A 72,089-nucleotide genomic window follows, 5' to 3' on the forward strand; every position below is an offset into this window, starting at 1 on the left:
AATCAGCTGTTAACCTTATGGGAGTTTCCTTGTATATTATTTGTCATTTTTCCCTTGTTGCTTTCAATAATTTTTCTTTTTCTTTAAGTTTTGTCCATTTGATTACTATGTGTCTCAGCATGCCGAGATAAATGTGGGTTTATCCTGCCTCAGACTCTCTGTGCTTCCTGTACTTGGGTGGCTATTTCCTTTCCCATGTTAGGGAAGTTTTCGACTATAATCTCTTCAAATATTTTCTTGGGTCCTATCTCTCTCTCTTCTGCTTCTGGGACCCATATAATGTGAATGTTGTTGCGTTTAATGTCCCAGAGGTCTCTTAGGTTGTCTTCATTTCTTTTCTTTCTTTTTTTTATTCTGTTCCGCGGTAGTGAATTCCACCATCCTGTCTTCCAGGTCACTTATCCATTCTTCTACCTCAGTTATTCTGGTATTGATTCCTTTTAGTGTGTTTTTCATTTCAGTTATTGTATTGTTCATCTCCATTTGTTTGTTCTTTAATTCTTCTAGGTCTTTGTTAAACATTTCTTTCATCTTCTCGATCTTTGCCTCCATTCTTTTTCTGAGGTCCTGGATCATCTTCACTATCATTATTCTGAATTCTTTTTCTGGAAGGTTGCCTATCTCTGCTTCATTTAATTGTTTTTCTGGAGTTTTATCTTGTTCCTTCATCTGGTACATAGCCCTCTGCCTTTCATCTTGTCTATGTTTCTGTGAATGTGGTTTTTGTTCCACAGGTTGCAGTATTGTAGTTCTTCTTGCTTCTGTTGTCTGCCCTCTAGTGGATGAGGCTATCTAAGAGGCTTGTGCAAGTTTCCTGATGGGAAGGACTGGTGGTGGGTAGAGCTGGGTGTTGCTCTGGTGGGCAGAGCTCAGTAAAACTTTAATCTGCTTGTCTGCTGATGGGTGGGGCTTGGTTCCCTCCCTGTTGGTTGTTTGGCCTGAGGCAACCCAATACTGGAGTCTACCCAGTCTTTGTTGGGGCTAATGGTGGACTCTGGGAGGGCTCACGCCAAGGAGTACTTCGCAGAACTTCTGCTGCCAGTGTCCTTGTCCTCATGGTGAGCCACAGTCACCTCCAGCCTCTGCAGAGACCCTCCAGCACTGGCTGGTAGGACTGATTAAGTCTCCTATGGGGTCAGTGCTCCTTCCTGTGGGTTCCAATGTGCACACTACTTTGTGTGTGCCCTCCAAGAGTGGAGTCTCTGTTTCCCCCAGTCCTGTTGAAGTCCTGCAATCAAATCCCACTAGGCTTCAAAGTCTGATTCTCTAGGAATTTCTCCTCCCGTTGCCGGACCCACAGGTTGGGAAGCCTGATGTGGGGCTCAGAACCTTCACTTCAGTGGGTGGACTTCTGTGGTATAAGTGTTCTCCAATTTGTGAGTCACCCACCCAGCAGTTATGGGAATTGATTTTATTGTATTGCACCCCTCCTACCATCTCATTGTGGCTCCTCCTTTGTCTTTGGATGTGGGGTATGTTTTTTGGTGAGTTCCAGTGTCTTCCTGTTGGTGATTGTTCAGCAGTTAGTTGTGATTCCGGTGCTCTCATAAGAGGGAGTGAGCGCATGTCCTTCTACTCCACCATTTTGAACCAATCTCTCAAATTATTTTTAATCACCTCAATTACCTGATAGATTTGCATTCCCAAGCTCACAAGTAGATATTAAATATCTAATAAACTAATAAAGATGGCAATTTTAATTTCTCTGCTCTGTTTCAATACCATTTACAAATTTAAGAAGATTTCAAAACTCAACAAATTAACATTTTTCACTTACATAATTTTAAATTAGAATTAAAATGACAGCATATTATATATTCTAATATGATAACAGATGAACATAAATAATATATGTATTTTCTATAGTTATCAAAATTATTGATTCCATAAATTTAATTCATATTGTCTCTATATTTAATCCCATTATTTCTCAGAGTAGATAGAGATTCTTAACCTTTAAGTAAATTCTTATGTCATCGTAAAGAACCATAACGTTATTTCCCCAGGGAAACTGTGAGAATTGACCATGACTGAGCTGTTCAATGCCAGGTCTGGGGCTATAGGTATCCAGGGCTGTCCTTCTCAAGCACCCCCTTCTCCCTTCCCCCCTGCCTCAGCCTTGCCTTCTAACACTAAGCTTTTTTCGTGGTCACCATGGCACATATCTCAGGCAAGGGCTGTCATTTAGCCCAAGCTCCAAGTCTGAGTTATAACATTTCAAAATTTTAAGTTGCCAGATGATAAGATAATTGCTTCAGTCTAAGTTTTCAATATAATTTCTGCCTACTGGGACCACAAACATTATAAATAAAGAAATAAATGTTATTTGATAAATGTGGGCTATATCATGAGGCTCTGATTTGTGCTATTTAGTGAGGTCATTCTGTGGGAGCAGAGAATTAAACCAAGAGCATTTCTGCTGTTGACCCATACTTAGTTTGATGTTATCCAAATCAATCATGTTGTATAATCATTTTTAAACATTCTGGAATCAGTGTGCTAACACTTTATTTTAGAAATTTTATATTCATATTCAAAAGAGATTGGTCTAGAAATTTCCTTGCACCTAACCATTCTTCCTGGTTTAAAATCAAGGGCATTTCAGTCTTATTTTATGAGTTGGGGGGATTTTCAACGTTTTTTTCTCTTTCACTTGTACAGTTTGTATAAAATGGGACTGTATTCCTTGAAGGTTTGGAAAATATTGCTTAGACCCATCTGGTCCTAGTGTTTTATTCATGGGTACATTTTAATCTACTAATTTAATTACATTGATTTGAAATCCTATTTCAATTTGCTATTTCTTCTCTTATAGTTTTTGTGCTTTATGTAATTTTGAATACCGTTTTATGTAAAATCTTAAATTTATCCATATAACTTATTCATATATATATATATATATTTTTGCTGCATTACGCGGGCCTCTCACTGTTGTGGCCTCTCCCGTTGTGGAGCACAGGCTCTGGACACACAGGCTCAGCGGCCATGGCTCACGGGCCTAGCCGCTCTGTGGCATGTGGGATCTTCCCGGACCGGGGCACGAACCCGTGTCCCCTGCATCGGCAGGCGGACTCTCAACCGCTGCGCCACCAGGGAAGCCCTATTCATATATTTTTATCTTAAAATATGTGTTACATGACAGTACTTAATTTCTTGTTATTTACATACATCTTATTTTTATTCAAAGGTTTGTCTTTTTTTCACCTTTAAAAGAATAAACTCTAAGTTTTCTGACTCTTAATAATACTCTGTTTTCTATTTCATTAATTGTGCCTTCATACTATGTTAAACATTCTGGATTTGGGGATTTATTTATGGTAAGTTAAATACTTCTTTCTGTTGAAAAGTCTGCTTAATAATTTTGCTATTCTTGTTTTCTAATATATGCATTTATGGCAACCTATTTTTTTCCAAATACAAATTATGCTATATTATACCATTTTTTTTAGGTATTGCTTACATTGTTTTGCAATTATTACCTTATTTTTACAAATAGTATTCCTTGGTCAGTGGAATATTCTTTAGAAAAATGTTGTACCTTCTAAATTATTATTGTTGCTGTTATTATTTAGAATTTCTTCTATTAAGAAATGTATTGATATACTTAAACAAAGAATTGTCCCTCTCTGGGTAATATCTTTTTTTTTCTTTGCATTTTACTTTCTGTGAAGAAATTCTCTTTGGCTCCGATGTTTATTCTCACCCCCACTCTCTCTGTCCTCTTTTTCAGGACTCCCATTGGCACACATGTTGGATATTTTTATTCTACCCACATGCGTGTTGAGCTCCTTCACTTGTGTTCCTACTAGTAGTGTTTCTTGGAAGGTTCTACATTGTTTCCCTGGCTGTCTTCCTCTAAGTCTCTCCTTGACTGTATCACACCTGCTTTTATTTTATTTTATTTTATTTTATTTTTTTATTTTTTTTGTGGTATGCGGGCCTCCCTCTGTTGTGGCCTCTCCCATTGCGGAGCACAGGCTCCGGACGCGCAGGCTCAGCGGCCATGGCTCACGGGCCCAGCCGCTCCGCGGCATGTGGGATCCTCCCAGATCGGGGCGCGAACCCGATTCCCCTGCATCGGCAGGCGGACGCGCAACCACTGCGCCACCAGGGAAGCCCCTCACACCTGCTTTTAGATCCATCCATCAACTTTCAATTTAAAAGACTGTATTTTTAAAAAATTTCTTTAATTTCTTGTGGGTTTCATTTATTCTTTTTCATGGTGTTTTATCTTTTCTTCAGGGATTTGATAATATTTATGCTATGAAAAATTTTAATTGTATTCTTTTAAAAATACTCTTTCAGATTTCCATTTCATCCTTTCAAATCACTGAGTTTAAGACTTGATTTTAGTTTTGTGCTTTGAGTCTCACTGATGTTGTGTGGTGTAACTCATGAATGGGAGGCTAGTTTTCTTAGTGAGGATTCCTTGTGACCTGGATTGTGAGCATCTAACATAGTGTATTCTATTTACTTTTGCCAAGAGCCCCAGGCAAGTAGCTGGCCTGCAGTTCACATGTCAGTTAGGTGGTTCCTGGACCTTATGAGTGGTGTAAATACAAGCTTTCAAAACGCATTCCAGGTGCATGCTCATGGTTTCAAATTCTACCAACTTTTTTCTTCTTCCCCAGATTTCAGGTTGAGAAATATTTTAGTGTTGTCTTCTATGCATACATTTCATATTATTTTTAATAAATTAAATGTATTTGATACTTTTGCCCATAATTTTGTAATGTTTCTTTCAAGAGGCTTTTTCACTTTTTATTATATCCACTATGCTGGCCCTAGAAACCTATATACATATGTCCTAACCCAACGAGAAGCTAAAATTTTTAAAACTACTAGAATATCTGAAATGTTAACTATTAGCCTATATCTGCCATGCCCCTAACAACTAATGAAATTCTAAAATCTTTTGTATTATTCCATTCCTATTTCATCTATGCTAGCACAATTGGTTAGCCAAATCTGTTTATTGCCCTAACAATAATAGAATGTTCGGGCTGCCTCAATTATGCAATTATCTATGTACTTTAAAAGCAATAAGAACAAATGAAGTAGTTTTCTACTCTGTAGATACAAAAGGTCATCTTATATTCAGTTATTCATGTAATACTAGGATGCCCAAAATCATTATTAGCATACGTTAGGATAATATGAATGTGTTATCACATATTTTAATTATTATATATGAGAGATGTGAAAGTCAGGCTATACAGCCATCAAATACTACAAAAATTGAATTTAGAAAATTACTCATTTCCCATCTTGAGAAAGCTGCATTTTCATAGTAACTTCAAAACAATACAGCAATATATAAAATAATGTGTTAGTTCCCATACCTGAGAATACATGAAATAGTTTTTTTTTAATACTAAAACATGTTTATTTTGGTAAGTGATGAATTCTTACTCATCAAGAAATGGACAACTTTCTAAATAAATATTTCCTTTCATCACCCTAAGATATTATTTCTTGCCTTAGGCCAAACCCATCCTTATAATTTCTCCTTCAAATCTTTCTAAGTGTCAAAACCACACTGGGAAGCATGTCTCAGAACTGGTGAAAGCCTAGCTTACATACCGGATAAGCCTTAAATTGGAATATGATGACATACAGAGGAACTAAGCAGTGTGTGAGAAAAACCACAGGGCACACTGCTCAGCTCTCTGTGCCTGGAAGATGCCCCAGGGGAAGCTTTGCCTCATTGTCACTTGTATTTGCTGGCTTATCCCTTCGTTCTTTCATTCTGTGCTCTTCCATGATCAAGAAAGCCATTAATAGTAAGTCTGCTAAGAGCTGGGGTCACTGAATTGTCGACCATCTTGTATCTAGGAAGGGAATGCACAGGAAGACAGCCTCGGGTGTGTGCTGAGATCGGGCTGTTCTCTTTCCTAGTATCCCTTCCAGAGCCTCTGTTGTCCTTCTTACTAGGTTTCCCTACTTTTTCAATAGTCCATGTCCCTCCTGTCTTGATTCTGCTTCCTATTCAAACCCACCATTGCAGCCTCCCATGACTCCAAGAGCCAACACCTTCAAGGGCTCCAAGTCTTAAATTACATTTCCTCTCTCACCATAAAAAAAAATAGTAAATAAATGAATTACTTTGTCCTGTGTAAGTAATTTGATAATCCTATAAGTTTATTCAAGCCTTTTCCAACTTCTGTTAACTCCAGTAACCCCGTATCATTAAAATATAACAGAAAGATATTCTTCCTGACTCCTAATCATGGGAACCCATGAAAGACATTCACCAAGATGGGCATTGGTCCCTCAAGGGCCAGGATGGGTACCAACTCCAAGCACTCTGAGAAAGAAGAAATGTGACAAAAATAATGCTGACATCTAATGAGTCAACACTAGAGAGTAAATACAGGCCGTGTAAATACGAACTTGGAGCCAACAAGATAAGAGCAATGAGGAGTGCGATTAAGATCAGTCAGGAGGTATTGTTGGTAGTGAGGAGTTGCTGGGGAAAGGGAACGTTTGCCTCCAATAGTTTTTTTTTTTTTGCGGTACGCGGGCCTGGACGAGCAGGCTCAGCGGCCATGGCTCACGGGCCCAGCCACCCCGTGGCATGTGGGATCCTCCCGGACCGGGGCACGAACCCGTGTCCCCTGCAACGGCAGGTGGACTCTCAACCACTGCGCCACCAGGGAAACCCACCTCCAATAGTTTTGAGACAAAATGAACAACATACAGAGGAAAATCAGCCTATTGTGGGGACAAGTAGAGTTGAGCCAATTCCTGTTTTCAGACAGCCCCAAATAAAAGGAATCTCACATTTAGCCAATACAGAAAATAAGTTAAAATTATGCAATTTCCACAAATGGTTAATTTTAATTACCTACAGAATGAGAAGTTGACCAGATTTTCCATCTGCTTTAATGCAGATGCATATGATTTACTCACAGTCCATTTGTTAATACATTTTCAGTTATGGTTTATTTTTCATTGCAGTATCAGGGTTTCCTCTTTTTCCAAGTTAGAGTCTCTGTCCCACCCAATTTCCTTTTCATGGACTATAACCTCCCCTCCTATCCCCAAAGCAAAGTTTACCAGAATTGACAGTCTAATACAGTAAAAAAGAAAATTGCATGCCCTCAAGTATGTAGTCAAACCATACTTGAAGAATTACAACAAAATAAAGACTACAGACTTGTTTTTACTACATCACTAGCCTGGTAAAATTTGTGAACTAGAGTAATACAGGCAAATTCCTGTGGCCCTCCTGTTGGCCTTCTTGTGTTTGGTGAATGAGGCAGCACACACACATATGCACACACACAAAGTCACAAAAATAACCATGGCTGCTTATTCTAGTCCGAGATAGAAGTCAGATTAATAAAATGGATTTAACTCTTGATCATCCAAGCTAACAGAGTTGACACTGCAAACTTTCAGATGGTACAGAAATTGAAAACCTACGTTTGCAATCTTCTCTACCAGTTACGGGGAGCGTAACCTTGACCTCACTTCCTCTCACTTGCCTGGTGTACAAAATGGGAATAATAATGGTAACTTCCTCCTTGGTTGTTGAGAGACCTTCCCCAGATCAATGTGCCGAGAGCTGAACCGAGGCAGCCAGAAGCCACAGCACACATACTTAATTTTACTTCACTGCAGACCTTGTCACAAGAGTGATAGTTTTTTGGTTCCTAAGAATTGTGTCACCCATTAAGTAAGCTACCAAAAATCTTTGTTATAATTGCTAACTCATTTAAATATAACAGCATCTAGTGTTCCTTGAATTCATGCTCCTTTAAAAAATGGATAGTGCAAAGAATTAACAAAAGTAGGGAAAAAAGTGTTCATTGTCTTAATTTGGGGTCCCCAGAAGCAGACTCTGAGACGAGGGTTTTAGTATAACCCAAGATAGGAGCTGTCCTGTGTTCGTTTGGTTCATTTCTTTCCTTGGAAAGCGGAGGCACGAAACCCCTCCATTTCGGATCATCTTCCATCATGTCATGCTGTAGTTGGAACAGGAACGTAATGGCAAACAGAGAGCTAATGCTGTTATCTACAAATTACTTCCTCAGACAGAGAAACCATGCATGTTACTGGGAATTTAAAACTATAATTTGCCTGGATGGTATACAATTCATAGAATGGGGACCTAAGTGTAGAAGCTACTACACAGGAAAAGATCTTGTAAAAATAGCCATCGCGGGGCTTCCCTGGTGGCGCAGTGGTTGAGAATCTGCCTGCTAATGCAGGGGACACGGGTTCGAGCCCTGGTCTGGGAGGATCCCACATGCCGCGGAGCAACTAGGCCCGTGAGCCACAACTACTGAGCCTGCGCGTCTGGAGCCTGTGCTCCACGACAAGAGAGGCCGCGATAGTGAGAGGCCTGCGCACCGCGATGAAGAGTGGCCCCTGCTTGCTGCAACTAGAGAAAGCCCTCGCGCAGCAACGAAGACCCAACACAGCAAAAATAAAAAATAAATTAATTAATAAACTCCTACCCCCAACATAAAAAAAAAAAATAGCCATCGCTACCACATGTGTATGCTGCCATGCGCCAGGATCCTCTGTGGGCATTTACATGTGTCATCACATGTACTCAACAATGTCAAGAGATAGTAGGACAACTCCTATTTCACACATGGGAGCTCAGGTTTAGAGGGGTGTATCCTGTCAGTGGTAGAACCAGAATTAGGAGGGGAGCACACTGAGCTCATCTCCATGCATGCAGCCACTGCTCCGTGTGGTCTTTTTCCCTCTTCTGGAGCACTATAGTCCTTGCTTTCATGCCCTCCAAGGAACCAGCTCACTGAGGGCAGAGCTCTTGTCTGCCTTGCCCACTACTTGCACAGCACCAGACACAAATAAGATGGAGAAGAGACACATGTCTGCTGATCATTCATAGCACAGAGCTGCTCATTCTCAGCTCCATTTCTGCCCAAAGAAAAGTTGGGGTCAGTTTTACTGGCCATGAAATGTTTAATCGTCCCTGCAAAGCTGACTCAGTCACCGGGCAGGCTGTATTTTTGAATTATCATGTTTTGTCAATGTGAGCTGGGGCTACTCTTTATAAGTCCACTCTACTCACAGGAAATATAGTTTTAGTCCTAAATAAATGACGACTTTTATATTTGAAATGTATGTTCTAGTTTCTAGTATATTTCATTGTCCTGGGCAGCTTGGTATTTATGGCAATCTGGATTTCCTTGATGTGTACTGGGTTCCACTCCAGATTACATTTGGAACTCCCATGAAACAGGATGCTTCGGCAGATGTTTTCTTGGGAGATTTATCTATATCTATATATAAATACATGTCTATATTCTGTGAACAATATGGATCTCTGTACAGATCTCTCTATCTGTCTATCTATCTATCTACAGATCCACGTTGTCCATAGAAGCTGTGAATCATACCCCTATCAGTTGTGGTGTTTGTGTTATTTCCAGTCCTTTGCAGTGGAACCTACTGGAGGAAATGACACAGCAATGGGAATGCTATGTTGTCCAGGTCCCAAAGAATTTCCTCAGGCTGGTGCTAGTGAATACTCCAGGTTTCAGAGTAAATGTTCTTTGAATGAATTGTGTATAACTGTGTTGATTCCTGAACAGATATAAATCTCAAAAAAAAGAGGAAGAGGAAGGAGAAGGAGGAGGAGGAAGCCAGGGGCGAAGGAGGAGAAGAAGAAAAAGGAGGAAGAGGAGGAGGAGGAAAGGAATGGGAGAGTTAGGAGCACATATTGGAGTTTGTTTATTTATAATAAGGAGCAAACCAGAGAAATGCCAGCACTTGGAGAGTCCCACACCCCGCCTCATTTTCTTTGAAATCTCCATGACTAAATTTGGTGATTAACAGTCAGTTATGTAGATAACAAAGCAAATGAGATTTTAAAGTGAAAACTAATATTGAGAAAAGAATTAGGAAGGGAATTATAAAGAGGTTGCTTTTGGTACAGCAGCAGATGAAACGGGATCTGTTTATAGAAGTGGACGTTGAAAGCAGAGTACTTTCTATTAATATCAGCAACCATTACCTAAAACATTAGCTATTTTCGTTTCCAACAGCAGCTCCTAAATTTATCCATATATTAAATATTTTCCTTGGAGTGCATGATGTAAGCCCAAAATATCACAATGTTGATGGGATGTTTAACAAATTGTATGCTGATGGAATCCTCATTACTAGACAGTAAAAGCATTTCTTTCACGTTTCTTGATCAGCTGTTTCTCCTTTAATGTTCACCTCTTTCTCAGATTATCCCCGACCTGCACTTGGAAATCTCAGCCGTGGACGCTGGTTCAAGCGTTTTCTGTCTCGTCGGCATGTTAGAAACATGGCTGTGCAGGGTGCTGCCAGAGGCGGAAGGGAGACGGGAAACGAAAGGTCTTGGCTGTTGGCTGCACGAAGGAGACATGGAGGATGGGTGGCGGGTGGAGCGCTGCGGGGTGCTTGGGTCTGAGCCAGGAAGCTTGGCAGTGACCAGGGACGTCCTGCAACCAGAGTGAAATTTGATGATTTTTTATAAGAGGGTTTTATCTCTCTGTTCCAAACATTTTCTCCCTACAAATAGCCAGCAAGAGAAAAGACTAGAGAAGGAAGGGAAGAGGCAGTTGGGGGCTGAGAATTCTGGGGGGAAAGGTTAGGATGATGCGGGGGCCAGGAACAGAGGGGAAGTAGGGCTGTCAGAAAGAAAAGCAATTCTCTATTAAATCCTGTCTTCCCTGGCAGGGAGCAGGGTCTTAGTGCTGTGACGTCTGGGCCCATCCTATTGGCCTGGACCAGGTACATCTATCAGTGTCTACCAAGATTTGCACCAGACATATCCACGTCCCCTCCAGCTGGCTGCAGGAGATGCTGAGGTCGTCCTGGCTGTGCTTCTGTAGCCTCCCTTGGTATTTCCCCTTACCTCTGGGTCTCAATCCGTGCTCCACGAAGGCAGTGCCCCATCAGTCACGCTCAGCACTCTGACTCCACAGTCTGTACAGTGCCTGGCGCTGAGTGTGCACTTAATGAACACTCGCTGAGTGGATGATTCCATAACTGCATGAATTAGAAACAACCTACTCAACTTTAAATGGTAAGTATCTGTGGTCGGCAGATAATGCACCTCCCCAGAAATGTTCTAGGAGAGGAAATTGTTCTTTTTCCTCTGGCCATCTTAGGTTTCTGGCTGGGGCTTGTAAATTAGACAGACAAAAGAGAGATTCACAAGGGGAAAACAAGCAGAAGGTTTGTAACGTGCAGCCCTCATACACGCAGAAAACTCAGCAGTGAGCGACTCGAAGGGGTGGTTAGAACTGGGGCTTATAGAGCATCTTAACAAAAGAAAAATACACTTTCAGAAACATGACAAGACAAAGGAAGGGGACTTGTGTTTTTAGGGTCAGCAAGTTATATGAAGGCAAATACTCTGGGGAAATACTGGGAGCTAAAGGCCAGTTGGTAAGTGTGTTGTGTGGATTCCTCTGGTGCCGGCTCTGGGCTGATCAGGGTCTAGAGTTGTCCTTGGTGATTAACTTCTGTCCTTTCTAGAAGAGACGGGAGGGGACACCTTTACACGTTTATTTCCTGCTTTTAGGCAAATGGGGGACGACAGAGAGCTTTTCTTGTATTTGCTTCTTCTCACTTGTCTTCAGCTCCAAATAATCCTTATGGCACAGTGGCATATTCTGGTGTGGCATATTCTGCTACCCCTCAATGTCTACATCCTAATCTAACAGAATCTGTGAATGTGTTAGGTTATGTGTAAAGAGAAACTAAGCTAGTAGATGGAACTACATTTGCCAATCACCTGACCTTGGGATGGCATGATTGTCCTGGATTGTCTGGGGTCCAGTGTAATCACAAGGGTCTTTATTGTTTTTTTATTTTTATTTTTTTTGCGGTACGTGGGCCTCTCACAGCTGTGGCCTCTCCTGTTGCGGAGCACAGGCTCCGGATGCGCAGGCTCAGCGGTCATGGCTCACAGGCCCAGCCGCTCCGCGGCATGTGGTATCCTCCCAGACCGGGGCACGAACCCGTGCCCCCTGCATCGGCAGGCGGGCTCCCAACCACTGCGCCACTGGGGAAGCCCACAAGGGTCTTTCTAAGGTAGGGAGGGAGGAGGTGAAAGTCAGGGAGAGATTAGAAGATGCTATATTTCTGGCTTTGAAGATGGAGGAAGGGGCCAGGAGCTAAGGACTGCAGGTTACCCTAGAAGCTGGAAGAGGCTAGGATCCACATCCTCCCCTAGAGCCTCGAGAGAGAATACAGCTCTTCCCATCCTTGGTGTTAGCTCAGTGAGACCCATTTTGGACATCTCACCTCCAGAACCGAAAGATATTAAATTTGCACTATTTTAAGCTGCTACCTTTGTGGTAATTTGTTTCAATGTCGATAGGAAACCCATCAAGTATCTTTGTGTACAGAGCTGACCTCTTGAAAAGTTGTGTACTAAAAACATCCTTTTTGTCACTTCCATTTCCCTTCTCAGTATTCATTTTCTTCTACTTATGGCATTGTTATTTTCCACTGGTAATTAATTTATACTGTTCAAGAACTAACTTATAAAATCTATTTTCCATGAGAGGAAATTATTTCATTTTAATATAAAACTCTGGCAGTTCAAAACTTTCTATGCTCAAATAAAGCGAATATTTTCTGACCCTCAGACACCGTTGTTGCTACTGCCTGTCTCCACATGGACCAGGGTGCAGGGTGGCTGATGGAGTGTCTGAACCAATGAAGTATGTGACCAAATTGAATTATTCAGTCAATCTTTTGGTTTGGATAATTCAATTCAACCAAATAAAGTTTCAGATAGCTTGTAACTGGTACTTAAAGAGGTTTTATTTCAGTTGGGAAAGGTAATCCTTAGAAGTTACAACCATGAGCCTTTTCATTACCTCCTGGAGCATAAACTCCTTACTCAACCACCCCCATAGGTTGATAATTATTCGTGCTCTTGGAAAGGGCTTTCCAGTGCATGTGTCACAAAGTGCTTGGCCTGCAGATGGGGGAAATGAGGCCGAGAGTGGAGAATTGATGTGTATGAGGTTGTGCAGGCATCTGGTGGCAAAATGAGCCCTAGATCTCAAGTCATGGAACTGATAGGCTGCTTGCTGCCCTCTTCTCTGTACCATGTTTCAGTCCTAATTTAGACACTTAATGCACTCTGGAGTCATGAACCTCTAGACAGTGTCCTCACTTACCCAGGGAAGTAGACATTAGAAATTTCACCACCCAGGATCAAGGCGTGAACTCTTCACTCTTGTCTACTCAGATTTCTCTGCTCTTATGTACATTCACTTTCACAGCAAACACTTAGAGAAACAGTCAAGGACTTATGAAAATCTTGTTTCCTATAGAGGTATTATATAAAGTTCACTGGGATGAAGTGGAAATGATTAAGAAAAATATGGAGAAATAGGAGCATGGTAATGCAGAGTGGAGTCCATGAACCAAAGCAGAGGAGAGAGTTTTTATTTTTGTAGCCTTTTCTCCTTGTCATGATGTATGCTAAAATCATGTAGCGGATAATCTGAAAACACAGTTGCTGGAGCACCAATATCAGTGTCCATCCTTCCCAGGCCTCTTTGTTCTGAGATCCTGTGCATCTATTCCAAAAGCAAGAAACATGAGCAGGTTCAGAGAATGGAACAGCCGCCTGGATGTGGCATTGTTTAAGTTACTCTCAGCCTCAATCTTCTAGCAGAGAAAGCACCTCCCACTCTTGACTTAATTTTCTTTCTTCTCTGACTGTGCACAGGCATTGAAATAGGAGCATGTAAATCAAATGTCCTAGGCTGTCTTTAAGACATAGGTCAGAAGACAGCTCTCTGAATAATGAACTAAGGGGACGTGTTAACTTAAATTTAGTAGAACAAATTGACATACACACGTACGTCCAGAGATAATTTATATGGTGTCTGCATGACAGCCCCACAGCACTTCACAAGATTAAAACAGAGAAAGAAAAAAAGCAGTAGTAAGGAAATTCAAGCCTTTCAGTCTCAACCGTTAACTCCAACAAAGCTACAACTGCCAAACAAGCGGGACATTGTTGTCTAAGTCCCCACATAGATTACTGTGCTTGTTACCTGACTGGCAGTTTTGAAGAAATTTTTAAACGCAACAAGTCTGATCCGCACAGTTCTTTGGAAAAAGAGTGTGATGGCTAGGGCAATGCTAGCTGCTGTAACCAGCAGACACACAAACCCATGAAGTGGCACCAAGTGATGAGGTCTGTTTCCTTCTCAGGGGATGTGCAGAAATGGGTATTCCTAGTGGATGAGTGGGTGGCTCTGGCTTTCCTCCAGCTGGTGATTCAGAGACCCAGGTCCTTACACCTTATGACTCCACCCACATCAAGACCCTCAAGGCTGTGCACATCAAGGGGGTTAAGGGGAAGATAGCCTGGAGGAATGTGCATGGTAGAGTTTTATTTTCAAAATAAAGAGCATGAAAGGGGTGTGCATCACTTAAGGTCACATTCAATTGGCTGCCACTTTGTCACATGACCACAAGGAAGTCTGGTAAATGTGGTCCTGCCATTTTCCAGGAGGAAGAGGAAATGGGTGAACAGATAGCTGGTCTCTGGCACTTGAAATACCAGCCCCGCCAGTGCAGGAAGCATTCTGGGACACTGTCCCCCCCAAACCCCTTGGTTTTACCACCTATCACAATTGATTGCAAACTTGAGTGATTGAGAAGTGTGAATGTTAACAACTAAAAGAGTAATCAGCATTTGCCAATTTCAAACTCTCATTTTCAGATAAAAATAAAGTCCCGGAAGGAAAAATAACTCTTTGAGGACCATAGAATTTAGCTAGCTACAAGGTCAAAACAGTTTTTTAATTTATTAAATTTATAGCTTAGTGTTCTTTCTACCACAATTCATAATTCAATATTTGATTTTTTTTTATCATAAGCCCTCCCTTGGACTTATTAAAATGAGCCATCCTGAATCACTGGAGTTTGGGAAAAAATGATAAGAACTTAGGGACTGTGTCTATTAAAAAATGTATTGATGAAAATAAGTGAGCTGGTGAATACGTATTAGTCACACATCTTAAACTCTTTTGAAAGAGACTACTTATGCATGCAGACAGTCATGTTCTTAGCCAACCCACATTTTCAAAACTTCCACAAATTTGTGACAATACCATTTATAAATATAAGAAATAAGATGATAAACATTGTCCTTTATGCAGATGATACAATCTTATGATTCTGTACAAGGAGTGACTTCAAGAAGTAAATGAAGTTAATGACCCTTACTGTCAGCAGGAATTGTTCAATATCAATTATTCTGAAACAACATTGTCATTTTTCAGCAGGCACTTTTTAGTATGGGAAAAAAAACCCATTAAACTCTATTCACCAGGTTAAATCATTTAGTTAGCTTAATTGGACCTTATAGATAACATCCTATGAATTTCACTGAGATTCAGCAATATTCATTTATTGACTAAAAAATATTTATTGAGACCCAGTTAAGTGTCAGGGAATATGTTAAATACAAAGTTTATAAAGTCTCTGCTCTTTTGTAGAAATGTGTTTTGCTATTGATCTGCTTCCAAATTTCATGCTAGAGGTGGAAGATTGATAATTCTTCTCTTTGAATAAATTCAGAGCCAATGAACACATTTAATGTTTTATGGTTCACACCGATGAGGTGCTGTGGACTGAATGTTTGTGTCCCCCAGAACCTAGATGTTGAAGCCTAACCCCCAGTGGGACAGTATCTGGAGGTAGGCCCTGTGGGCAGTGATTAGGGTTAGATAAGGTCATGAGGGTGGAGTCCCCATGATAGGATTAGTGTCCTTACAAGAAGAGGAAGAGACACTAGAGCTCGCTTGCGTTCTCTCTCTCCCTCTCTCTCTCTCTCTCTCTCTCTCTCCCCCGCCCCCAAGTGAGAACACAGTGATAAGGCGGCCATATGCAAGACAGGAAGAGGGCTCTCACCAGGTCCCAAGTCCACTGGCACCTTGATCTTGGACTTGTAGCCTCCAGAACTATAAGAAATAAATGTCTGGGGCTTCCCTGGTGGCGCAGTGGTTGCACGTCCGCCTGCCGATGCAGGGGGGCCGGGTTCGCGCCCCGGTCTGGGAGGATCCCGCGTGCCGCGGAGCGGCTGGGCCCGTGGGCCATGGCCGCTGAGCCTGCGCGTCCGGAGCCTGTGCTCCGCAGCGGGAGAGGCCGCAGCGAAAAAAAAAAAAAAAAAAAAAAAGAAATAAATGTCTGCCTAAACCCCCAATCTATGCATTTTTTGATTTGTTTTGTTTTGCTGTAGCAGCCTGAGCCAAGACATGAGACTTTTATGGAATTATGATGCGACATTTAACAGAACAGGAGGCATTTCCTGGAAAACCTACAGGTCATGTCTGGCTACTAGTGGACTTGAGGTCTACTTGAAAAAAAGCAAAACTCTCAATTGAAACAAAGGCAAAAACCAGAAGATGTTAGCGTTTACAAGAAAATGCAAATGCTACCAAGACCATATTCCTTTTTTTTTGGAATGTAGATTGACCTCATTATAAAATGTGTTTTGAAACAATACAATATAATCCCACTTCGGTAAATGAAAAGTAAATTTGAAAAGAAGAATATATTGCAAAATGTTCAAATTGTGATGAGTGGGTATCCTAATTACAGGTGATTTGAAAAAACTAATATGGCAGAGTTTAGTCAGTTTTTCTCTCCTCACTTCTCTAGAAAAACACCTGGAAATGGAGGGGGTGTGTTTTAGAAGCCAGAGTGGTTCTCATTCATTTGTGCAGCAATGCTTCAAGCACTGGAACTATATCAGGAGCAGTGAGGCACCCTAGGGAGACAATGGTGAGAAAATTGGAAGTCAGTCTCTCGACTTCAAGGCCAGGGCTTTGTGATTCGTAGATTGCCCTATTCTAACCTTATAGAATGTTCCAACTATAAGTGTGTCCTTACCCTTGATTACTGTGTGATGGAGGGGAAAAAAAATGCCCAGAAGTTTTAAATCATCGAGTTTGAAGACAGCTGCAGGCAGTTAGTAGGTTTCATGTTATTCTGGACTTAAAGTACCACCACTTACAAGTACCTGTAAAGATTTTCTTTCAGATGTTTTCATTCATGTACAAAAACAACATATCACATTGATTGCTGTATTTTATGTATAATGTAGAGATAATATTGTGTAGGCAGGGCCATAATTCATTTTTCTGTAATCATGAGCTGAGCAACAATAACTGGGGAAACATGCAAATATCAAGACCTGGTCATTCTGCTGACACGAGGGGGAAATACCACGCCTGTCCATGTGCCTTGCAGAAAGAGAGAGTTCTTGGAAATTTGGAGGAGAAGGGATAGTGACTTCTATATAGGCAGTTTGGACATTATACCTAGGAAAAATAAAGGGTGCATATTTTTTTTTCTTTGGAGGATAGAAATGTTTAATGAGTTTTGAGTTGATTTTGGAGGCTTTAAAAGTTTTTGAGTACATAATAGGGCACAAATACCATAAGAAGAAAACCATTAGCTTTAGGTTCTGGGTGTTTTGTTTTGGCCACAAGCTTTCCAATTTAAAAACTATTTTATCTCTTGCGGGCCAACAGGCAGCCACATGCAGGATTCCAGAACACTGGAACTTCCTACATGACTATGATCTTTTCTTTGCCTGTAACAATCACATAAGTTTGAAACAGTCTCTTAACCATTGGGGTACTTATCAACTTTCTCCCTCGGAAAAGCTGGAACAGCCCTTGAGATCCTGCATTATTTTATTTATTTATTTTTTTTAAACATCGTTATTGGAGTATAATTGCTTTATACCTTATTAAAGTATACTTTATATAAAGTATAAAGTATATACTTTATTTAATAAAGTATAAACTATATACTTTATATAAAGTATACTTTATACTTTATTGTGTGTTAGTTTCTGCTTTACAACAAAGTGAATCAGTTATACATATACATATGTTCCCATATCTCTTCGCTCTTGTGTCTCCCTCCCTCCCATTCTCCCTATCCCACCCCTCTAGGTGGTCACAAATCACCGAGCTGATCTCCCTGTGCTATGCGGCTGCTTCCCCCTAGCTATCCAACCTATGTTTGGTAGTGTATATATGTCCATGCCACTCTCTCACTTTGTCACAGCTTACCCTTCCCTCTCCCCATATCCTCAAGTCCATGCGGTATTTGTTTTTCTCCTTCTGGCTTACTTCACTCTGTATGACAGACTCCAGGTCTATCTACCTCATTACAAATAACTCAGTTTCATTTCTTTTTATGGCTGAGTAATATTCCATTGTATGTATGTGCCACATCTTCTTTATCCATTCATCTGTTGATGGACACTTAGGTTGCTTCCATGTCCTGGCTATTGTAAATAGAGCTGCAATGAACATTTGGGTTCATGTGTCTTTTTGAATTATGGTTTTCTCAGGGTATATGCCCAGTAGTGGGATTGCTGGGTCGTATGGTAGTTCTATTTGTAGTTTTTTAAGGAACCTCCATACTGTTCTCCATAGTGGCTGTATTAATTAAGGGTGCATATTTTTAAAGTATTCTGTTTTTCTTATCCTATTTGCATCTAAATGGGAGCACTTGACTGTAATTTAACAAAAAATTATGTTTGGAAAGTTCATTTTAGTAATTAGTAGTTCTTAAATAGTGGCCATTTGGATAAAATTATTACCCCAGGGTTCAGCTGCTTCTCCAGGTTAGCCAAATATTTTTGAGCGTGGAACGACAACTGGAAATTACGTTGAAACAAGATTTTGCATTAATTATCTAGTACTTCCTCATTTTTGGCCAAGGCAAAAATACTGTCAAAGAGACCATGTACTATTTCTGCTTTTCACCCACAGTGAAAGGAGAAAACCGTGATCAAAGTTCCAGAGTAAGAATCCCACATAGGGCTTTTCTTCTTTCTCTTTTAGCAAAGGATTGCTTTACAGTGGCTTGAATTTCAGGTGAAATTTGAGATCTGGCTTTCTCTCTTGGCTGAACTGGATCAGCTATCCTTTGCTTATTTAAAAGGAGACGTCAACTTTGCAATTTACTCTTGAAAATTGGTTGTTGAAGCTCCCTGCTGCAGTGGAAAGGCACCATCTGTTTTAATAATACTGATGGTGAAAGAGGGGACGGTTGTGAAATGGCGCTGGGAGAGCTCTGGGCGAGCACAGCTCCACTTGGAGAAGGATCGCCTTTTAAGTTCATGAATGTGGGTTAAATCCGGGCCATACCAGGTGCAGGATCAGTCAGCACAGACTCACATGCCCCGGGGAGGATGGGTGGAACTTGTACACAAAGGAAACCAACTCAGAAAAGTGATGTAAATATCTGGGGGAGGGGGCGCAGAATGTAGGAGAAAAGCAGCAACAGTGAGAGAAATATGATAGTCAGGGCAGCCACAATTTTTAAAGTTTTTTTTTTTTGACACTTGCTTTGTTTCTTGTTTTCTTTGGCTTTTGATCATTACTGGAAGACGAGAAATTCCACCACAGTAAGCCCCACTGAGCTGAACCATCACTCTCTGGGCATCTGAGAGGAGAATTTCCTTTTCCTGCCACTGAAACAAAGATTCTATTTCTCAGCTTTGAAAACTCCACAAACCACTCACTCACTCACCCACTAGCTTCTGGGTAGACCTACATGTGCATAACTGGACTGATTGTGTACTAACCAAGCACACACACCCAAACACACATACGTGAAAACAAGGGCCCCACACACATACACACAACCAAGCACACACCCAGGCACACACAGATAAATACACATACACACAAACACACATATACACATGTCAAATACACACATGTGCAAATTAAAACATATACACATCAAATATACATACCCAAACACACACATACACAAACATGTATCCCACAGATCTACACACAATACGCACGACTAAACAGACACACACATACGTACACATGCACAAAAACAAAACACACATATACACACACATACACAAAAATATACATACAGATACACACATGCCTGCAAACACACATGCATATACACACAGGCAAATACACACAAATATGTACATACACATACACCCATAAATATACAAACAAAACATACACACATACACAAGCACACACACTCACAAAATATGCACACATACCTGCATATGCACATATGCACACACACATACATGAACACACACACACATGCACTGGGGAGATTCCCAGCCTTCCAGGGAGAGGGGTCCCGGCCGCATCAACTCCTCCTGCAGGCATCATCTGTTGTCTCATTTCGCTTCTTTCCAGGGGTTTGAAACTCAAGGTACAAATAAATATATGAGCACCTCCCGAAGTCAACCGTGTGTAAAAGGGCATTTTACCTCATTAGCCTCTGCCTCTAAGACCAGTGCTGATATTCTAATGTAATCCTTAAAATGCCCTGGAGTGACTCTGCAAAATTTAACCGAGTATTACAAGATGTGCCTGGAACCAGCAGGTGTGATCCTCTAAAGATAAATATAATGCTGTTACTGGCATTGATTTCTTTAGCATCTTATCAGATGCCCTGTTGTAGCAACAGTCTCTTTCTGTTTTCCCTTCTGCTTCACCAGAAGATGACTCAATCCGCAGACCCAGAAACCGTGGAACAATTACAACATTCAAAACAGCTTGTGTGTAACGGCTCGACTGGCATTGATTTCTTTAGCATCTTATCAGATGCCCTGTTGTAGCAACAGTCTCTTTCTGTTTTCCCTTCTGCTTCACCAGAAGATGACTCAATCCGCAGACCCAGAAACCGTGGAACAATTACAACATTCAAAATTGTGTGTAACGGCTCGCAGCTCCTCTCGAATTGGATCCTGCCTCTCTAAGCTAAATGCAAGTTAACTGATTCCTAAAAATACCTCCTGAGATGAGTCATCCTCTCGCAAGAGCCCTGGGGAATGTTTTCCACAGAAACGGTGAGGCCCGGAGCGGGGAGGGGGGCGCGGTGCGCCGTGCTGTGTCTCCCCTGTTCCCGGGCGCTGGGCTGGGCTTCTGGACGATTTGCTGAAATCAAATCTGCAAGCCTGGCAGCAGTTTCAGCTCCTCCTCCCACGACAGTTCCCGAAATGCAGTGAACCTAGGCCCAAGGAGAGGTGCAGGTCAACAAGATTCCCTTTATCCCCAGTGAAGGAGAGCAGCAAAACCCAATGTCCAGGGCCAGCAGCATGGCTCTGGGCTGTAACAGGAAGCCTGTTCTCACAGCGGTCCCTTTCCCAGACTCCAGCACTGAGAATTACGTACCAGGCTGGCCACCCTATCCCAGCATTGAACTGATGGAATGCAGAGGGCGCTGGGGCCATAAACACCTGTGCTGCTCTTACAGACCCTGCAGTGGGCAGAGTCCGCTGAGCCCAGACCCCTCACTGAGTGATGCAGCTGATACTCCCAGGGCCTAGGGCACTGCCCTCACCAACAACTGCTGCTCCTGGTTAGAGAATCCTGGAAGGCACGAGAAATCGAAAACATTCTCTAATAGTGGGATTTCAGACTTAAAATTGTGTAAATATTTTGGTGGAAGAGAACCTTTATAACATTTCTGAAATTAGGCAACATGAAAGATCAGTGTCCTCGTAAGGATAAGACAGATGTTTCAGACCCTTATTCATAGCGGGCAAGATACAAATTATAAAAAAAGAAACACAAGGGACTTCCCTGGTTGTGCAGTGGTTAAGACTCCGAACTTCCCCTGCAGAGGGCCCGGGTTTGATCCCTGGTCGGGGAACTGAGATCCTGCATGCTGTGTGGCATGGCCAAAAAAAAAAAAAAAAAAAGGAAACACAAGTAAATGTTCATTCTGATTATTAATTTGAACAATAAATCATGTACTCTTAATTTGGAAATATATTTATAGGCTTTAAATTTAAAAAAATACACACACACAATCCTGGTTTCAAGCATGAGATTGACACAGGTAGGCCAGATTCGCAAATCCTGGTAATGAGCGGGGGATTGGGAGAAGAAATCCACTTCTTAGGCTTCTAATCAGAGTGGGATGTGGGGCCCTAAAATGTCTACAGTTTTTGTAGAGCTGGGAGGGGGATAAATATTCACCACATCATGAGTCCCGGATTGTTGGCAAAAGAGACATCCCTACTTATACAGCTGCCGATGGTGTTGAAGACCCATTACTGTGCCCCCATGATTGTTAAATGGACAGACGGCAGGAAAGGGGGACGGTGGAAGAAGAAGGTGGGAAAGCCGGCAGAGAAGGAACAGAATGAGAGGAAAACGAGTTCTCCAGAAAAATATTAACTCACCTCTTTTGTGGGGCTGAGCCACGTTTTGTGGAGCCTAAAACTTCTACAAGTCCTAGAATCCTCTTTTTTTTAGAAAAAGAGCAAAGTTATGAATACAAAAAGTTGGTGCAAAAGTAAATATTTGTTTAGAATGAGAAGGGACATCCTGACAAGTTACTGCAACTTTGGAGACTCAGGCCCTTGTTGAGATCCCCCCCAGGCCATTTCTAGCTGTGCCATGAAAGGACCCCCTCCGACAGCCTCCTGGGCTCCCCGCAGCACTTTCTCTTGGGGGCATGAAGCTCCGAGCTACTCAGGGAATCCATCTGGAGGGAGAGGACCTGCTAGATGTCCACCAGGTATTCATTCAAAACACAGTGGTTGTCAGAATGGCCATCATCAAAAAACGAATGCTGGTGGAGAAAAGGGAACCCTTGTACACTGTTGGTGGGAATGTAAATTGGTGCAGCCACTATGGAGAGCAGTATGGAGGTTCCTCAAAAACCTAGAACTACCACATGATCCAGCAATTCCACTCCTGGGTATATATCCAGAAAAAAGGAGAACACTAATTCGAAAAGATACATGTACCCCTATGTTCGTTGCAGCATTATTTACAATAGATAAGATATGGAAGCAACCAAAATGTCTATCAACAAATGAATGGATAAAGAAGATGTATATATACAATGGAACATTACTCAGCCATAAAAAAGAATAAAATTTTGCCATTTGCAACAACGTGGATGGACGTGGAGGGTATTAAGCTAAGTGAACTAAGTCAGAGAAAGATAAGTACTGTATGATATGACTTATATGTGGAATCCAAAAAATAAACAGATGTATATAGTAAAGTAGAAACTCACAGATATAGAGAACAAAGGGAAGAGGGGAGGGGCAAGATAGGGGTAGGGGAGTAAGAGGTACAAACTACTATGTAAAAAATATGTAAGCAACAAGGATATATTGTACAACACAGGGAATTATAGCCATTATCTTGTAATAACTTTTAATGTAGTATAATCTGTAAAAATACTGAATCACTGTGTTGTACACTTGAAACTAATATAACATTGTAAATCAACTATACTTCAGTGAAAGACCACAGTGGTTGAGGATGTAGCATATGTTAGCACCCTTCTGGGGGTTGGGGATCAAAAAGTGAACAAGACAGAAATGGCCATTGTCCTTGTGGTAATTACCATACTGGGAGAGAAAAACAGACTTTTTAAGAAAGGTGAAAAGTTTTAAAAGTCATAATCACTCCTCCAGCCCACAAAAAAACAAACACATCTTCTTGTTACATGGGCTTTGCCAGAATAGACTGTTCTGTTGTATATGAGCCATGTATACTTCAGAATTATCAATATAATTGTTGTATAATATTGATCCTATTGCATAAATAAAGCCAGAAATACAAATTAGAAACGAACATGGCTGGCACTCTGTGTGCAGTACACAGAGAAGGAGGGGGAATGAGGAGGGGGAGGGGCTGGGGGGAAATGACCCACATGATGAGGGGCAGTGGGGTGACACGGTGTCAAAAGTCAGGCCCAGTCACAGAGAGAATGCTGCTCTAGGGGGACAGCTGGGAACCCCTGACATCCCGGAGTCCCACGTAAGCTGAAACTTCCCAGAGCACAGTCTGTAAAATCAACACCACTTTACAAAACCCCAACTCAAGTAGAAAAAGCTATTTTTTTTGCCACCAAATGTCTACCAGGTATTGGACCTACAAAGGATGGTATACATCACAAATTTGGATGCACATACACGGACTCGCGCACACATACTAAATACACAACTCATATGAGTCTGGTGCACAGATTATGAAGCTAATATCTTCACAATCATTTTGTTTCTGCTGTGCTACAAAGAGCAATTCAGCCTTTTTCAGAAGTCCTTGAAGCCAAAATGTATTTCCGGGAACACACAATTATCAATTGTTTCTGAAACAGCTGATGAAAGGATTTCATCTAAAATATTGCCAACAGGGCTTCCCTGGTTGCGCAGTGGTTAAGAATCCGCCTGCCAATGCAGGGGACACAGGTTCGAGCCCTGGTCCAGGAAGATCCCACATGCTGCAGAGCAACTAAGCCCATGTGCCACAAGTACTGAGCCTGTGCTCTAGAGCCTGCGAGCCACAACTACTGAAGCCCACGTGCCTAGAGCCCGTGCTCCACAACAAGAGAAGACACTGCAATGAGAAACCCACGCACCACAATGAAGAGTGTCCCGTGCTCGCCGCAACTAGAGAAAACCAGAGCACAGCAACGTAGATCCAACGTAGCCAAAAATGAAATAAGTAAATTAAAAAAAAAAATTGCTGACAATGGAGCCATTTATGCAAGGCTGGGAGTGAAAGGACAGTTAAACGGCGGATTCCTCAGAGCACTTGTTGAGGGACATAGCCTGTATTGATATTTTAGGCAGGATTTTAAGTGTTTAAGATTTTTCCATTCTTTGAATCTTTATTTCCACTAGACCCATTAGGCCCTGGGTCCAGTTTGCCCGAGCCTGTCCGCTGCCCACGTCTGGCTGATGTTCCGATACTACGTGTGCCTTTGCATGTTTGCTGCTTCATCATCTTCTCAACGCTCATGGAGATGCACTGTACTCGTGTTCCCCCGCTGGCCCCTAGACCACCCTCAGGTGGCATGTGCAGGGTGCCACGGTCTCCAGGACACCCCTGCTCGCTGGGGCTCCACCTCAAGATACGATACTTCAGCTGTACCATAAACAGAATGGGAACACAGCTCAACTATGTGTGGGTGCAGCTGGGGACAAATGGAGCTTCTGAACCTCACAAGGCCACCTTCTTCTTACAGCCTCCTACTAAGAAATTAGATATTCCTTATTGATCTCAGGGGTCTCAGAATGAGAAGAAACGGAAAACCTTTCTTTTCAGCTAAACAAACAATACAGCGAGGCAAGTTATATACACAGAATCCAGACACCACCATGGGTGTGCACCATACTGTCAGCGGGCCTCAAGGCAAATCAGTTTAGTTCATTAAAATTAAGATGAATCAAAAGCAACATTTTCACTTCATTCAAAGAGTCATACTATCACAAAATATACTGCTCTGTGTGTATACTAAGCAATGCCTCCTTTATGATGTGGTTGGAGAATGAGCTAGTCCACTTCCAGTAATCTTCTGGATGAATGAAGCGTCCCACTACGCTAGGACTTTTTAAAAATTTAACTTTTATTTTCTTAGCAGCCCTTTAAAAATATGCATTAACATTCCCTCTGTTTTCTGTCTTAATCATATAATTTATTTCTCAGATTATTCCATAACCTCTGCTCTACCTTTAACAGTGTGAAATTAGTACACTAAGAAATCATGAAAATTTGGAATTAAGCTTGTTGAAGTTTGTTGTCTTATTAAAGCCTTTCAATTGTACACCAGTGATAAAAGCCAAATCATGTTTATGCCAACAAAGCCCACAATTCAAAATCTGGCTACATATTCAGGTATAGCTCTCCTTCCTCCTCATTATCCACTCCATCCCCACCCTGGACTCAGGAAACTTTGCACCTACCGTTTGTCTCCAGCACCTTGCGCACACCTGGTCATCCAGTGCACCCAGCTCTTATCTCCACCCAGACACCAGAGTCCCATGAATTGTATCTTAACTTGATTGTTCACCTCTTTACTGTAAGGCCAAAACCTCACACTGAGAACTTCCTTGTCACTGCTCAGGTCTAGCCCAGGCAGCAGAAACTTCTCACAATCCTTAGGGATATAATGCAGAGTTTCACTTTTCTTTCTGTGAGTGAGTGAGTGAGTGTGTGTGTGTGTGTGTGTGTGTGTGTGTGTAAGCAAAAGGAGAATACCTGAATCTGCAAGAGTTGGAGGAGTGGTGGTATTGAGTGTATCAGGGGCTCTATACTTACTGATTTCAGGTTCGATTAATAATCAGGTGTAAAAAAAAAAAAAATAATAATAATAATAATCAGGTGTATTGTTATCTATGTTGATCATGTGTGGCTCTAATACAGCTGCCCCTAGAGTTCAGGTTTGTAGAGAGGGGGTGTCCACTCTTCCATGGATGGCTAGTAAGTTTCCGTGTGCTTGAGAACTCTGACCCCTCGGTGGTGCCCTCCTGGAGTGTGAAGTAGAAGAGGCCCTTTGGCCATATCTAGTCTTCATTGAGAGGCAGACTCTTGTTAGCAGTGCCTGTCCTGGGACAGGATGGACTTGTAGCTTATATGACAAGGCTTTACGATTCCAATCTTCTACACAAGAGCCTTCAACGATTAATGTGGCTGAACTCTTCTTTCCACTTTTTCCGTTTCACGTCAGGGAGTGTCCATCCACATCAGATCTTAAGGTTGTCAATGGACCAGGATCCATTGGGCCTGCTATTTACACTCTCCTTGTCCAAACCCATTCTAATCCATTACTTCCAAACTTCTATGGGCAGGAAATTAGGCCATTCAACTTGTTAAAATTGTGCTTATAATGGGCTGATTTATGGACAGAGGAATCAATAAGATGGACAGAAAAGGAACAAAACAGAGGTAACAAATGTTAATTACAAAACTTGGGTGGAGGGTACATGAGTGTTCACTGTGCAATGCTTTCAACTTTTTGGTATATTGGGAATTTGTATAACAAAATGTTGAAAGGGGGATTTAGCTTATGGTAATAATTAATAGCTAATGATTTGTTGGATTAAAGACCTAAATGTAAAACCAGACACTATAAAACTCTTAGAGGAAACATAGGAAGAACACTCTTTGACATAAATCACAGCAAGATCTTTTTTGACCCACTTCCTAGAGTAATGGAAATAAAAACAAAAATAAACAAGTGGGACCTAATGAAACTTAAAACTTTTGCACAGCAAAGGAAACTATACACAAGACAAAAAGACAAACCTCAGAATGGGAGAAAATACTTGCAAATGAATCAACGGACAAAGGATTAATCTCCAAAATATATAAACAGCTCATGCAGCTCAATATTAAAAAAACAAATAACCCAATCAAAAAATGGGCAAAAGACCTAAATAGACATTTCTCCAGAGAAGACATACAGATGGCCAAGGGGCACATGAAAAGCTGCTCGACATCACTAATTATTAGAGAAATGCAAAACAAAACTACAATGAGGTATCACCTCACACCGGTCAGAATGGCCATCATCAAAAAATCTACAAACAATAAATACTGGAGAGGGTGTGGAGAAAAGGGAACCCTCCTGCACTGTTGGTGGGAATATAAATTGATACAGCCACTATGGAGAACAGTATGGAGGTTCCTTAAAAAACTAAAAATAGAATTACCATATGACTCAGCAATCCCGCTACTGGACATATACCCAAAAAGACAGATGCACCCCAGTGTTCATTGCAGCACTATTTACAATAGCCAGATCATGGAAGCAACCTAAATGCCCATCAACAGTCAAATGGATAAAGAAGATGAGGTACATATATACAATGGAATATTACTCAGCCATAAAAAGGAACGTATTTGGGTCATTTGTAGAGACGTGGATGGACCTAGAGACTGTCATACAGAGTGAAGTAAGTTAGAAAGAGAAAAACAAATATCATATATTAGTGCATATATGTGGAATCTAGAAAAATGGTATAGATGAACCAGTTTGCAAGGCAGAAATAGAGAGACAGATGTAGAGAACAAACGTATGGACACCAAGGGGGGAAAGAGGGGGGCAGGTGGTGGTGGTGGTGGGATGAATTGAGAGATTGGGATTGACATGTACACACTGATGTGTATAAAATAGATAACTAATAAAAATAAATAAATAAATAAATTGGGGATAATCTTAAAAAAAAAATAGTTAATGATTTGTGCCCGACAGAATTTTCTAAAAATAAAGTGCATGTACTTTCATGGATACGATACAATCTAATATACTATATTGGTTTCATAGGTCCCTTTTTTGCTAGCTTCCACAATTCTATTTTCTCAATATGAAAATAGTCAAATAAATGGCAGAGAGTTAACTGGGTCATTATTACATATTTTTAAAGGGCCTTTGAACAAAGTGTGATGCTTTTTTGTTGGTTTGCTTATTTTGCCTTGGCTTTTTTATTATATTGGGAGTGGGGGCGATCCAACACAAGTGATTTTTCCCTAAAATACAAATCCAAGATAAACCATCGTTCTCATTGATGTTGTCTCTCATAGGAGCAAAACTAACCTAATTAATTTTTATAAACCTGGGAGAAATGTCAAACTCAGTGGGAGACACCTAGCAGATATTTTAAGTTCAAGTCTATCTCTAATGGCTGAACCAAACTTTAAAAAAATGTGTGTACTATGGTAATTACCCGGGGTTACAAGGGGTCCTGAAAAGCTGATGAAAGACATGCAGTGATAGAGTCAGGAGAAAGAAAGAAATGGGTGGTAGTATTTATTTTCTCATGTAAATATTGAACAGTCATGTAAATTTATCCAACTTTTTTTTTTGAAAGTGAAGGAAATAAACTCACTACATTTAATTTAAGTGGTTCATAGAAAAATCTGAGTATTTAAAAATATTTACAAAGTAACTAAACTGAAACAAGCAATGTTAGTCATTTGCTGTCTTACTTTTGGGCTCTGGAAGATTCCAGTTTGTGTCAGAATGGAAAACAAAAAGAACATCTACATCAGCACAGGAGAGTGGATTAAAAATTGGCCAGTGATGGGAAAGGCAAGTAGAGTTTGGCTTGAACTATCAGGGAAGCTCACACTCAACAATGCCCAGAGCCCTGACAACATTAACTGCATGAAAAAATGCCAAGAGAATTGCAGGCCTTTGACTTCTTAAAGTAACAGAATTCTATGTAATAAAGTAACAGAATTCTATGTAATAGATTGTTTTGCACAGTTGGGTGGACCAAGGCCACAGGATGACTGGAGGGCTAAGTGTTCAGACCACACAATCGATTGAAGATGTGACTGATGAGCAAGAGCCCAAACAGAGATTCGCTGAAGAAAGAGCAAATGACCCTGGAAGACCGAGGGTGGAAAATGTTCTTGGGCCCGAACTCCCAAGCCTACTGGTTACAACGATGTGGCAGGAAGCATTGTGCTGGTTTCCATTACTTTTGAAGTTAAAGAAGGGAAAGCCTAGCTCCTTGAAATCAAAAAATAAATCATGGCGGAGTATCCCACACTCTGCATAGTTCAGGGCGTCATCATGACGTGGAAGCAGCAGCGTGCTTAGGAATGATGGTGGGGGGCAAATCAGCGGGCTCGGAGGAGGCCAGGGAGCAGACAGCTGCCCTCTCCTTTGGGACTCGTCCACCCAAACTCAAACCTGGCCTGGAAAACTGGCAGAATCTACAGGACTTTCAACAGGACCCCAAAGGCAGCTGCTCTCTGATGCTGGGGACCCGGAGAGCAAGACCAGTCTTTTGTATTTTTATCTGAAGGTAATGATGAGAACAGTCCTTACTCTTTACTGATGCAGATGGCACAGCTGGGGAGAGCTGGCCAGGGTTTGGCTCAGGGCAAGAGATCAGCCAGTCACCAGCTGTGGGAGCCGGGAGTCCCAGCCTCTCTGGGCCTGAGGTCATTCTGCCTAGAGAAGGGATGATAATGATCCGGCTCCCTACTGGGCTGGATTGTCATGGGAATTGATGGAGAGTGTGTATAAAATGCACTGCAGGAGGCTGATGCGTCTGGAGGGCTCACGATGTTCCAGTCCATTCTCTTTGTGCAGGTCATCTCTAATCTCTAAAACCTAAAGGGCAGTTATATTATCCTCTTTACCCAACTAAGACAACTGAGGCTCTGAGAAGTTGGTTTGCAAACTTCTTTGAGTCTAATAAAAGGTGGAGTGTGGGTCTGAACCCGCTCCTGGTGTCAGCACCAAGAGCCCTGGTTCAGGACACCATTCAGTCCCAGACAGACGGGGACAGTGGTCACCCTTGGTTCTGGCTCCACATCCTTTTGCTTCTGTACCATAGCTGGCATCATCATTACCCCGTCTCAGGCTCTCTCCATTGTATTTTTCTTTTCCATTTCTATCTTGGGCCACATACACCAACCAATGATAGAAAACTTACAAAAATCCTTTGGGACAGATTTCTATTAAAACATATACATCCGTGCTTCGTATAGACTTACTCTAAGGTACACACTCGGCAAAGATGGTGTAGGCCAGGACTGCAACATCAGGGTTACACATCCCGGTATCGTTTTGTTTTTTTAAGACAACAAGATCATTTGTTTCCATTTATAAGACAGGGAGAAGTCGACACTTACTGCCATGCACTTTATAGGGAAGAGATTCTAAGTAGTAAAAACATGTATTTTTAAAAGGTTACGCTAAGTAGTAAAAACATGTATTTTTAAAAGGTTACACTTCTAAGAATTGAACTTGTCAACTATGTCAAAGCTGAGGTCAGGTGCGTGAATCATCAGGAAGGGACACAAAGGTTAGTAATACAACCTGTGACTATTTAAAGCGCGGACTGCCTAGTCCCCACCCTCTGGGCATAGGAAGCAGAAACAGTGTGTTCATTTTCCCCTAAAAGTTCCATCACGAGTCGGGAAGGGCCACTCACCATAGACATGTTCTAAATATTATTTGCTTTTCAGGTGGGCAAAATTACTCAAAATAGAAATTTAGGCAGCTGGAAATTTCAGTGGCCTTAATATTCTCCCTGATTTCTAGCCTCAACCTGTACACACACAAAGCTGCAAATTATGATTTTGATAGCTCATGCCCAGGCAAAAGGAGAATAACATCTGTGAAAACACACCAAAGCTTAATGACACAGTGCTTTTATTCCACGGAGAAAATGTGGCTTTGATTCATTCTCAAGCTGGAATATATTTCCACATTAAAATAAAATTTGCCTTCAGTTTTAGAGGGAGTTTTTATTGCGAGAAAAGCACATCCAAAAAGGAAAAAATAAATGTTTTTCACTAGGCATGTGAAAAGTCTTCATACAGCATAAAATATATTGGGCAAAATGCCACCACATTTAGTGAAAAGAGCTATCTTGGTAACCCAGTGTTGACTTTGAGTGAGAGCAGTAAAGCCTCCTGACGACCTCTGTCCATCAATGATTTAGTATGTTAACAAACTTAAATAGAATTTGGCTAGCACTTGGAAAATGTAATGTATTTCCTGTGTATTATTATGGGAAAATATAAACACATATATGAGTACATTCTCAAAGAGGAGAATGGGAAATTATGCTGTCCTATTTTTCTGGCCATCCTCTCTTGACAGCAAATCAATTTGTTTTTTTCAAAGCAGAGGAAGAATTTAGCACGTATTAAGTACCTCCTGTTTTTCAGTTCTCTGTGGTTTTGATGTCACACAGCATCTCATTTGATTCTCAGAATCACGTCGAGTAGTAAAAGTATGGCCATTCTTACTTGCACGTGAGGGGTCCAGGCGTAGGGAGGTCACACGGGCTCCCAGGTAGCGCCTGAGGTCAGGCCTTGAAATAGACTTCCTGACAACTGTGGGGAGGCAGCGGGGCTCCTGGCTGTTCTCTGTGATCTGTGGGCAAGCATCCTTCCCATCACAGTGCTGAGTAACAGACCCTGCTGGCCTGCCATTCACAATCTTCACGTGGCACCACCCCAGGTGATGCAGACGTTCCTCCCCACACTGGACAGCTACGGTAGATCAGGATCTTGTGAGGCTTCTTCTCAACTGTCCAAGAGACCCGTTGTGCGATCTTCCAGCACACGCCAGGGGCCTGGGAGCCAGTTCCAGAAAGAGCCACGTCTCTAAGTCCTGGAGCACAACATTTTCAGTTCAAGGCACCGAGCAAATCACTGGTCTGCTTTTATATCTAAGTACTGCAGATGGTCAGTCAAATATAGGCATCCAGCCAAAATCACAGCTAAGTTCTAAAGTTCTCTGAAAGTTGATAAAAGTACCGTCCTACTTAGACATAGTTCTAATAGCTGGAGGGGTACAATGCATTTGTCGTTATAGATTCTACACAGCACAAGAGCTCTCAACAGGTGGAGGGACCATTACCCTTTCAACTCACTATGGTAGGAAGAAAAAATTTAAAGTAGATACGTCTTTCCTAGATTAGCTAATGGTAGTAGGTATGAATGATACAGATTGCTCTCTATTTTCTTACTCCACATCAAGTTACTGCTTTATATTTCCTTGCTCTGCAGGGATGGGCTTTCTCTTCTTGCCTGTAGGACACATGCCTCTTAGAGTACATTTTTTAATAAACAACTTTGGGACAAATATGAAGACTTCCTATATCCAGAAATAACTAATTCAATCTGTTAGTAATTAAAATGTTACCTCAATTTTTAAAATTAGATTAATTTGAATAAAACACAACTTACCTATAAGCATATTCATAGATTAAATTTTAATGATCGCAACTGGCTTGGGTGAAATTTGTTCTGTACTTATTCTTTTCTTTCTAAACTGTGTCATTACTTTTATTTCTAATCCAAAATAACTTAGTAAATTATTTCCAAACTCTGATAACCTAGTTTTAGCTGCTGGCATGTTATTATGTAGATAGTTAATTATTGCTGGGGAGCGACCTGTTGATCAAACTCCATAAGATACACAAATACAAGCATCAGCCCAATCAGCAGATTTGCTTATGGGGTTTTTCCCTATTGCAGAATGCAGTGTTATCTATCTCCCTCTTACCTAGTAGTTCTGACATGTTATTATTTAGAATCAGCCATATTATGGCATGAAAATACAGTAAAGTCAAACTGTGGGATCGTGCATTCCTAGAAAGGCTCATGAAAAAGGAACAGAGTGCTGTAGTCAGTCATCACATTCGGTCCCAAAGCTGCAGAATCCCTATATGCCCTTTCTCTCTGTTGGATGTACCATACATAGTTATGTTTTGATACAATGGGACATTAGAAGATAGAATCTGCATTTTTCTTCGGTTGTTAGTGGATATTTGAATTGGACTATGTTCTGCAGAGTCCAGGTGTCTATGGGAGAATTTTGGTGGGCAATGAATTCATCTTTCCCTATTTTTTAGGTTATCAAACACTTACAAAATTTTCACACTACCTCAGATAAACTTTTAATGACATATTAATAAATGGCTGAAAACTGTCATTTGTAACTTTCACGGAGACACTAAGTGTTCATTTTTCACGAAGAGCAGCTCTGATGGAGCCGAGATCGTGGAAGTGGAGACAGTGGTCTTCCCACTGCAGACTCACTGTGTAGGTAGATGGAAAGCAGCTCTTTCTGGCAGATTCTGGCCTTGATTTCCCTCCTGGACCCTTCCCCCACGGCCACAGGAATTCACAGTGGACTTCAAAGCCTTTCAGGGTCTATGGAGCAGGGAGCCGGCTGGCAGTCACAGCCCCAGGAGCTCATAATCCCTTTGATCCCGTAGTGTAGTCACAACTGCTTTGAAGCCAGAAGAGGAAGTGAATGAGAGAGTGGGTCCCTTTGTTTCCCTGGCTGGGGATCTGCAGATCACCCCCCGCCCCCGGAAACACACCAGTGTGTATCACCCTGGCCATACTCAATGACAGCCTGGGCAGCTTGTACAGCATACGGGCCCCCACCATTTCTGATTTAATTGGTATAGGGTGTGGCAATTTTACAAAAGCTCCCCAAGTGATGCTAGAATCACAGTGCTTGAACTTCCCATTTGGATCCATAAGCACCTTCAAGAGACCAATAATAAATAGACCCTCCCTCTTGGGGAAAATATTAAAAACAACAGCGCCAAAATAAGAAAAAGAAACCGCCAAAATCAGAGAGAGAGAGAGAGAGAGAGGGAGGGAGAGAGAGGGGAGAGAGGGAGGGAGAGAGAGAGAGGGAGAGAGGGAGAGGGAGAGAGAGGGAGGGAGGGAGAGGGAGGGAGGGAGAGAGAGAGAGGGAGAGAGAAGGAGAGAGGGAGGGAGAGAGAGAAAGAGAGGGAGAGGGAGAGGGAGGGAGGGAGAGAGAGGGAGGGAGGGAGGGAGAGAGAGAGGGAGGAAAGGGGGTGGGGAGGCAACCTTGCATGGACACACCGACAACAGCCTCGTGCACTGCTCTGTTACTTATTTTCTCATAATCGTATACTTCTTGTATTACTATTACTATTATCCCAGGGGTATATTTTGTAAATTACTTGGTGATAATATTTTATCACACTTCCTCTAACACAACACAGGACACATACAAATCACTTAATAAACAGGTGTTAAATATGTTCATACTAGCAATTAAAAGTGTGTGTGTGTGCCATTGTCAAATGAAAATAAATCCAGACTTAAATGTGGAGAGAGTTTATTAGAAAAGACTATTGCAATAGGGAAACCACATCAACCTCAGGGTCTGCAGGCATCACAAAATCCAACAGGGATCGGATTTCTGTTCTAGGAAGGGGAGCAGGGTTACAGGACTCTGAGGGGCAGGGGCCCATGGTGGTGGGGACCAGCAGACAGCGTGATTGGGGTGATTTCATGGGAAACCTTTCTGTCTGTGGTCAGCAGGTTCTGGATTCTCAGGATGAGCAGTCAAAGGGAAATTTTCTACCCCTTAGAACCTGGTCAAACTAGCGCGCTAGGCAAAAACGCACGCCCTGTTGGGAGGAGAGAAGCCAGGCTAGGGTTTGGTCAAGGCAAATGAGTAAGTTATGGGTTATTGTAAACACTTGGTCAACATGCAGCCCTACGATCTAATAAATTCATGGACACGAGACACTGAGCACTCATCGTACTGTAGACACCATGGAAACAAATACTACATCTTAAAATACCATAGCAAAGCAATTGATGAACAGATAACATATGTTTACATCATCATTCAGCCACAATTTTATTATAAAAAGCTTAATTACTTCATATGGACAATTTTCAGTATGTTATTTTCATAAATTCTTATAATTGTCATAATCTAGTTTATATACTACATATGTATAAAATACCTATGGTCGATTTTAGCATTATAATTATAGTTGATATTTTTTGATGCATCAGTGAATTTTTCAGTGTTAAACTGTTAAGCAACTCTTTTAAAGAAGGGATATGTCTGTATAGAGGGTTATTTGAATCAGTTTCATAACTCTCCCTACAATAGAATCAGTCACCATAGAAATACATGTTACAGAAAAAGCTGTTATCTGTGTGACAGGTCAACCCTCTGTCTCCTGCCATGGGAGGCAGCTGACCTTTGGAAGAACAGACTTTTCCTTTAACATTATCCAATGTTTTAAACAATAGTTTCAGCCTGAAAAAATTAGAGATATACTATGTAAAATATGTTCTTTTACAGATATTTGTATATTTACCTCAAGAAAAACACCTCAAGCCTTAGATGACAATTATTCTTAAAAACCATGCAAATGAAACGTGCTCAGCAAACACTGGCCCATCTAGCTTAACAAATATGAACTTTCTTCTCGATAGAATACAGTTCATGGCAGTGTTTTTTTTTTTTTTTTTTTTTGCGGTACGTGGGCCTCTCACTGTTGTGGTCTCTCCCGTTGTGGAGCACAGGCTCTGGACACGCAGGCTCAGCGGCCCTGGCTCACAGGCCCAGCAGCTCCACGGCATGTGGGATCCTCCCGGACTGGGGCACGAACCCGTGTCCCCTGCATCAGCAGGCGGACTCTCAACCGCTGCACCACCAGGGAAGCCCCCATGGCAGTGTTTTCTTAAACTGCTTTCATGTTACCAAAATGTTAAAAGTGACGTTAATAAGATATTTATAATATTTTTTATTGTTAAAATTTATTTCACAGGAAAAGAAGTACATGGTCAAATATGGTTTAGTTTTTAAACTGGAGTACCTTTTGGTGCCTCACTTATTCTAATACATATTAAGAAGTTCTAGTTTGGGGATAGATTATACAATCATTTTGAAAACTATTCAACAATACAGAATACAGCAAGTGTGAAAGCTTTGTCATCTTTTATAATGAGCCTGAATTATTACATTTAAAACTAGAAAAAAAAATCATATTATTAAAAGTAATTTTAGACTATGTCAAAACATCTTATTAGTAGATGAGGAAACTAAAGTTTGAGTTTAAAAAATAATCAGTATATATTTCTTACCAGTAGTGTCCAGATCAAAGTTAAGAGGCTATGTTTGAGGAACGGAGAATTTTGTTTTTTCTCTTTTTAAAAAAATTTAATTTAATTTCTTGGTCCCAGCTTACCCTTCCCCCTCCCCGTGTCCTCAAGTCCATTCTCTAGTAGGTCTGCATCCTTATTCCTGTCCTGCCCCTAGGTTCTTCATGACCATTTTTTAAAAAAATTTTTTAGAGAAGAACGGGGAATTTTTAAGGAATGGAGAAATTTTACTCAAGTGTAAGAACCTACATGCCTCCACGATCTTAAAAGAAAAGATTTCTGGCCATATTTTCTAGGCAAAAGAGAACTTCTCTGTTCTTTGCGTGTCACATTGTCCCATGCTTTCTTCTGGTTGTCACTCTCATTGCAACTGCCATGCTGGTTCCCAAAGCAAAGGTTAATTTGAAAAAGAATTCGGATGCCTGAGTGTGTTGTTTGTTCCCAGCTCCCTCTATCATATCACTTTCATCTTAATAAGAGAATACAGTGTCTTTGTTGAGAGCCCAGAAGCCTGCAGTGTGCTTTGGCAGTGCCAGGATAAACTTGAGGAAGCCTTCTAGATAATTCCAGAACTCTTTGTAATACAGTCCTGAGTGGGACTTTCTTGCTCCTCCAGAACTGATGCCTGGGACCCAAAGCTGGGGGACCAAGGGGCATTAAGAATCCCATATTATATAAAGAGAGTTCTCCATAAATGAGGCCACAAACCTCTCTTGAGAAGGAGCTAGCCTTTCTATTCTCAACCATCACCTCAAGTTCCCGCTTCCAGAACCCATTTATAAAAGAAGAATAGAGAAGGGAGAGGGAATCCTTGTCGTACGTCTTTTGCCAAAAGAATTAGGGGGAAGGGAAGTACCTCTTTTGCGTCCCCAAAGCAAGGGAGAGGGGCTTCTAGATTCTTCCAGAGAACATGTGAGCAGCTCATCTTCTTCCTGGAGAACCAATAGCCAGCAGCCTGGCCCACCTGCCTCTGCATGTGAGAAAGGGAGGTGGCAGAGCTGGGCTGGGAGGCAGAGCAGCAGCTGTGCACCCACTGTGACCCTGGCAGGGACTCCTGGGCTTGCTGACTGCCCAGGGCACCCCCAGAACCAGGCTTACCTCACCTCGCTGGCATCGCACCAAGAGGCCCTGAGGTGTTCGTGTCTGCAGCCTCTGAGCAGCTGTGGGCTGTGCCAGAGGACATGCCTGAGGCAGCCTCCGGGAATGGTGCAGTGGGGCTGGTCACGGGGCCCGGCAGCAGATTCACAGAAGGCCCTGCGGCCCATAAGTGTTGGAGCAGGGACAACAAGTGCCGCAGCCAGCAGCGCAGTCAAGAGACACTTGCCCTTCCTTGTCTGAATAAACCCCTTCCCAGTCTCAACACGAGTGCTGGGCAGAGGAATGGTAAAGAAAGTGCCATATATCCATGCAACAGAATACCAGTCAACCTTTACAGGGAAGGGAATTCTGTACCATGGGACAATGTGGATGAATCCACATGAGGACATTGTGTTCAGCTGGACACAGAAGGACGACACTTGTAAAAGGTATCTAAAATAGTCAAATTCCAAATCCCAGACCGGAATAGTGGTGCACAGGGGCTGGGGAGGGGGAATGGAGCGTTATTAGTCAACAGGTGTAAAGTTTCAGTTAAGCAAGATGAAAAGACTGCAGAGACCTGCTGGACAGCATGGTCCCCAGGGTCCGCAATACTGGACTATACACTTAAAACTTCCTAGGAGGCTGGATCTCGTGATGTGTTCTTACTACAATTAAAAATGTTATAAAAAAGGAATTGGGGTTGCGGGGCACATATCTCATGACCCCTGTTATGGGCTGAATAGTTAGTGACATCCTAAAATTCATGTTGAAATCCTAACCCCCAGGACCTCAAAATGTCACTGTGTTTGGAGATAGGGTATACCCTTTTGGGTATTTACTTGTTTGTTTTTCCTATGATACCCGTGCACATGATATTAAAAATGTATACATTTGTATATCTTTTCTCGTGTCATCAGTTTATTTTGTAGACCAAGTAGTGGAACCTAGGAGGGTAGAGGGAAAGTTGTCCCCTACAAGTCTTCACAGAGATTATCAAATTAAAGTGAGGCCATTTGGGTGGACCCTAATCCAATATGGTGGTGAACTAATCCAAAGAGGAAATTTAGACACAAAGATATACACAGAGGGAAGACCATGTGAGGACCCAGGGAGAAGATAGCCATCTACAAGCTGAGGAGAACGGCCTCAGAAGAAACCAGTCCTGCTGAAACTCTAATGTCTGCCTTCTGGCTTGCAGATCTGAGACAATAAATGCCTGCCGTTGAGCCCCTGCCCCTACCAGTATGTGGTGTTCTTTTTTAAAAGTCTTGGCAGACCAGCACATCCTTCCTCCCCTGCACTGCCTGGTGTCAAGGTGGTTGGAAGAGTGACAAGCAGAGCATAAGCCCCTCTGCTGAAAGCCCTGGAGCTCACATCTCCCCTCTGTTAGGGGAAAGGTGGGGAGGATGACAATGGAGTGAGATCAAAATCACACGTGAGATGGGAACTGGCAAGTGAATCCCATTAAAAATGACCAGAAAACTGTTAAAAGATGTTGAAAAAAGATTTAGCAAATACAGCCGAAAACCATGGAAAAATAGTTTTCACTGGAAAAACCATGTTAATACCCTCCATGATTTGAGACTGAAAAATAAGCCATAATAAGTAGTTATCTTAATACATCAAGTAAATGACAAAATAATGAAAGAGTGCAATTATTTGAGAGCTGTGGCATGTCCTTTAAGGCTGTCGCTATCCACAGACCTTGTCCTAATCCTGGGAGGGCTCAGGGCCATCAGGAGAATCCCCTGGCATTTCTTAGTCTGAGGCTTTCAGGGCATAGTAAGATTTGATTTGTTTAGTTTTTGTTTTGTTCTGTTTAATACATGCAGGATGCAGGCAGGCTCACCCTAGTTTGTTCTCAGGCTCCTATTATGGTGGTCATGACTCAGATGTTCTGGAGGGTGTGTGTGGCATCCTGGGTTGGGTGGGGTGCTGATGTCTGTGCCGGACAGCCCTCACCTCCTTTCTTCTTTCTTCCTTGGTTTTCCTCATGCCCGCCATTAGCCTTTTGGATGTCTTCCTCCTAAGAGGCCTCCCTCCCTGCTCTGTTTCTCCTTGATTAGTCTTAATAGGATATTATAAATGTAGTTCAGAGCTTTCCTCCCTTCTGTCTTTACATAGTTGACTCTTTAATAATCTGTTGGTTTTTGTTTTTTGTTGTTGTGTATTTTATCCTCTCTACATAATTAGTCAACAGCTTTTGTTCATTCCATTACTAGGTTTTAGAACTCAACTGATTTCTTGTCGAATTGGTCAGTGATTCTTGGTAGAAGAAAGTTTCTATTCTTTACCTTGTGTATGTTGACAGATCCCTCAAAGTGTACAATCATATCTGCTAGGGACATTATAAGATATTGTTAATAATCTAGACAGCAGATGCTGACACTTCACCATCTACCCTCCAACAGAGCTCACACATTTCTTTTCCTGAAACGTTGCTGAAATGGTGATCACCGATATAGAATGCAGCCAGTGGCTGGCGGGGTAATTTGTATCCTTTCGGAGGGAAACTGTGTATCTCCTTCTGTTTGTGTTCCTGAGCAGGGTTCTCTGACCTAACTTTTTAATAGAATTTCTGCCAAGCTCAACTTGTTGGGAAGAGTGATTTACTATTCTAAGCATAAATGTTAGCAAATTGTGGGGTGAAGCTACACTTTCATGACAGACGCCAAGACCATGTTTATAACATGAAGTCTCTCTGCTTGTCTCCACCCATCAAGGCCTCCAGGGAAAGCTACACTTTGTATCTGGAACCAATTTAACATTAAACATGGCCCGGAACTCTTACCTCTTAGTTTAGTCAGTTACTTTCTTCTTTCTAATAACATAAATCCATTATTATCCAAAGTTAACAGCAAAGTGAATTCTCAAGTGGTTATCTGAGGACTCTTAACTCCTAGAAATATAATTCTGTTCTAGTCAAATTTTAGGTCAAACAAAGTTCACTGTGTTAACAATGAAAAGAAACAAAGCAGGGAGGGGAGGTCTATAATGGGATTGGGCTCAAGGACTTTTTTAATGAGTTCGTGTTCATGGTTATAATGTAATGGGGAAATATATAAGGTCCAGGACAACTAATGAATTTGTTGACGTTACAGAAGGAAAAATTCTTTTGTGAACACATATATTTTGAAAGAAACAGATAGTCTAAGCTTTTTACTTGCTGTTTTTTTTTTTTTCATAGAAAAGAATTTTAGGATACAAAAGGGAGAAAACAGAAAATTTACATTATTCTCTTTCTTTTTAAGAATTTCCTGAGACATACAGGCAGATCAACACTCATTCTTCTCCCTCCCCCTTTTGAGTTTTTATCCGGTTCTTTATTTTCCCACCACACAAGTTTACTCTGTGCCACAGAATAAAATATACTTAACTATGGTCTTCCTGCTAACAGTTTGGAATTTAGCTCTTCCCCTTCTGAACATAAATGTGGATTCTTAAGGAATGATAACTGATTTGGAGGGGGAATTTATTGATAGTAAACAAAAGGGAACCTCACAATATGGGTTATCACCTTTGTAGGTAGATGTCTAATAATTTGCTTCCCAGAGAGCAACCACTCTTGTTATTCAATTATAAGTCTTCTGTGACTTGAATATGAAATCACAATCACACAGCAGCAAGCGGTTCTGGAAGTCTGCTAATGGTTTCCAGGTGGCATCTTAACAGACACATCAAGGGTGAGAAACTCATCTCTCTGGGCGTAGAGTTTTTCCCACTTAAATCTTGTTTGGAATTTCTATATTCACAGCAAGAAGGTGTCGCTCTCCATTTCTGTTTACTTCCTTCCCTAATATCAGCGGCCAAGAGAAACTAAGAGACAGAATTCTCACAGTTATTTATTTTAAAAAGCGTACTGTTCCCTAAAAGTGTCACCCTACCCCCTGCTTATTGTTTTGATGCTATTCTTTTTAAAGCCTTGAAAAAACCACCCAATTTGAGGCTCCTGCTGGAACTCAAATCTTTTGTCTGCACCCTGCCACTACTCCTTCCTTCAGGCTGGCTGAGGGTGATGTCATCAGACGCAGGGAACCCTGTTGCAGTAAGACTCTCTGAAGCATCCTGTGTTGGACACCCAGGCCCACGATTCACAAACTAAGGGAGATGTGATGGCAGTGGCATTCTGTGGCTGGACCCACGTCCCCAGCTGAGCACGACTCCACAGACACGCCTCCGTGGGAGCTGGGCAGGAGCTGCACACATAAGGCCCATCTACCGGTTCCTGCCTGGTCTATCCCACAAGTGATACAGGAACCAGTATTATCACAGACAACTTTTTCCTCCCTGGACCACCCACCCCTGCGCACTTGCCACACGCTGGCTGCAGGTCTGGAACTTTATCATCCTCTAGGGACAGTCTGTGTGGTACTGAGGTGTCCGAGCTCCTCCCCATGGCTGCCCTGGAGACCCTCACTCAGATCGCCCTCCTTCGGTTGCTTGAATATCTTGTTATGAAAGAGGTTATCTATGCCTTACAAATTCTCCTTATGTTAAGAAAGATACTTCTCTGAGGCTTGCCGTTTAGCAGGACTCACAGGAAAGAGAGGAATCTGCAGATTTGAGTGTGATAACTGCAAATGGAAATGTTTTTATTTCCAATGAACACAAGAAGTAATGACAGATCAAGTAATGACAGATCTCAAGAGACAGGTGTCAATATCCCTTAGTGAGGTACAGAGAGGCTACATGGCCTGCAGAGATTAAAGTTTCCCCCAGCTAGCTAACCCAGTGCCAAAACACCCCAGTGATAAGACGACTAACAAAATCTTCAGACGTAAAAAGGGTTTTTATTGTTTCTCATTATGATTGTTTTCATTTTTATTCTTTCAACTAGAAAATTATTCCCATTGAAAATTTTCAATCATTACTCATAAAAAGATGTTTAGCAAGGACCATCCAGTACTTGGAAGTTGTGAAAATCTACTTGTGCTCTCAAAACATCTGCAGTCACCAGTGGAGTTTTGGCTCTGTCTACTACACTTGCCTTCCAGCAAAAACACAGGAGAAGGGCAATTTCCCATCGGCACTGTCGTGCCAACTGTAATCTTGGGAAGAAATGAGTAAACACATTACTGAGCAGGAGCATGAAAGAAGACACACAGTTGCCTGGTTGTTTCAGTAAAGACATAGGGAATTAGTTGACTGTGTTCACGTAGATTTGGGTTTATACACCTGCTACACACACACACACACACACACACACACACACATACATACACTCACACACACTCTACACACTACACAAGCTATGTAGCCCAAAACTACACTGGCTCTAACCCTTGGATCAGTAGATATAAACTAGCCAAACAAAAGTACACTTTAAACTTCATAATAATCATGGTCAATGCATGCATATACAATAAACTTCCCATTAATTTGTTGGAACTAGTGGAGATAAAGGGAAGTTAATATTTATTGAGCTTGTTTTGTATCAGGCACAAAATTTATCTCTTAGTCTTTTAGTCAACACATGTGCACAGATATCTTTAAGAATAAAACTACTATCTGTTTTTATAGAGGAACAATGTCGGATTCAAAGAAGTGAGTAACGTATCAGGGTCATGTAGATTCATATAAATATATATTTTTATTATACACGCATAGTCCAATATCATAAACATTGATGAGATAGACAGATCAGCGGACTGAATTCACATGTTTTATATGGCATAGCACTGACCACGTTCTGCTTTGGTACAGTGACTATCCAAGTTTCCATTCTTTGTAATTTACCCATCAGTACATTAGGTAGAAAAAGTCAATTTAATAAAACCATATTTCATGTTCAATGTCATATTTAAATACTACATTTTCTAAATGTTTTACTATAACTACATATTAATTTTATAATTTAAAAATATTTTACAATATTTAAAAAACTTAAGTAATGGGTATTAATTTATGTCTGTTAATTTTATATCTATTACATAATAAGGTGTTTCTGCAGTTAACTCATTTTATAACCTTCTACTTGGAAAATCCTAACTTTACCATATGATGAAGGTGAAGCTGTTATCTTATTATCCTTGTGGAAGAATAACAAAAGAGTATTAAAAATGACCAATTGTAGGTTGAGATCATATGTGTCTGGTTACCCTTTCAATAATCTATCCTGACAAATGATTGCTATTGATTTCATCAGTTGGTTTTGTATGCTATGACCAAAGTCAATTAAGGCTTCAGAACTTCGACAAACAATAAAATTGCTGGTAAAACAGCACTGAAAGAGAGAACTGTCAATATTATAGACTTTACTTATACTAACAGATTAAATTACTAAAAAGGAGAGGGCTCAAAGGACATCTGAAGTATGTATTGTGGTAAAACTGAGAATCCATAATAAAGGAAGGGAAATCTGTGAGAGGCAACAGTGCCTACATGGCCAGGGTCCTGTCTGGGCTCGCTGAGGATCTGGGACCCGTAATGATATAAAGCACGTCATCTTAACCTTTTCTGTCACTTCTTTTTCTTATCTTCCTTCTCCTGGACCATCATCTTGCCACCTGGTTCTTCTTCTCAGTAAAATGACCCAGGGATCTAAACATCTTGCAGTGTAACAGGAGAGGATACATTTACTGAGGACCATGTTTCTGGCAAGCGTTTCTATATATCATCCTATTTAGCAACAAAACAGATTTGTGATATTGTAATAACCTCCCCACTTTACACACGAAACAGTGAAGGATCACTGACTTATAAAGATCTTCCAAATGATGAAATGTTTCATAGTACAATTTCAAAAATATCCCATTTGTTAATTATGAACACTGATTTCATCAGAAAAGTCTTTGCGTGTTGGGAAACTCTCAAGTTCATGGTACCATATACACATTTTCCAATATTTTAATTTTCACATGAAAGCTCTAATTTTGTCAATGGCCACAAATACCATCGATTGTCCTTCTTGAAGTGACAGGCTCATTTCTTTCACTCTCGAGACCATGTCTATCAAACACCCAAGTCAAGCAGCCATGCTTTGGTCTCTTTGTTCTGACGTGGCCTGGGAAAGTGGCTGCTTGAGCTTGCAGCTAGCCAGGTGGGACAGCTTTTTCTAGACACGCAGCTGCTCTGTGTGTCCCTCTCATTTTTAATTCCAAAATAATGAAAATACATGCTCAAGAATGAAGACTAATAAAATTAACATTTTGTCCTGCTTCCTCAGGGACCTTCTTAAATGCACCTGGCTTGTCTTCCTTTCTCTGAGTGCATGCCAGTGGAGAATATGGTGACCACCAACAGTCTGGTGCCACTTGATTTTATTCACCATTGCTTTTGAATTTTAGTGAAAAGCTATGAAAACACTGTGGCAGGTATTCGGTGTCTGGTTTTTTAATGAATAAATGAATGAATGAATATAAAATACTTGAGTTGCTATCAGGCATCAAGGAAAAAGTCTATTTATAAATGGCAAAAATACACAAAGTGAAATACTTTGTGTATTTGGCAGTTGTTATATCTAGTCCATTCTACCTTCTTTCAACCATATTCAGGAAATATCTGGAATCAAAAGTACCAGATTTAGTGCTTTTTATTTGCATTATATGTGTTCCCTTACCTCCCGCCCCTGCCACTCTACGCTTGCCCATGTGGGTTGCAGTATTTGTCCTACTTATTCCATGACTCATTTTGAGCATTGAGTGAATTCAGAGCCATGAAGGAACTCTTGCAACATCATTCGGGACCCACTTATTGAATGCAAAATATTGTGTGATCGTAAACAACGGTGATAATAAAGAATAAAGTTCAAATTATGGGGCTGGAGAAAAGGACTTAGAAAAGATAAGGCACTTGAAATGTGGTTAAGAAATGAAACTAGCAAAGTCAAGGAGACATGATTGTAGAGCATGGTGAGCAGCACCGTGGGATGTAGCTTTTAGGGGTGATTACACACGTAGGTGCTGTCAGTCAAGGGAAGGCAGACTGAAGCAACCGGCATATTTTCTGGCATTTGATGTGGCAAATCATATGATCTTGATGCTTCCTCGGGTTGTACTGTGGATGATGGATTAGGGACATTTGACAGAGACAATTAAATAAAATATGGTCCATATCTAAGAGGGTGAAGGCATTTTAACTTAGGAAAAAAGGAATTTTAACTTAGGCAGAAAATTATTATTGTGGACCACTGAAGAAAAGAAATACTACTGTAATATCCTTTCTAGCTGATATAATAACTAGGACCTTCACGGTATTGGACTTACGGGGCTGCTCTATACACATCTGGACAGATCTGATGGTTTCTTTTTCGGTTGGGAAGTAGAATATGCAGAAGTAACAGTTAATGGTCACAGGAAGCAGATTCTCCCAGGAGACAAGTGGTCTGGAAATTCTGTATCTTCCTCAGCAAATACCTCAGTTTATTCACTAGCAAGTGGAAGTGCATTCCATTCCTGTTCTAAACTCCTGCAAATAACAGCAACAGTCATTTCAAGATGTAAGGCTTCATACTGTGGGATCTTTATTCAGGCTTGTTGTCAGCCTGATGTGTTCTCTCCCTGGATTGAGAGCTCTCTTGATTAGCATAGCACTTCACAGCGTGTCTTCAGATTCAGATCACTGTCAGCTTCAGAATAATTGTAGCAGCTATTTTTAAAATGCTGTAATTAAAAATAGTCTTGCGATAGGACTGCTGATTGTCCCAATGCTTTTCCCTTTTAGACATTCATCAGTATTTCTGTTTAGATTACATATACAGTGCATTCATGATTGTGATATTTAAAGCATCTAATGTGTATTAATTGGCATGGATCAGACACTGGGCTGAAGACTTTAAAGCTAATGTCATAAAATGTTGATATCCACATAAACCCTAGGAGGTTGCAGATGAGAAAAATGGATACGTAGAAGTTAGACAACTTACCAAGTAAGTAACTTGCCATAGTAAGTGATGGGGCTGGAACTACACTTAGTCTTGATTCCAGCAACCATGTGTGCTGTTCTTGAGAGGGTATTTCAGCTGTTTATAACAGGCACATGTGCAAAATGCAGATGAAGAAGTAGTTACATCTTAAGAACATGGCACACATCTTTTGATATTATTTTACATAAAGTTAAGTAACTACACTTACATTTATTCAGTGAATTAGATCAGTATTGTTCATAATAAAAAGAGAATATTTAGACAGTTATTGAGGACCTACTATGTACCAGGCACTGTGGGAAGTGACTGCTCCGTTTTTCCTCTCACTTAACACATGCGCAGTAGAAATATTGTCAATGTTTTGTAAATAAGAAAATCTATGATCAGCTGCTCATAGCACAGCCAGGATTTGAACTCAGATGGTGTGACACCAAGTCTCTGTCATGAAATGATATTAGTAGAAGACATTTTAGGAACTGATTTCGTTCTAGTGAAATTGCGAGATGAGTGCATTTCACACCTTATTTTGTTTAAACACACCCTTCCCTAATTGATGGCCCCCAAATAGCCCATTGATCCAGGCGTTCTGCTGTTCCTGTGGCCAAAACGTTGGGATGTGATCCCAGTTCGTCAATTAGACACTCCATAACTATAATTCGATTGATGACCAGCGTGACAAGAAGAGTGAAACTTGCTGAAGCCCGGAAGGTGGTGTGGGGACGACGACAGATTGTTCCAGCCCCATGGCCCACCAGTGTCCCCTGCTCCCTGCCACTTCCAGCCTGTCCACCAATTCTTAGGTCTTCCCTACATCCTTCCAACAAAATGTCTTGTTGAAATTAACCAGAATGGCAGGCAGAATTCTAAAGACACCCCACCCACTGATTCCTGACTGCTGGTCATTTAGTCAAACACTATTCAGGGCCTGCTGTGGGGGATTTTGCAGGTATAGAAAAGCCCCAAGTCAGTTACCTAAAGATACAAAGAGTGTGAATGTGGGCATGGCCTAATGACAAGGGCCTTTCAAGAGCAGAGAGTTTCATCTGGCTGGTAGCAGAAGTGGAGACAAGATTTAAATCACAGGAGGACTCACTGGCACAAAAACAGACACATAGATCAATGGACAGAATAGAGCCCAGAAATAAACCTGCGCACATATGGTCAATTAATCTATGACAAAGCAGGCAAGAATATGCGGTGGAGAAAAGACAGTCTCTTCAATAAGTGGTACTGAGAAAACTGGACAGCTACATGTAGAAGAAGGAGATTAGAACATTTCCTCACAGCGTATACAAAAGTAAACTCAAAATGATTTGGAGACCTAAATGTAAGACCTGAAACCATAAAATTCCTAGAAGAGAATATAGGCAGAACACTCTTTGACATAAATCAAAGCAATACTTTTTTTATTTGTCTCCAAAGGCAAAAGAAATAAAAGCAAGGAGGACTCACTGGCACAAAAACAGACACATAGATCAATGGACAGAATAGAGCCCAGAAATAAACCTGCGCACATATGGTCAATTAATCTATGACAAAGCAGGCAAGAATATGCGGTGGAGAAAAGACAGTCTCTTCAATAAGTGGTACTGAGAAAACTGGACAGCTACATGTAGAAGAAGGAGATTAGAACATTTCCTCACAGCGTATACAAAAGTAAACTCAAAATGATTTGGAGACCTAAATGTAAGACCTGAAACCATAAAATTCCTAGAAGAGAATATAGGCAGAACACTCTTTGACATAAATCAAAGCAATACTTTTTTTATTTGTCTCCAAAGGCAAAAGAAATAAAAGCAAAAATAAACAAATGGGACCTAATTAAACCTAAAAGCTTTTGCACAGCAAAGGAACCATTGACAAAATGAAAAGACAGCCTACAGAATGGGAGAAAACATTTGCAAATGATATGATGGACAAGGAGTTGATATCCAAAATATACAAATAGCTCATACAACTCAATATCAAGAAAACAAACAACCCAATCAAAAAATGGACAGAAGACCTGAATAGACATTTTTCCAAAGAAGACATACATACAGATGGCTACCAGGCACATGAAAAGGTGCTCAACATCATGCTAATTATTAGATAAATGCAAATCAAAACCACAATAAGATATCACCTCACACCTGTAGGAATGGCTATCATCAAAAAGCCTACAAATAACAAATGTTGGTGAGGATGTGGAGAAAAGGAAACACTTGTGCATTGTTGGTGAGAATGTAAATTGGTGCAGCCACTATGGAAAACAGTATGGAGAGTCCTCAAACAAATAAAAATAGAACTACCATGTGACCCAGCATTTCCACTCCTGAATATATATCCTGAAAAAACAAAAACACTAGTTTGAAAAGATATATTCACCCCAATATTCATACTATTTACAAGAGCCAAGACATGGAAGCAACCCAAGTGTCCAAGTTGCTTAAGAAGTTGCAGTATATATATATATACACACACACACACACACACAATGGAATCTTACTCAGCTATAAAAAGGAATGAAATTCTACCATTTTCAGCAACGTGGATGGACCTAGAGAATATTATTATGCTTAGTGAAATAAGTCAGACAGAAAAAGAGAAATACTATATGATATCACTTATATGTAGAATCTAAAAAATAATACAAATGAATGTATATAGCAAAACAAAAATAGACTCACAGATATAGAAAACAAACTAGTGGTTACCAGTGAGGTGGGGAGGGGAAAGATAGGGGTATGGAATTAACAGATACAAACCATAACATATAAAATAAATAAGCTACAAGATATATTGTACAGTACAGGGAATTATAGGCATTATTTTTAATAACTTTCAATGGAATATAATCTGTAAAATGTCGAATCACTATGCTCTACACCTGAAACTAACATAATATTATAAATCAACTATACTTCAAAAAAAAAAAAAAGAGCTGACTGGATCCCCTTCCTTTTCTACAGCAAATCTCCCAAAGGACAGGTTCCACTGCTCCTCCTTTGTCAGTGCAGAGACGTCATTTCTAGAACCATCTTCATCATCCATAAAATACACACCATGTAGGGTCGGCTGCACACTTTCAGAATTGAAGTACTCATTTCCTAAAGCATAAACATTTATCAATGAGGAAGCCAACTGGGAAGGTCTGAAGTCTTTTTAAGGCCAGGACACATGGGACATAGTAGGGATTCTTTTATGGATTTCTGAGCATTTCAACAATGTGCTGCAAATGACCCATGTTCTTTGGGGGGAAAAGGGAAAGAGAGATTAACAGCTAAGTTTAATGCCCGTTATATGTCTGAAGTAAGCACTCCTCACAGTAACCCTCTGAAGTAGAAAAATAATTTCATCCAATTGACAGTTGAGGAAAATTAAACAAGTCAATACTAAGGGTCTCACTGGGCACCCAATGATGGGTAGTACCTCACAGTTGTGAACTAGGCCCCAAAATGCACAACTTGATTTTGCTTAAGATACACTTTGCATTTTATTCACCAGAACATAAAAAGTTATTGTTAAGTATTACACATCAACAAGTGAAGTACTATGAGGTTTTCAGGAGGAAAGCAAAGAATGAGAAATAGGAATCTCTTCCCATTGGTTAAAATGGTAAGTTGTGGCACTATTCGTAGAACTTGGTCTCTGTTGCTTTTCTTGTGGAGCACCTTGCTCTTCTCTGAGAGGAATGGAATGGTTGAGGAACTGGACAAAATGCTCTCTTACAAAGGCTTCAGCTACAGCTCTAAATTTCCAAGAAAGTAATCAGCAAAAATTAGGTGGTAACATTGACAAAGGCTTCACCAGGCCCCCTCACAGTGTCATTCATTCTTTTGATGCTATTTCTTATACCATACATCAGTTCTGCTGTTAGCAGTGCCCTGAATTCCAAGTAGATTAGAGAAGTACATTATGTACGGTTTTGCTTTATATACTCAATAAGTTATTTATACTTATATTTTCAGAACATAAATTATTTGCATTTTGCTACACTCTTTCATCTACACTAAAAATACTTACAGACTCAAGTGTCCTCAAGGAAGCAAGGAGTCTTCTTCAGGGTATAAGGAACATTAAGAACCACTTTACTCCTTTCTGGACGTTTGCACAGAAATGTTCTTTTACCTTACATTGATTAAAAAACATGCACTGTCTCTTTCAATACCCACATCTTCAAAACAAAGTATTTCTTTAAATCTTGGTGCAGTCCTGTGCTGTCTGCAACTCAACCTAAAGACCACACTGAGAAGAATGGTTTCCAGGGAATCAGAAGAGAATAGGATTAAATTTTAATTATTTGTGTCTTCATTACTTGCATACTTATTCACTCAACAGGTGGTCATAAATACTAAAATCCAGGGACAGAGTCACGAAAAAGCAGATCTAATCCTGGTCCTCATGGAATTTATATCCTATCAGTGAAGATAAGTTTCTTGACAGCTAAATACACATCTACTTGCTTATGATTGCTGTTAAGTTTTCTAGGAAGATAATGTGTCCCCCATGAATGTATATCAGGAAGGATGGAACTGTAATGTTGTTGACAATGAGTCAAAAATGGGACAATTGATCTGAAATAAGAGGAAATATTTACTGGGAGAAGGTAAAAACATGGAAGAATGGGAGGGCTGTGCTCCAGATTGGAGAAATCACTTGTACAAGGCTGTAAAGGCTAGAAATGCACAGTGTTCAAAGGAAAGAAAAGAATTAGTTTTGGAGGTCTGCTATGGAATGAATATATGTGTCCTTCCAAAATGCATTTGTTGACTCCTAACCTCCAATGTGATGGTGTTAGGACTTGGGGCCTTTGGGAAGTGATGAGATCTTGGGGGTGGAGCCCCCATGATGGAATCAGTGCCCTTACAAAAGGGACCCCGAGCGCTCCCTCACTCCTTACTCCATGTGAGGACACAGGGAGAAGTCCGTTTATAGCCAGGAAGTGGGTCCTCACCAGACGTTGAATCTGCCAGTGCCTTGATCTTGGACTTAGAAACAGAGAGGAAACAGCTGGCAGTAGGTAAGGTAGGCCTAGAATACCCAGTTCTGGGTTTTTTGTCTTTGTCTAGCAAGAAAGGAATACTTACTGAGTTATTTCTAGAGAGGGGCGTGGTTTGATTTTTGCTTTGTAATGCTCACTGTGGTTGTAAATGGGGAATGGGTTAATGGGGGGCCTGTGTGAACGCGGGGATGTATGTTAGGAGGTGATTGAGGTGGTGCAGGTGAGAGAGGTGGCTCAAATGATGGTGGACAGATTTGGACATCACTGATGAGACAAAACTGACACGACTTGGTGAGCAAATGTACAGGGGTGAGAATACGGGACTTGTCGGGGGTGGCTCCCACATATTTGGATTGTTGAACTGAGTTGAGTAAGTGTTGGTGCCAATCACCAGAGAAGGACTGGGCGTGAGGAGAGGTGGAGGAAAGAGCTAGTGAGCTTTGGACACAATGAGTCTGATGTGCTTATGAAAACGTATCAGGCAAAATGAGTCCACAACAGTGGAATTAGAGTAGTTGATACTGTTTGACTGTCAACCAAATAAGAAGATACTTCATAGATCTATGAACTCCTATCAGTGAAACATCCTTTACCCATGTTGTCAATAAATGGTAAAAAGCAAGCCTGGGGATGAGCCCAATAACTTTCTTAAGGTTCTTTTCATTTTTCATTCAATGAATCTGGATGCTCAAATTAGTTGTTTTTTAACAACACTCCTAATGTAAATTATTATTTTTTAATAAAAGAGGATAAAAAGTCAATTTCATAAATTGTCCTTTGAGGGAGTAGAATCCTGTTACAGATTGAATTATGTCCCCAAAAATGATGTGTTGAAGTCCTAGCTCCCTATCCCTGTGAATGTGACCTTATTTGGAAATAGAGGTCACAGATGTGATCAAGTTAAGATGAGGTCATTAGGGTGGGCCCTAAAGCAATATGACCTGTGCCCTTATAAAAAGGGAGACGCCACAGAAGACAGTGACACAGGGGGGAACTTCCTGTGTTGACAGAAGCCAGGACTGATGACACTGCTGGAGGTTAGGACGAGGCATGGAGGGCGTCTCCCCAGTGTCCCAGAGGAAGCACAATCCTAGCAACACCTTGATTTTGGATTTCTTTTGACAGAATAAACTTCTGTTGGGTTAAGTCACCCAATTTGTGGTAATTACACCAGCTGTAGGAAACAAATACAAACTCTGTCAGTGTTACAAGGGATTTTAGCTTCAGAGTCTTTACTTCAGTAAACTCAGAAAGGCATCATGAAAGCAAAGAAAAAAACAAAGCATAGCTCAGTGAAGTCTCCGAAAAGAAATAATGAAAAATAGAAGACTACACAGCTCCATTCCTGAGACTCTGTAATCAAGCCAGGCTGAAGACCTGCCATCTGTGAATTTTCCCATATCCTCCCTGTTTAAGTCAGGGAAATCCTCAGAAAAAGAAGATATTTAAAAATGCGAAAGTCTTAATTGGCATCCTTTGGAAGCAGCATCTGAAGGCTTCAGAACACAGAGTGACTGAATGAAGACTGAGCCATCTATTTAACTCCAGTGATTGCCCTGCTAAAGAAAAGTATGGCTGGTAAGGGAGTTGTATCAATTCAGTGAAATAGTCAAATATCTTTGAGAGAGTCAGTGCCATTTTAACAAGATTTTAATTTTCACTTAAGAAGTAGAATAGACACATTTTTATTTTAAAGAATAGGTGAAAGTTGATCTTTGGAAGAGTATCTTGTTTATCCTTAAAATGTTCACACAACTATTAACTAAACGTAATGAGCTGTTTAATAGCCAACTGTTTCTCTTGGACTAAAGGTTAGTATATGAATGAAAGAAAGATCATGAGAATTCTGTCTCTGTCTCAAAAGGCACCAGCCTGTGTTTCCTGTTAGGTGTTAAATCGTTCCATTTAAAATAAACTAAATATAGCTATTACTAAAGACAAAAATGGCACCGGGAACATTTATTATCAAAATCATTCCCTAAACCAAATCACAGTTGCTGCTATTGTTGTGCTTTAGATTCCTGACTACCTGTGTGAAACTAGGCCCAGTTCTTCCAGCAAAAAGCTCTTTCTAGGAGGGATGTGCTGTCTCTTTAACACGTCTCCATTCTACTATCTTCATTTATTATTTATTAAGTGTAAAATTTAGCAGGGTGACCTGAGCCAAAACGTGCAATTCATTTGCATGAAAGTAGGCTCCTTTATAACTTTATTCCTTCTTAGAAAATTATAGGAAGCAAAAAAAGAAAAAAAAAAAAAAGAAAATCCCTTAGAAACGAAGTAGCTGACACATCACATTTATTAGAGCTGTGAAGCCTTCAAAGTAGATGACTTACAATTTTTCATCCTCAACAATGGTTTCTGCCAGAATGCTGCTAGACTTGGGAAGGATGATTAACCGAGCAGACGGTCACATTTAATGGCAGTGTGCTACTAATTCATTCCAAAATAAGTTCAGATTTGCCAGCAAGAGGAAAGAACTCAACAAAAAGACATTTTTCAAGACGTCTTTTTTCTAACTAAAATCATCCATTTTCAATATAAGTCCAAAAGCTCATACGAAGACTAAATAGGTCCTCAAAGGTCTCTAAGTACAAAGGCTGACATATTGTAATAAAGACATAGGTGTTTTGCCGAGAGCCTACAATACTTTCAAATGTAGGATGCATCCTCATCCAAATTGATACAACAGGTGAACTAAAGCAAGTAAAAAATCGTTCAAATGTGTAATTACTCCTCATTTTAATAGATGGTTCATACTTTGTAGTTTAAAAGGAGAAACAGGAAAATAATTAAAACCGCAACAATTGTGTTAACATGGCAACCGTTGAAATACTCTTGGTACTGGACAGCTGATAGTCTTTTCTAAAACACAGACTGTGACAATAGGACAGATTGTTCTAATGGTAATGCTGAAGTGGCTCTATTGACCTCAGAAAAAAGCATTTAATCACAGTGTTTGGCAAATGAGGCTGCTGTAAGGTCAGTTCTAGAAGAAGCAAGTCAGCAACAAGGTTGTTGGGGAAACGTCCTGATATGTGAATACACCCTATTTCCAAACCACGTGGCCTTACCGCTTAGAACAGTCAAGAAGTCAAGCTGGCAAGAACAAATATTTGCTTTTGCTGTACAGTAGAAACTAACACAACATTGTAAAGCAACTATATTCCAATAAAAATTAATTTTAAAAAGGCATAGTGGGACAAAAACCTCATAGATGGAGGCAATATCATCAAAATGATAGGCTTTAATTAGATGTAGGCAATTAAGAGTGCTAGAGTAAAGTTAATTTTAAATTAGATTAATAGTTCCAGTTTTGGCAAAGACTGAATAACAGGGACCAGATTTACCCTCCTTTATGAAACATCTAAAAAACTGAACAGAATATAGGCACACCAGGCATCAGGAAATGAAGGAAAGGGACCCCTGAAAGAGGGAAATGAATAAGGTGAGACCTATGATTGCCCTCGTTTTCTCCACGGGTGAGTGTCCAGGCCAAGTAAGCGCAAGGGAGGAGGATCCAGGCAGAGTGCAGTGATTTCCCTGGGGTGAGACAGAGCTGAGACTCCAGGGAGGCTGATGGGAGTCTGTGGGGCAGAGTAATGGAGTGGAAAGAGGAATCAACAGAGAGGTCAGGGGACCTGCAGGGGCCCCGCTGGAGCCTCCAGTTGAGCACCAATGAGCTGATGCCTGTGAGAAAACTACGCAAAAGGAGGAGAGGAAACAACCCTCAGGGCTAACACAGGGCCAGAACTAGTTTGTGTCCGAACAGCGAGAATGGGAAACGTCATAATCCACGGGCATCAGATAGTTTTAAAAAGGTAGTTCCTCAATAGTGGAGCAAAATTACACTAGACAAAAGCCTGACTAACAGAGCTTAGAATAGGATCTGAAAAGAATCCAACTCTTTCCATGTAACTTAATCTGAAATAGATTAAAACCGTTTTTCTTCATAGATAACATCATGATCATCTACATAGAAAATCCTACGTAATCTACAACCACAAAAGCCAGAGGAACTAATAAATGAGTTTAGCAAGTTTTCAAGACACAACATTAATATATAAAAATCAACGGTACTTAAGAGCTAGAACTATAAAATTCTTAGAAAAAACAGGGCAAAATCTTCACATTAGATTTGACAGTGATCTCTTGGATATGACAATAAAGGCACATGCAACAAAAGAAAAAATAGACAAATTGTACTTCATAAAAATATATAACTTTAGTGCCTCAAGTGGCAGTATCAACAGAGTGAAAAGGCAACTCACAGAGTGGGAGGAATATTTGCAAATCATAAATCTGATAAGGGCTTGATATCCAGAATATATAGGGAAGTCCTAAAACTCAACAACCGAGAAACAAGCAACCCAATTCTAAAATCAGCAAAGGACTTAAACAGACATTTCTCCAAAGAAGATACACAAATGAGCACATGAGAAGATGCTCAACGTCACTAATTACTGGGGAAATGCAAATCAAAACCACAGCACGGTACCACTGCACACCCACTGGGGTGGCTACTATCAGAACACACATGCACACACACACACACTTAACGTGTTGATGAAGATGTCAAAATTTGGAACTCTTCTGCACTGTTGGTGGGGCTGTAAAATGGTGCCGCCTCTGTGGAAACAATATGTACGTTCCCCAAAAAGTTACAAATAGAATTAACATGTGGTCCAGAAATTCTACTTCTGAATATATACCCAAAACAACTGAAATCAGTGTCTTGAAGAGATATTTATACATCCATGTTCACAGCACCATTAGTCACAATAGCTAAACCTTGGAAGAAACCCAAATGTCCATCACAGATGAATGGATAAACAAATGTGGTCTATCCATACAGTGGAATAATATTCAACCTTAAAAGGGAAGGAAATTCTGACATCTGCTACAACCTGAATGAACTTTGAGAATGTCATGCTAAGTGAAATAAGCCAGTCACAAAAGGACAAATATTGTATGAAATCACTTATATGAGGTACTTAGAGTTGTCTAAATCATAGGGACATAAAATGGAATGAAAGCTGCCAGGAGCTGTGGGGAGGGAGGAATGGGAGTTATTGTTTAATGGTAATTGAGGTTCAGTTTTACAAGATAAAAACAGCTATGGAGATGGAAGCAGGTGATGGTTGTGCAACAGTGTGAACATACTGATATTACTGAACTGTCTACTTAGAAGTGGGCAAGATGGGAAATTTTGTTATGTATATTTTACCACAATAAAAAATGGGAAAAAAGTCAACTGTATTTCTGTATACTAGAAATGAAACTTCAAAAATTAAAACTTAATAAAAATACCACTACAGTAGAATAAAAAATATGAAGCACTTAGAGATACATCTAATAAAATATATACAAGTCTTGCACCCTGAAAAAAGCATCCTGAAACAAATTAAAGAAGACCTAAATAAATGCAGAGATATACTGTGTTGTTCGTAGATGGGAAGATTCAATATAGTTAAGCTATCAATCCTCCATGCATTCATCTATAGATTCAATATAATCTCAACCAAAATCCTTGCAGGCTCTTTTTTTTTTTTGAGAAACTGACAAGCAGTTTCTAAAATTCATGTGAAATTGCAAAGATCTAGAAAAGCCAAAACAACCTCGAAAAAGAAAAATGAAGGACTTGCATTACCCGACTTCAAAAATCACTCTACAGCTATGTAATCAAGACAGTGTGGTTTTGGCATCAAGATAGGCTAGCAGATCAATGAATCAGAGTGCAGGGTGCAAAAAGAGACCCAGATATATATAGTCAATTGAATTCTGAGAAAGGTAAAAGGGCAGTTCAGTCTGGTAAGGATTATCTTTTTAACAAATGGCATTGTAGCAATTGGATATTCATACGGGGAAGAAAGGAAAGAAAAAACTAGTCGAGGTTTATTTCAAAATGTGTCATAGGTCTAAGCATGAACTTAAAACTGTAAAATTCCTAGACTATAACAAAGCGTTTATATGTTTCCTTGGGTTGGGCAAAGATTTCTTAGATATGAGGTCAACACATGATCCACAAAAAATATATATATAAAATTGATATTAGACTTCAGCCAAATTAAGAACTTATGCTTTTTTGAAAGATATTGGTAAGATGGCAAATAAGCACATGATAATACGTTTAACATCGATAGCCATTATGGAAATGAAAATGAAACCACAATGAGATATCACTATATGCACATTAAAATGTCAGGCTGTGGAGCAGTTAGGACCCTCATAAATTTCTGCTGGGAATATAAAATGGTACAATCACCTTGGGAAACATTCTGCAGTTTCTTAAAAAGTTAAACATATACCTACTCTATGACCCAAGGTATTCACCCAAAATAAATTAAAGCATATATTTAAAACAAAGACTTGTACATGAATGTTAATAGTATCTTTATTTGAAATAGACAAAAACTAAACAACCAAAGCCCCTGAATAGGGTAATGAATAAGCACATTGTAGTGTATCCTTCCAATAGAATGTTACTCAGCAGTAAAAACAAATGAACCACTGACACACGACAAAATGGGTAAATCTCTTATAATTATTGCGTGAAAGAAGCCCATCTTCCCCGTCCCCCAAAAGAACACACGCTGTATGATTTGATCCTCTGTCCAAATTATATAAAATTCTGAAAAATGCAAAGTAATCTTTAATGAAAGAAAATAGATTTGTTTTTACCTGGGGATGGGACATTGGGTTGGGGGTGAGGACAGTGATTCCAAAAGACACAGGAAATTTGAGGGGTGATAGATATGTTTATTACTTGATCGTGGTGATGGAGTCATGGATTTATTCTTATGTCAAAACCTATCAAATTGTATAATTAAAATGTGTGTGGTTTATCATAAGCTAATTATACTAAAATTTAAAATAATTAAAAAGTTAGAAAATAAATTAGGTAAAACTAAACAGGGAAAATAGGAATTTAACATCCAACTGTTTTTTTTGTTTTTTTGCGGTACGCGGGCCTCTCATTGCTGTGGCCTCTCCCGTTGCGGAGCACAAGCTCCAGACGCGCAGGCTCAGCGGCCATGGCTCATGGGCCTAGCCGCTCCGCGGCATGTGGGATCTTCCCGGACCCGTGTCCCCTGCATCGGCAGGCGGACTCTCAACCACTGCGCCACAGGGAAGCCCCCAACTGTTTTTATATATGGAATGCATATATATGTGTGTGTAGAGATGTACATATATACACACAAGTATAATCATTATACCTGTGCAGATGCAGGTATAGAGCATATTTGCTGAGGGACAGTTTTGAATGAGCAAACAGCAAGGAGCAAGGGGTGTTGTGGTCACTTTTAGCTTTACTTCTTTCTAGCTACTTGACTCAGTTTAATCATTCATAAAATTAGAAGCAAAGGTTAGTTGAATTCTAAAGCCACTTCTAGACCTGAATGCTGTGTCAGACTCCTTAACGCATACCCAACTTTAGAAATATCAAAGAACGACAGGCTGGCAAACCACAGGCACCTTGATGAATGGCATGTAGCTCTACTATCAGGGGATACATATGCTAGCTGAGAGTGTATTTATTAGATAGTTCTAACTACGCTAAAAAAATTAACCTTCAATTTTAGTGGCTTAACACAATCGAATTTTATTTCTTGCTCACACGACAGACCAATATGGGTTGTTGGTTAGGTGTCTGCTGATTCAGAGACCGCCAGTCCTCTAGATTCCTTTAGTTACCTTTTCTTGACAGAGAAAGACATGAGAGAATGTGGGGGGGAGGTATTTACAAGAAGGAACTTTATATCTTTAATCTTGGAATTCAAGTTTTGAATGATGGCTTTATAAATAATTTCATGTCCTTTATTTAAAGAGAATCATATGGGTAAGGTGTTTATTAACCAAATATTCACAGCCCCAGATTTCTAGCAGTTGACAAAAATTGTTGTGAGACGTGATGCTGTCTGCGTAGAGTCAGTGTTCACCATGTCTCTGATTTCTCAATTTATGTGGTAGGAACTGTGTTTGACTTTGTCACCCATTTTCTTGTATGTAGATTTCTCAGAGTAACTCTCAAGTAGCATTTTTTTAAATTGTAGTAATTTGGGGGAGTAGAAGCAGTAAGACAGGATAAGGATCAATGTCTATTCAATGAATTGTTTTGTCTATTTATTAGATATTTACTAAGCCACTACTGGGGGCCAGGCACCATTTTGGACCCTGAGAATACATCAGGGAACTGAAAAGGTAAAAATTTTCTGTCCTCATGGAGCTTACTCTCCAACTGGGAAAGATGGAAATAAGTAAAATAAATATATAGCATTTTAAAAGTTGGTAAGTTTTGTGGTATGAAAAATAAAGCTGTAGAACAGTATAGAAACTGCAGGGGAGGAGGTAACGTATTATTACAAGTATAAATAAGTGTAAATAATCTGACCTATTTTAAAAAGGCATATTCTAGCTGACGTGTTGAAATAAACTGTGGAGTTGAAGCAGGGAGATAAATAATTCAGACAAGAGATGATACTGGCCAGGACCAAGATGGTGGAAGTAGGGTGGTATGCAGTAGATGGATATGGGGGTGTGGTGAAGGCAGACCCCACACAATTTGCTGATAAACTGGGCTTGTGCGAGAGAAGAGTTGGGGGTGGCTGTAAGATTTTAGCCAGTGCACCTAAGTTTGGCGTTTCCTTAACTAAGAAAGGAAAGTCTATGGGAGAACAGGTTCAAAGGTAAAGATCAGGAGTTCCCTTCTAGATAAGTTAAGTTTCGGAAATTCTAGAAGCGATGTTGAGAACGCAGCTGCATATATGAGTCCAGGTCAGGGACAGTACTGTGATGTCAATCTGAGATTCTTCAGCTTGTGGACCTGGTTGGAAACCATGGGACGGGATGGGATCATGGAGCGAGTGAGTGTAGATGGAGAAAAGCCAGATTCCACAGACTGCACCCTGGACATTCCAACACAGAGAGATCAGGAAGATGAAGCCGAGTCACGGGAGACAGCTGAACAACTGGTAGTGGAAAGCCAAGAAATCGTGGTCCTGGGGGCCAAGCAAGGAGAGAGTGGCCGCCTGTGTCCAGAGGTGCCGAAGGGGCAAACGTGGTGAGGACCAAGAACCGATCATCGCTGACGTCCTTCCAAGAGCAGCCTTGGTGGGGTGGGGTGGGAAAGGCCTGGTGTGAGTCCGTTTCAGTTGGGAGTGGAGGGGAAGAGCACTGGAGATACTGGTATTGATAACATAAGGCATTTTGCTGCAGGGAATAGGCCAGTTTCTGTTGGAGCAAGTGGAGCCTAGAGAGGGTTTTTGTCTCTTTATTTTAAGACTGGAGACATTACAGTATTAGGTGAGCTTCCAAAAGAAATGGATGCAGAAGCGAGGAAAGACTGAGTGGAGCAGTCATCCTGAATAGGCGAGAGGCTGGGATCTAGCGCACAAGACGAAGGACTGCCTGGGCATTAGGATTACTGCCTTAGTAACAGAAGGGAGGGCAGAGTATGCACAAAATCCTAGCAGTGGGGTCCATGTGGTCGGAACCTCCAGATGTTCCACTGTGGTGGCTTTATTTTATTCTATCTTTTTATTTTATTTTATTTCTTGAAACAGGAACTTTGTTTGTTTGTTTTGTTTGTTTATGAGAGTGGGAATTTGAATGAGCTCAGGAAACAGGAAGATGTTGGCACCACCATAGGTACACCTGTGCTTATGACCATGACTTTCAGGGGAAACCATCACGGGTTTTTCTCCAGCCATATTCAGATTCAATGGTGCAAATGTGGAGTGACGACTGGAGAGCAGGATTTAAGCAGGGGTGGTTTTCACTGAGAGCTAGAGTTGTGTGCAGGGAGCAATTCCAAGGACGTGCCCGGGGAAGGAAGGACGGGGGTGTGGGAAGACCACAAAGCAGGAAGAGAAAGAGAGTCAGGTCTCTGGGGGCTGGTGGGTTATTGTTGCCATGGAGACATGAGAGTGGATGAGCTGAAAAGAAGGAAGCTGCAGTCAAAAATGGGATGCTCAAAATAAAGGTTACAGAGGGGCTGTGATCATTGGTAATGACAAGGTCCATGATAGGAACTCAGAGGTGAGTGCCGGGTAGGCTGAATGTACGATTTTTGAGGAGTTTCAAAAATGAGAAGCCAAATCTTTGTTAAGATTATTTCCATGTATGTGGATATCAGTAATAATTAGGACTAGCAGTGTATTGAAGATACTGATCGGGAACCAGAACCTAAAAATACAGCGATTTGAGGTGGAGCGAACCTCAAGCTGTGGTGGAGGAGGTAGACGATTGCTACACTTGGGGGGGGTGTGTGTGTGTGTGTGTGTCTGTCTGTCTGTCTGTCTGCCTGTCTGTCTAAGGAAAGCACGGGCTAACATAGACAATATTACAGACAAAAAAATGTGTCCTTATGAATTTGCATTCTAATTTGATTGAAAAGTTAATACACAAATAAATGTTAAATAGCCATTTTAATTTATGCATTAACAATTGTTTACCTCATGGGTTTAGGACATGAGGTCAATATATGATATGAGGAAATAATTGATGGAAACTGAGGCTGTTGAAATGTCACAGAGGCAGCATGGTTTCTGACATGATAATCTGTTTGGGAGGTTACCATATACTTTATTAATTCATGACAAAAAGAGGACCTAAGTCTAGTTTCAGTGTACTAAACAACTGACTTCCCAGTTGTTACTTTTGGGAGAAAATTTCTCATCAGCAAGAACTGGCTTGAAACCGATCTCCCCACAGAAACAAGCTCTACCAAGTTGGGAGCCAGGCATGTGCTCAGCCGGCATGTAGATGACTACAGATACAACATCAGAAGTGGCATGCGTGTTGGGAAAGACAAACACATGTCCAGAAATACATTTGCTCATATTTTCACTCCTGCTTGGAGGGTCCTACCTGTCTTCATAGGAGATCTACCTATAAGATCCAGCTGAAGTCCTGTCCTCTTTGAGAAGCCTCCCTCCTGGCTGTTCTACACTCTGCTTTCTATGTGAATGCCTATGCTGTTTATTGTCTGGTTTTCTTTTGAATTTAATTGTATCACAGCTCATATTATAGAAGCAGCTACTTAATATACAACATGCCAGGTCTTGCCCTAAACACTTTACAGTATTTTATTTAATTATTTAATTTGCACAATAACCTTGCTATTCTTACTATTACCATTACTTCTGATTTACAGAAGAGACAATCTTGTTTTTTTTTTAAAGTTGATTTAGCCAAGATTGTTCATGCCCAGGTTTCCAATATGTAAGACTAATTTTTAAAACCATACAATACAAGGAGATTGCAAAGATATAGCACGATGGTAACTTCCACACTCTACTGAGAGGAACACAAATTGGCTCAGTCATTTTACAGAACAGTTGTTTTATCCAGAATTGTCAAAGATGCTTTATTAACCAAGCTGTCCCACTCTTGTATGTACTCTAGAATGACTCTTGTCCGTGTGCAGCTGTATAATTGTAGAAGAATGTTTATTCCAGCAAGATTAATAATAAGCAAAATGAGAAGACAACCCAACAGTATAAAAATTGTGGACTAGATAAATAAATTATGGAATATGCCTGCAATGGAACTCTACACAGCAATGATGATTGGACAGGCAGCAACATGGTTGATATTATAAACATACTATTGAGAGAAAGAGTCAAATATGTGAGAGAATACATAGAATATGATTCCATTTACCCAAAGGTGAAAAACAGGCAAAAGGCAGGAATGCTTATATATAAGCAGTAACACTAGAAGGTAAGCTAGGGTGGAGGGTCTTTCTGGGGCTCCGGTCATACCTTGTTTGCTTTACGATTGTTCTAGTGTCCACATCGTGTGCATTGCTATGGCATTATATTGCACAAACAAAAGGAAGTAACCAGAATTCAAGCTCAACACCTGAATATGGCACAATGCTAAACCCTCATTCAACCCCCAGTTGATTTAATTAGAGACAAATTGCTGATGATCAGTGGCTAATCACAAAGACAAAGTTGATTGTGGAATAAAAATAATTTCAGAACCTCCAATTTTTCTAGTTGAATTTTCTCCCTAGTTACGGATCCCCTCTACCATATCCTCAACCAGAAATCATACAACCTAGATGGGAAAATGACAAACTAATTTAGTAAGTCAAGCTTCATTTTGGCACAAAGCTAATATTTAGAAGATATTCTTCCTTATGTTAAATGAATCACTTCCCTATAATTTCTTCACAATGATATAAACTCTTCTAAAAGTACAGAGAAAAAATATCTGTTGAAAAATACATAAAATAAAATTTTGCTTAAACATTATTTATTCTCCTGTCTCAAATTTGCTCAGGGGGAGTGTTTAGAGTATGGAATGTCGTATTGTGAAACATTGAAATCAGATTATGATTACATTCTTTTAATAGAGACCAGTGAAATTTATATTTTGGCCTAACACTGTGCTATGGACTGAATGTTTGTGCCCCATCAACTCATATGTTGAATCCTAACCCCCAACGTGATGGTGTTAAGAGGTAGGGCCTTTGGGAGGTGATTAGGATTAGATGAGGTCGTGAGGGTGGAGCCCTCATGAATGGAATTAGTGCCCTTGTAAAAGAGACCCAAGACAGATGGTCTCTCTTTCTCCTCCATATGAAGACACAGCAAGATCACTGTCTGTAAACTGGAGTCTCAGCAGAAACCCAATATGCCTGCACCTTGATCTTGGACTTCCCAGCCACCACAACTGCAGGAAATAAACGTTTTGTTATTTAACCTGCCCCATCTATGGTATTTGTCAGCCTGAGCTAAGACACACTGAATGGCACAAGGTTAAAATGAATACATAGTTGATGTCAGGGTTAAAGGTGACTACCATGTGAAGGAATGGATCTCTGGCACACAAATATAAACCTGAAATTGCATCATCCCAAAAAAGTTATCTTTGCAATTTTATTATAATTTTGTGCCAAAATTTTCAAAGTTGGACTTTTTGTTCAAAAATGGTAATACCCCAGCCCCATCAGGTGCAGATTTGTTCCTGCCAACACAGTTTGCAACACCAAATAGAGGCTCAGTTCCAACTGGCACATTACTGATATTAGGAGCCTTTTGGTGCACAGCTGAATATAATTCAGGGAAAAGATTTTCAGAAGCATTTTTTTCTAGAAGGAAATTTGTGCTGAGGATTTACTGCTTGGACAATTATAAAATGTACTTTAACTACTGAAAATAATTCAATGTCCAAAAATTTTAAATTTATTTCATAAGCTTCAAAGGATTTTCATCTTACAGTGATTATTAAATACTGTCTTTAAAAGATTGATTAGAAGAATAAATTACGTTCCTCTTTTCTCTATCATTTTCGTCTTTTCTTCATAATTTTTATAAGGTATACATTTGTCCTCTTGCAATGTCTTTCCTATACTAATTTTATCATGGATGGTATAATTTTATAATTTTTACTCATTAAGAAAATTTGATGTGGCACAGTTGAAATGCTTATAACTCATCCTCATCTTTATAAAATGTGAATCCTTCCCTAAAGGGGGCTTTTTGTTTTGTTTTTTAGAGAGATTAATGTCCAAATAAAATTGTACTTGTACATACAACGAATAGTTTTCACAAGCATTATTACAAGTACATGTTTTCATGTAACAATATTAAATACATATTTATACTTCAAGTGCTGGATGCAGATTTTGTATATAAACCACATAGAAGATTTTCCCTAGAGGTTACAACTACATTTGACAGTTAATATTCAAATATTATTTTGATTTTTTTGAGAGAATAAGCCATAACTTCAGCATTCTATTAGTTCTATAAACATATTTTATTTATAGTTGAATGTGAAATATGTCTATTTACATGCATCTACACACACATACACATAAGGCTAACATATCTGCAATGCCTGGACATCCATTTAGCATTGCCAGGCACAGCCGTTTCAGCTCTTTGACAGTGTCTGTTCTAATGGCCATAATGTGTATCAACTAGTTGTTAAACATTTTAACAGCATCCTCTAGATGCACACACACACACATGCACATACACATACAAAAATAAGAAGTGATTTCTAGATTTTTTTTTTGAAAACTGCAAATAAAGCTTTTTGTTGGCAGCCATGTACAGAATAATTTGCCATACAAATAAAACAGATTTTTAGCTCTTGATTTAGAATTCATTGTGTAAAATGACTCAAAATTGGGCATCCCATTCTGTGATTCTATGAAAACAAAGTAAAACAACAAAGAAAGAGAAAGGGACAAAGAGGAACAAGCAGGTGTTGCATCTTTTAATCTACTGTTAGACTCTGTGTTTTTTCATCATACTCCATCCAGGATGACATCATCATGCTCCATCCAGGATGACATCATCATGCTCCATCCAGGATGATGGCATCTTAACTCGATTTCATCTGTAAAGACCCTGGTTCCAAATAAGGCCACATTCAGTCATGGGGGCTATCCCAGTCATGGGGGCTCCACTCTCATGACCTAATTCACCTCCCAGAGGCTCCACCTCCTAACACCATCACACTGGGGATTAGATTTCAACCTATAAATTCTGGGGAGACACAAACATTCAGTCTATAGCACAATTCAACCCACTCATCACAACAAAATCAAGCCTCATTTTATGAACTGTGGGTTACTGGATGCAAGCTTTCATTGAAACTCAGATAGATTAGAGCAAGGCAGGAAACTTATCCAAGATCAAAGGCCACCACTGGTCCGTCATGAAGCTGGATGTGGCAACCATTCTGTGGGAATCCACCATCCAAAACATCAGCAGTGTGGAGAGATTCTCCCATTCAAAGGCATGATTGTACTGGATGTAGCAAGCAGACAAATGAAAGTCACCTTGTTTTGTTTTTATATTTCTACTTTAGAACTGATGAGATGAGTTATTTTTTGGGTTCTGCTGATAAGAACATGATAAATAGCCTGAAGTATTTCAATAACCTGCCATAATCTAGAGGTTTATGCACAGAGAATTATGAATGAATCATTTGTGCTACCACTTAGCACGTGAAAACAGTGATAGTGCAGAATCAATTGCTCTTTATTTGAGGACATAGTGTGGGGGGGGAGCACCTTTCTCAGATGAATTAATCATTGAACTCATTCAGAGGCAAGCTGTGGAGGGCTTGGAAACACTTTGTTCAAAGGAGGCTTTAAATGTCAGAGGAAAATTGTTTTAATTAACCAATTGTTCTTTAGGTGCATCTCCAGTGGAAGCGGTTTTTAAATTTTCTTTTAGGCTCTCTGTTTTCCTGGCCAGATTTTGTGAAGATAACTATTCCAAACACTTTGAAAGAGAAGTCACATTTTAAAAATGGTGTTAATATTTTAGTTCAGTCATTTCCTTTCAGAAAAAAAAGATCATGTAGGGAATTAATATCTCTTAAGACAAGAACTGTTAGTTGTACTTTCAGAAGTTAACTCTTATCATTTTTTGTTGGTATTTTGGCTCCGATAGCTAACTGTCTCCCTTTCTCCGTAGTCTCAGGTCAAATTCCTGAGAGAGAGAATTCAGTGCACCTTTATACCCTACAAGTTATAGGTTAGACCAACCTGGAGCTCGCTGGCCTCGGAGCAGGTGCTCATCCATAATCCCAGAACCACATCTGAATGGGTCCATGTAGAAAATGTGACCGCCTTCGGGCTTCACTTTCAGTAGAACCGTGCAGGTTCCTAGGACAGGAAGAGGCCATGTCCCTGTTTGTTTTAGAAAGATATTTACAAAGATGTATTCAATACCTAAATCTCTCTGGGGAGGAGTATAGATTCTTGCTTATTGTGCTCATGCAACACGTACATGCACGAGATCTAGGGATGTTGCATGTTGCGGTTAACCTGCGAAGGTGAGGGCGGGGCAGCCAAGCAAGGACGTCAGAGGCGCATGCGCTTGGGACGTGTGCTAAGACGTGGAATAGGGTCAGCCCAGCCTTTTCCCCATGGTAGACTCTGATAAGAAAGAAAATTTTTTTTCAATGCACTTAGGAGGAAAAAGTAGCAAAAGGAAAGAAAGCATTTGAAAAGGCAGTAATTGCACTTTGCCGATTAGATATGAATGTAGTCTCACCACAACTGTTAAGTCCCTGCCCCATCATTGGAGGACACTTAACATTTTGTGGAGCTGGGATATTATGACATAAGGAGACTCTGGTTCACACGGGAGGAGAGTGATCGTTGCAGTCCTCTCTGCCGTGGTGGAAAAAGGAAATGGTACTCCTCATATCTCACAGGTTCCCTGCCCGGTCAGAAAGAGAAAGGCAGAGAAAGGAAGTCTTCCTACACAGGCACAGGCTAAATGTGAAATAGGAGATGTTTAAGAAAGGTGGTCTGATCACACTGCGGGAAAGGAGGAAACAGAAGCGCACATAAGGGGCTGTTCAGACCTCTTGGAAGAAGGAGGCGGGGGAGTGAGGGAGCGGCCAGGCGGTCATTGCCCTGGGAGATGCGAGATGCCCCCAAAGAACTCAGGGCAGGGGAGTGATACCACGAAACAGTGCCTTGGGATCCTGAGTGTTTCCTAGTGGCGAGGCAGCCCTCACTCCAGGCTCAGGAGGGAGAGCAGGGGACTGTCCTCCGCCTGGCATGGAGGGTGGTCCTTACGTGCGCGGGATCTCTGTTTCCTTTCTCTTTTCTGCTCTTCACAGTCCCACTCTCCCTTTGACATTGGTGATTTCTCCTCACTACCCTTTGCTGGTTGCCGCAGTTTAGGATGAGCGGCACTGGCCGTGAAATTGAGTATTGGGAGGCGGGGAGGGACAGGAGAAAATCCTGCTCTGTGTTTACAAGGAAAGAACTCCCAGCGTAGCCAAGGCATAAATAAAACCATAATCCTTCCTAATTCTGAAAATTTTATACCGTTTCCATTTCTAAAAGGGATTGAGTTAGTTTACAAGTTATAATACAATGCAAAGTAGTTAAACGTGTAGTTTGGAGAGTTTAAAGAGCTGAGGAATCATCTAAATGCAGCTAAAGGATAAGACTATTACCTGTGATGAGAGAATATTAAACACGACAATTGCACCTTTAATTTTATTTGAAGATTTTTGGTAGCTTACAAAAAAAAGGAATATGTCCAATCCACCAGTTTTCTTTTCTGACAGGAGAAAATGCCATCATTATTTGCAGAGAGTCTTGTCCTCTTCTGGAATTAAACTTAAGCAGGAAGCGATGACATGTATTCAAGAACACTGTCACAGACTTACTGTGGGCAGAACTCAAAGGTGACACCTGGGCCATCATCCACATAGCTCCACACTCAGCAGAAGCCCACGCTTCCCTTAGACCGTATTTACAAAATAACCCACATAATTAATGTGCCAACATCAACATCTCAAAGCTCTTTATTTCTTTGTAGTCATAAACATAGCACCTGTGAGACAATAGTGTTTATTAACAGGTATTCAAAGTGAAGGTGTCACAATAAATTAGTGGTAATGATTCAACACAGAGAGAACTGAGTTTACAGTCACATCTGTTTTGAATGGGAGACATTTGAATGGCTCCCTTACTGTGTGCAATGGATCCCAGGAGCAGTATCATCACAGAAGAGGACCAAAGGTTTTTGGCAGAGTTATCAGAGGTACTTGTACAACTTCACAATGTTTTTTTTGTTTTTACCATGTTAACAGAAGATAATTGTTCCGTGTTTAGTTGCTCCCACCAAAGCGGTGGTAATTGTTTAGATGTCATATGTTTACTAAAAAGTTCTTACTTACCACCAAGAAGTGGGCTGGGGAAGAAGAAAATGTGGAAAATGGAATGGGATTGGTAAAGGCTGACAGTGTTGTATTTTCTCCTTTTAATCCTGATTAGAAGGATAAAATGGTGGAACAGAAAGGATTCTCTGGATTTTCAGGAAATTTATGTTTATTCTGAGGCTGTAATTTGAGAAGTGGAGCATATTCTGTTACCCCTGGGGCCACTTCCACAGGCTTCCCTGATACTAGAGAACTGACGCTGGGAGAAGGTCCATGTGCTTTGTGTACCTGCGGTGGTAGAAGGACTTCCTAGTTCCTAAACCTTCATGGTGGTGAATACTACTTTCTTGTGGAGAGTCTTTCCCTGGTTAACACGCTTTGGGGTGAGCATCAGTTTCCCTACTAGACAATACAGCAGATCCTAGAATCCCCAGCATCAGCCCAATACTGGCCGAGCCTCAGATCTGGGGCCGCTGACCAGCCCAGGCAGCGCGAATGGCCCCGTTCAGTCCGCTGGGTCTGGGCCACGGGCAGAACCCAGTCATTAGAAACCCTTATTCCCTTGGTGCAGCGGGGTCAAGGGCAGAGTTCTCACAAGCTATTTATACTGTGGCAGGAATTCTCTGCTCTCAACGTTACCGAGGTTTACATAAATGGTCATTAGGAAAAAGTGACTGCACTGAAGAAAAGTACATTCTGTACTTAGAAGTGTTTTGCACATATTCCAAAAGGGTTGAGAGGAAGGCGGATGGAGGGAGGAGATTCTCACATTTTTGGAAAATCTCACATACGTACGGCTTTCACTAACGTTTAAAAAAAACCCCTCACTATAATTAATACTGCAAAGTTGTACACATCTCACATACTACAGTGAAGCCTGCGCACCCAACTGTGAGAATCTGAAAATGTAAGTTTCACAGGAAGAAATTCCACCTATCTGGGGTCTTAAAGGAAGGATTATTTCCACCATACTCCCTTTCATGATGACTTTAGGGTTTTTTTTTCTATTTATGATCTGGCATGCAGTTTTAACAATACTTAAATCAAAAGGCAGTAAAAATCCATTCTGCAGTCCAAGGCCAAAGTATACTTTTAATGCTTCAATTCGATCTAAGTTAACAGGGTCGTACACTCTACCACTAACATTTTATCTGCCCTTCAAACTTCTCAGAAGTACTTCCCTGGAATTGTGTTCTGACACCAGTTGTACTCTTTTTGGAAGCTCTGGGGATAATCTTTGGTTTTCTTTCTTTTTTTTTTTTTTTTTTTTTTTAAGTTTTTTTGTAATTAAACCCCCTTGGATAGCACTTCAAAGAAGTCTTATTCTTTATACTAAATTCTACATAAAACTTGAAATATCTTGTGCTTCCATGAGTTTTAATGAGTTTAATAATGTTAATATACTACTTAATAATTGTTTGCTTCCCCTAGAAGGTAACGAAAAAATAAATATGCCCTTGAAAACTAAAAGACATTGAAGAGAGTCATTGTGATATATGTTGAAATGTCACTTTTTATTATTGCAGAAGTATGTGTGCTCTACCCTAGGGCCCATGTGTCTCAGGATCATAAGGGCCCTACACTTGAAGCCTAAGGCACTGCATCGCCTTCTTGAAAGTCTTATTTGTTGTGTGTTTGAATTTGTACCCTCTGAGCCCCACCTGGCCCTCTCCCTGCCCTGGGTACCCCCTAGGTGCTCCCTCCCTTTTCCTGCTGCCCTGCCCAGCTGCCCAGTGTGGGCAGAGGCTGTGGGGGCCGGGGTTCCGCTGCACCTGAGGTGTGGGCTGGGGCTGTGGGTGTGGACAGGAGGGTCTCAGCTCATCACTTAGTCGGAGCCTCAGCTGCCTCCAGGGTGAAAACCAGACAGCAGCACAGTCTTAGCTCAGTGAGCTCCACCCTAAACCCACACGAGAGCCACTGATGATTTTAAGTAGAGGGAGATCCAATTTGTGTTTAGAAATATCACTTTAGTTAGAATTCAGAGGATGGACACGTTGGGAGACCAGTTAGCTGGTCACTGGAGGAGCCCAAGCAGAGAGTTGAAGTCCTGAACGAACTGAGGCAGTCCCAGAGCAGATGCGGGGGAGGGCTGGAGAACTGCTGGCTCTGAGGGGGTGTGCAGGGAGCTCCAGAGCACCCTGCGCATCTCAGAGAGCAGCCGTCAGTAAACATGCAGGCTTTATGTGGAAAGGGGTTGGTTACAGTAAAAACTCCCGAGCATCGCAGCTGGTGCAATTGTACCCTATTCTAATGAACCACTCACTTTCCTGTCACTCTTCGGCTTCCCATCTGTCACTGATAATGCTCCTGATGTTGAGAAGTACTTAGAGGAAATGCTTTTACAAGGCAGGGAAAGCCAAAGTTCCTCATTAGTGCTTAAGTGCTGTGTACATTTATGGCGATGGCTATTCCTTTGTCATGAATATTATCCCATTACATCGAAATGCTTCATAGGCCTTTAGTAGAAAGCCACTACAGACTGAAAATTCTAATTATTATTATTGCCATTATTATTATTCTGATTTTTAGAGTATTTGCAGAATTGTCCCATTTAAGGGACAGTTTATTACACGTTTACTGTCTTGCATTTCTCTTTTCTAGTCTTTCCAATGCTCTTGATTTCTCTTATAATCCTTCAGTTGTTCTCACCAATGAAAAAAGAACCTATTAAAACCTTTATATTCACAGGATATAAAGACATGTATTTATTTTGCGTAAGCCCTTTTATATCAAACCCATTTCTTACAACAACTAAATAAGAGCATCTGGTTGATTTTTTATCTAAAAATCTATCTAAATCAGGTAATATTTATCAAGTGTCCTCATTTGTTATAAAATGGAGTATTCAAAGAAAGAAAGAAAAGTAATCCAAGATAATTGATAGCAATGATATATCTTTGGCATATTCTCTGTATGTTTAAGCCACTTTCTAACAGCATATTCAGAGATGTAGACTCTGGTGGTGGCTAGTAATTTTAGGTGAACTAAGTATTTTTAAAGATATGAATTTTTTCTCATATATTTTTTTGACATATAATAAAGTCCATTCATGAAACTCTAAATATCCTTGGACTCCAATTTCAGAACATTAATTGTTAGCTGACCAACACCCATTCTCCTACCTCTGGTAGTTAAAGAACCCCAGATCTCTTTAGGGAAACCTCCTTTCCTGTTTTGAGGGAAAAGGCTCCAAAACTAGCTCTGGTGGCGGGGTCAGCTGGCTTAAATGGATCGGTATATCCCATGCGCCTTGACCGTGACAGTTGCTTCAGATCCAGGCAGGTAACCCAATGAGAGTCAAAGAAAC

General features: G+C 40.6%; 1 long non-coding RNA gene across 1 annotated transcript; it reads left to right on the forward strand.

Moving 5' to 3' along the window:
• The first annotated feature begins 10,334 nt into the window (after window positions 1-10,334).
• LOC114487172 (uncharacterized) lies at window positions 10,335-20,587 on the forward strand. The gene is made up of 3 exons (XR_003681983.1): window positions 10,335-10,347; window positions 10,700-11,041; window positions 20,513-20,587. It is a non-coding gene; the product is annotated as an uncharacterized lncRNA (long non-coding RNA).
• The last annotated feature ends 51,502 nt before the right edge of the window (window positions 20,588-72,089 follow it).

This window comes from Physeter macrocephalus, chromosome 11, assembly GCF_002837175.3.
Source record: "Physeter macrocephalus isolate SW-GA chromosome 11, ASM283717v5, whole genome shotgun sequence".
NCBI lineage: Eukaryota > Metazoa > Chordata > Mammalia > Artiodactyla > Physeteridae > Physeter > Physeter macrocephalus.